General features: G+C 34.3%; 1 protein-coding gene across 1 annotated transcript; it reads right to left on the bottom strand.

Moving 5' to 3' along the window:
- Positions 1-19,552: 19,552 nt before the first annotated feature.
- On the bottom strand, positions 19,553-69,243 carry LOC149791176 (zinc transporter ZIP4-like). The gene is made up of 15 exons (XM_089969627.1): positions 68,768-69,243; positions 60,159-60,322; positions 55,599-56,007; positions 52,886-52,997; positions 51,170-51,274; positions 46,299-46,444; positions 45,857-46,034; positions 42,071-42,240; positions 38,195-38,291; positions 37,089-37,141; positions 29,498-29,566; positions 26,331-26,430; positions 24,318-24,473; positions 22,578-22,765; positions 19,553-21,825 (listed from the first exon to the last, which is right to left on the bottom strand). Exons 1-15 carry the CDS (start codon positions 69,059-69,061, stop codon positions 21,697-21,699), a joined length of 2,370 nt encoding a protein of 789 aa, XP_089825753.1. The 5' UTR covers positions 69,062-69,243; the 3' UTR covers positions 19,553-21,696.
- Positions 69,244-72,089: the final 2,846 nt, after the last annotated feature.

The raw sequence follows: 72,089 nt of genomic DNA, 5'->3' as shown, positions 1-72,089 counted from the left end.
TGCGGTGGAAATATTTTTTTTTAAATGGGAACAATTTTGCCAGTGAAATGTTTCCACCTCTGATTGGTCCAAGGTAGCTTACAGAGTACGCCAGGGCATACTAATTAGTTCAACGCTTTTCTCTTTGTACATCAATGACAAAAAGATTTAATTGATTCTGACATTCTTGTCTTTGAAAATGACCAAAAGTATCAAATCAAAGTACCTGTTGAAATCAGCATGAATATAGCTATATTATACCTTATAAATGATCTGATAATTAGTTTCTTATTTGTGTACAATCAAATATTGGATTTGTTTTACAACAGCTATTAATCACAACTGTTTTCCCGTCAGAAAATTAAAATCGTCACCTTTCAAAGTTGGTACGGTCACTTTTGTTTCTGAAATAAGTCATGTGTTTCATCAATGTCATTATGACACAACTATTAAGATCCGGAGGACTGGAGATGGGGAACCAATATGGGGCCATAGCCACGTGAACTTGTTCCTTTAGAAATTTCTCGGATTCTATTTTCAATAGATCATAAATGACTAAATTCCGCCGCAGAAGAGCACGAAATCAGTGTGATCACTCTGTTCAAATCAACTTCCTGATCCGAAAAGTTTGTTAATCTGCTCATGTCCTCTTCAAGTGACAAATTGTAGACATACACTTCCGCATATACATGCCGGCAAGTATATGATATGGGAGTGTGCGTGTGTGATTCGTTCCATACTAATCAAGCATATATGATCAGTTTTATGCGTATACTTTGCATGATATTTTGTGCGTTTTGTCCGCAAGTTATTATACAAGAACAAATGTATTCACCAATTTGAAACGTGAGAAACGTTCTGTCATAATATGGACATAAGAGTAAATATCATTTATTTGTCACATAAATGTAACTGATTGTCAATTAAGGTTGAAAATACATACATATACATATAAATACATGTTCACTGAAATAAATGTCATAAAGCCTATACGAAAGCCAAGTAAGAGACTCAAATTCTAAAACTGATACAATTGTTTGAAATATTTTCAAAAAAAGTAGTATCTATAGGCTAAAAGAAAGCCTAAAAAACAACATCTCGCCAAATTAAATGCAAATGTGCCGTTAAAGTACTGCAATAAAATATAATTAAATAAAATTTCTTGAGTGGAGGTTATATTTTCAATATATCATTAATTTACGGCTCGTTAGTTGATCCATATAACTAGTAATTAATATCATTGCTAATCAGTTAACATTTGGAAGACCTTTGACAGATAAAACGATGCATGTTTGTGCTCTGAGAACATGAATCTTTTGTTAATACTTACCATAAGAGACTGAACTTGTACCTTTAGACATTTCTCAGATTCGATTGCATTTGTGGGCAGATGTGAGGTAGACCAGTCTCCTTTAATCCATGAAACTGTTATGATGAGGACGGCAGGACGAACCGGATGTGAACTTGCTCCGTAGTAGCGGAAATTTATGCACATGACGATATAAATCCGCCTCGGGGGTTAGACTTCTATCTTCGCATCAAGGTATGTCAAAGCCACCTATCTACCACCATTTACTATGCCTATGTAAATGCACTATTGATTACCATCGGCAAGATGTATACTAAATGACTGTATGTCTAACACCTTGGGGTCATTTGAGTGGTTGTCCAGTCATGCAAGAAAATCTTCCGTATTAATAATATGTCAGGCAGAAACTCAGATGAATTTTGGTTTCGTTTAATTATCGTCTATTTAACATTAAAATATTTGTTTTTGGTTTCGGTAAATTTTCGTTTATTTTACATTAAAATATTTGTTTTTAGTTTCGTTTAATTATCGTCTATTTTTCATTAAAATATTTGTTTTTGGTTTCGTTTAATTTTCGTCTATTTTACATTAAAATATTTGTTTTTGGTTTCGTTTAATTATCGTATATTTTGCACTAAAATATTTGTTTTTAGTTTCGTTTAATTATCGTCTATTTTTCATTAAAATATTTGTTTTTGGTTTCGTTTAATTTTCGTCTATTTTACATTAAAATATTTGTTTTTGGTTTCGTTAAATTATCGTCTATTTTACATTAAAATGTTTGTTTTTGGTTTCGTTAAATTATCGTCTATTTTACATTAAAATATTTGTTTTTGGTTTCGTTAAATTATCGTCTATTTTACATTAAAATATTTGTTTTTGGTTTCGTTAAATTATCGTCTATTTTACATTAAAATGTTTCTTTCGTTTATTTCAGTCACTAAATGTAATATCGAAGTGTTACCAGGAAAGGAAACTTTTATTTACGGGGAATTTATGTCTACAGCGAAGTGACTTCTGATTAAAGAATAAACAGCATTAGTAGTACTATCAACGTCATCGATATGATTCGTAGACTAGATTTTTAATCCTAATAATAGTTACAAGTATTTCTCCTTTTCCTTACTTTGTTACCATTAGCGTTCACTCTTTTTCGTTTCTTTCCATTCGATTTCGCAGCAACTACTAATAAAAATATAACCAATATGTAAACTTTATGGTATTTGATGTTTACAAATTTTATGTTACATAGGTGCTGTCAGATGGTGGTTAGAGGTGGAAAAGGGGTGCGGAAAACGAAACGCAAACTAACGGACGTCGTATAATCAACAATGGTTGAAAAGCATCATACTTTCTGGCTTTTGGTTCAACAATTATATCCCATAATGCTCTTGGAGCATCATAGCAGATACCTTATTAAAGAACGACACGTTGTTTCTTAGTTCCTATTTTAAATGAATTAGTTACTACAGACAGGCTAAACGTCTTATCAAATCAGCTAGAGGGATTACTATTTATTAAAGGACTATTTTTAAAAATGACAATCGAACTTCTGCGTGAGAGTGGCTTGATAGTCCAAGTTTTCTCTCTTTCCAGGCACCTTAAGACAACAGTAAAACTGAAAGGTTCCTAAACGCGCAAATGCGACATAAATTGTACCTTCAACCATCTAATAACAACATATCGAAAAACTGTAATATTACACTTGTTTCGTTTTTCTCTTTTTAGTAAGCTTTTCGAGTCGAATAGTAATACTTTACGCTATGGAATACAAAACACAACCCAATCACCCTTTTACGAGATTATGTTCTTAACGTAAGTGACACAGACATAAAAGAGCGAAAAAGCCGGATTTGTTAAATTTAATATAAATTTTTTTTCTTCTCTTGAATACAAAGTGAAAATGAAAAAAAAAAAGACCTTACGGTATGGCGAATTAAATCCCAACATAATCATAGAATTACAGACACAAGTTTTAATAATAAAAGCTCTGAATACACTTAGTGTTGAAACTCAAATTATATTGAACACTGAAGTGTTGATGTGTCTGTGGTGGGTGGCCTGTATCGTGTTGTTGTACAACAGTCTTTCGTTGATACAGAGTAATATAATTAAAGGATTGAATTCACTATATATATATATATATATATATATATATATATATATATATATACGCATTGAACTCTTGACCTACTTCAGAAAGCTAACTTGTACAGCTTATTTATTCATCCCAGGTTTGGTACCAATCTTTTCTTTAAAAAATAGGAATCTTGTTTTGTTTTTTCTTTGATCATCATTTTTATTAACTAACTTAATTTGAAATATTTAGTTTAGCTTCTTATGTTACATGTTTAGACTCTTATAAACAGTAACAAAATAAAGAATGTAAACAACAAGCCTTGAAACACATAACAAACAATTTTTTCCCTGGAAAATAACACAAAAAAAATGAAAAAAAAAGAACTTACGGCTTTAAGAATCAAATCGAAAAATATTAAAAGTATAATCCACGAATTAAATTTTAGAAGTCTTATTAATGAAATGTTTTTATGAATTCAAGTTCGAGTCCCGACGAAAATAACCAAAATTGAAGGCGGTTACTTATGCTGTAGCTAGTATTGTGCTTTTGTGTCTCCAGTTCTTTGTTTTTTCACGAACAATATTCCGGTGTTTGAATTTCCGAATAAAATTTAAATAATTGTCTTTGTCCAATAATTATCTATGAGCACCTAAATATTTCCCGGAAAAACAATTAATCTTTCAGAATCCAAATAATCTGAATAAAAATTAAAATATGACTCCTAACTGTCACAGTAAAAGGAACATTATTACGTCCCGGTGTTTAGAAGGACAGCTGAGAAATACTTCTATATACATCGGTATAAAACTTGACTACAGCGCTATTTCGGAAAACAAAGAATTGCGAAAAAGAGACTGTTTTCATATGAATAACGTACTCCCAGTATGACATTGATAAAAACCAGTCATTTTAGTCCGAGAATAAAATAAAAAATAAAAAGTTGTTTACTTGTCACAGTGATTTCTGAATCACGATATGGCACTAAGTCAAAAATAGAAACAGTGTATATATTATTAGGTGTTTATGAAAAGAGTCAGGTCGAACTGAATTTGAAAATGAAAAGATTTTAAAACTTACAAACAAATAAATTGAATCAAATATATCTTAAATCAAATATACATAACATGCTTTGCTTTTGTCCTACAAATAGAGCAAGAATATTTTTGCCGGTAATTGAGTTTGCTAAAGACTTCCAGACACCCGCAAAAGCCAGAAGATTAAATAATTTGTCCCTTATACGTAAGGCGTGATTCGTGATTTGTAAGCCATCAGATTGGACCCTGATAATGCCGATTTCTTTGCGACTTCCTAAGGCCTTCAGCGCTTCCTAGTGAGGCAGACTGACACAGACTCCAGGTATTCGCTCAATGTTTGCAAAATAGTGTATTTTGGACTTTGAAACAATTCTTATATTAGTGGCGAATATTGGTGACTTTGTGCATTGGGGAAGATAACTCCAATCATTATTTATCAAAATTCCAAACCAATGGTACATATGTGATATATTCGCTCTGCTTTTTTATCGATGTTTCCTTTTTGTAGTACAATGTTCTCAATCGCGTTTGTACTGAAAACAACCTTGTGCTAAGCATAGACTATGACGTTGTTTACTCCGACTGCTTTCTATTCCGCTCTTGTAATTCTTTTCTCATCTCATTTACCGCTGCCTACATCACCTGTGATATCATTGTATCTTAGGGTCTTGATACAGTCTTGGATGCGGTAATTTATAATAGCAATGATAATAATAATTATAATAAGAGTGAGAAGAAGAAGAAGAAGAAGAAGAAGAAGAAGAAGGAGAAGACGAAGAAGAGGAGGAGGACGATGACGATGATGATGATGACGATGACGACGACGATGATGCAGCATCAACATGTATAAAATAACTTGCATTACTTACATATCCATACAATAGCATGACAAAAATCCTGAATTCTTTGCTAGAATCACAATATTAATTTTGCCACTATTAGGACTGTAAAGAACGATTATGATGCGTTGCTGAGTAGTAAAACAGGGCATACTGCAAATAAACATTTTTGCACTATGCAGGGTATTTAACTGTATTTATCTTGATCAGGATGTTTTTAGCATTAATAATTCAGAACTCAGTGGTTTATTGTTGTTGTTTTTTCTAATACAAAGTGATTTTAAACAACTTTTATATTTTTACGTAGGGTATCAAAGTTTTGTGACATCATATAATAGGGATTTGATTTGTTGTGACGAAAGGTGACAAAGGGGGACGAGGCTAATATATGAATATATGGATATCCCCTAATCCTATTTATTTGTTGGTGGAATTTTCAATTAAAATTGCGCAGTAGGTCAAGTGGGGAAGAATATAAAGTGGATTTTGGTCAACAAATTATTCGTTACTGTTTTAAGATCAGTATGTGGACTCATTTACAGTTGTGTTCAGATATAATTTGAGAGGAATTATTTGTTTAAATTATCTACTGGAAATGCAGAGTGCCCATTGAGATTTAGATATAAAACGATATTTTGTAATTAATGACAATTCATTGAAAAACATTTTGGATTGTATCATTGTGGTACATCATGACATACATGACTACATGTACATCAGGACATTAAAGACTATTGATATAGCAGGACATTCAAGACTTTTGGTACATCAGAACATTCAAGACTACTGATATTAGTTCACAGTATTCTTTCTTTATGGACTTGTGATGGGACACTTATAATTATTTGGGATTTAGTTCATAATATTGAGATTGTCTCTGAAATTTTCTCTTTGTATCATAGAAAAATAACTTATTTGTTAATTTTGCTAAACTTGTTGGGTTGTCTTCATTATGTTTTAAGACAGAGAACCATGCCGTCATTTGTCTATTTATAGCTATTTATTTGAATTCATCAATTTACATGACTAAAGATCATTTGTCAAAATAGCTATTTATTTGAATTCGTCAATTTACATGACTAAAGATCATTTGTCAAAATAACTATTTATTAGAATTCATCAATTTACATGACGAAAGATCATTTGTCAAAATAGCTATTTATTTGAATTCGTCAATTTACATGACTAAAGATCACTTGTCAAATTAGCTATTTATTTGAATTCGTCAATTTACATGACTAAAGATCACTTCATTTTAGCAGCCAGTTCCTCCAAAGAACAACAGTCTAGTGATTGTGTCTCCGACTTTCAGCAGAACACCATACAAATCTTTGCATTGTGTTTTATATTAGATAAGCACACCTGCTTACTCTTGTCCCTCCTTTATAAGTATGACACCAAACTGGTGTTAATGGTGTGCTTCGAAATATATGAAAATTGTGGGTGATGCTACCTTCTGATTAACTGCAGTATACGTAAAGAGACAGTCGGCAAATAATATAACTTGGGAGATTAAACACACCCAACAATGACAGAGAAACTTTGAATGAGCGTAATCCAGAAAAAGACAAAGTTCTATGAAGGAAAAGCATTTCATACCCAAAAGGTTAAGAAATCACCGAAATTATAAACTATTGAAAACCTTACGTTGAAAAAAAATCAACTGTTTTAGAATGTTTTAATGTAACTCGTAAAACTATAAGGTATAAATATTACACCGAAACAAAAACGAGAAAATGGCGAAATAGATTGTCTGAAAGTATTGACTTGTTGTTTATGTTGTTGTTGTTATAGGGTTTAACGCCATTTTTCAGCACAAGATAGGCTACATGGCGGCCAGTATTAATGGTGGAGGAAGAGACCGGGAAAACCCCGGAAAGAACCAACGACCCAAGAGAAGCTACCGGCAAGCTTTCTCACATGTCCACATTGGCCAAGCCCGAGACTCGAACCCACGTAGACAGAGGTGAGATGGCAGTGATCCGTAACGGAGAGCGATTTAGACCACTCGGCCCCAAGTATTGACTGATACAGTAACTTACATCATTAAATGGTATCACCTTAAAGCCAGTTTAGACTGGTATTACAGAACATTTCCTTAAACCTATCGAGCAAAGATAACTTGAAAGTCAAGTTTAAAGCATGTTTGATATATTACATAAAAATTATGGACAATAAGTCAATCGGGAGACACATTGGAATTTTAACAGATCCTCCTTATAGATCACATACATATAACACTGATAAATATAATCACTGGTTGCATACATGTCCAAAATATACAGGAATTTTTAATATACCTTTTGTCCATGATTGTGTTGTAAGCGACATTTGTAAATAAATTATTACATAGCTAACTTTTGTCCAAGATTGTATTGCATGGGACATTTGTAAATTAAATATGACATAGCTAACTTGTGTCCATGATTGTATTGCAAGGGACATTTTTTAAACGAAATATTACATAGCTAACCTTTGTCCATGATTGTATTGTAAGGGACATTTGTAAATAAAATATGACTTAGCTAACTTTTGTCCATGATTGTATTGTAAAGGACATTACATTTGTAAATAAAATATGACATAGCTAACTTTTGTCCATTATTGTATTGTAAAGGACATTACATTTGTAAATAAAATATTACATAGCTAACCTTTGTCCATGATTGTATTGTAAGGGACATTTGTAAATAAAATATGACATCGCTAACTTTTGTCCATGATTGTATTGTAAAGGACATTACATTTGTAAATACAATATGGCATAGCTAACCTTTGTCCATGATTGTATTGTAAGGGACATTTGTGAACGAAATATTACATAGTTAACCTTTGTCCATGATTGTATTGTAAGGGACATTTGTAAATAAAATATTACATAGCTAACATTTGTTCTTGATTATTACATCAGATTGTACATTAAGATCATGTAACCATGCCGACACGACCTTTTGACAATAGAAGATTTTAGAAGATGTACATGCATTTGGTCATGTTTTTATGATATAAATAATACGTTTGCTGATGATTGATTTCAGATCTATATTTAATAGAAATTTAGAATGTTCTAGAATCAAAGTTGTTTGCGAAATGGATGGAACAATGACACATATCCTGTTTATCGTACAGTGTCCTAGCTTGTATATAACATTGTTTTCATGAGAATTATTTATTCAAATGTTTAAGATAATTTGTGTTCAGATTTAATTTGAGAGGAATCTTTTATTTAATGTATTCATTGCAATTACAAAATGTTCATTAACTGATTTATGGATTAAATCACTATGTTATGATTATTGAGAATTTATTCAAGGACATTCTGGATTATATTAATGGAATATGTCAAGACTATTGGCACATTAGCTCATCTTAGAATATTGACTCATCCCCACACTATTGGCACATTAGTTCATCTTAGAATATTGACTCATCCCCACACTATTGGCACATTAGCTCATCTTAGAATATTGACTCATCCCCACACTATTGGCACATTAGCTCATCTTAGAATATTGACTCATCCCCACACTATTGGCACATTAGCTCATCTTAGAATATTGACTCATCTCCACATTCGATCTAGAATTCATTTAGACCACTGCTTACATTCAAACTTGTAAAAGAACGTGTTGTATTTATTGGAAATATATTTTTTGCTGAATTTTACTAATCTTGATGGTTTTTCTTTTTTCTGTTACTTAGCATACGCCAGTACACTCGTAACAAATTGCTTATGAAGTGCTAAGAATAAAAAAATACTGCTAAAATAAAATTCACTAGTAAATCCAAACCGCACTATCTCACAAATATATATCATACTAATGAAAACGAGCTATTCAAAGAGAAAAAAAAAATGTGATATCCTGTACACTGGTTTGTAGTCATTTATGTTACTCTGGATTAGCTGACATATGCTGGCAGACTGGCATGCAGATGGAGTCACACAGAATGACATAACGCCATTCTCAACATTGAGGTGGAATCACCAATATGACAGAATGACAGAAATATCGATGCCAAATCTATATAAGAGTACATTTATAGGAAATTAATCTGTAAGTTCTCAAAATGACATATCATATTTGGCGGTGCCCCCATTCTTGGACTGTGAGACTGAATTGCCAGTATGACAGAATGAGTTATTTGCTGAGAAAGAATTGCTTATGCTTGAGGCGGAGTTGTTACAGTTTGCTATGGAGAGTTTTATAGATAGTTACCTGTACGTTAAGTGAACCTGGTGCATCAAAAATGTAACAGTACTGCAGGCGGTGGTTGGTGTGGTGGAGGATACGCGAATAAAAAGTGTCGACTCTCAACACTGATCACTTGTAACAAAATGACTGATTACTGGGCAGCAACAGAAGCCCTCTCCAGATGGCTATTACTTCACTCAAGCATTATTTCTCTGTCTGAGTTAACTGACCATACAGAATAGACTGTAACTATTGACCATGCAGAATAGGCTGTAACTAGTGACCAAGTAAAATAGACTGTAACAACTGACCACGCAGAATAGGCTGAAACTTCTGATCTTGCAGAATAGGCTATAACAACTGACCATGCATAATAGGCTGTAATTATTGACTATGAAGAATAGGCTGTAATTATTAACCATACAGAATAGGCTGTAATTATTGACCATTGCATAATATGCTGTAATTATTGATCACACATAAAAGGCTGTAACTACAGACCACGTTGAATAGGCAGTATATTCTGACCGCGCAGAAAAGGCTGGAACTATTGCCGTTGTAGAATAGGTTGTAACTACTGACCATACAGAATAGGCTGTAATTACATAACGTGCAGAATAGTTTGTAACTACTGACCGTACAGAACAGGCTGTAATTACTGACCACACAGAATAGTCTATAATTACTTAACATGCAGAATAGGCTGTAACTATTGACCATGCAGACTACACTATAACTATTGACCATGCATAATAGCCTCTAACTACTGACCATGTAGACTAGACTGTAACTATTGACCATGCAGAATAGCTCTAACTACTGACCATGCAGAATAGGCTGTAACTACTGACCATGCAGAATAGGGTGTAACTACTGGTAATTCAGAATAAGCTGTAATTACTGACCATACATAATAAGCTGTAACTACTGACCATACATAATAGGCTGTAACTACTGACCATACAGAATAGGCTGTAATTTTTTACCATGCAGAATATACTGTTATTACTGACCATGCAGAATAATCTGTAACAATTGATCATACATATAGGCTGTAACTACTGACCATACATGAAAGGCTGTAATTGCTAATCATGCAGAATTTGCTGTAAATAATGACCATGCATACTAAGCTGTTATTACTGACCATGCGTACTATTCTGTAATTACTGACCATGCAGAATAGACTCTAACTATTGACCATACATAATAGGCTGTAATTACGGACACTGCAGTGGCTGTATGTCGGGAGATACCTATCACAATGGCTTGAATCCATGTATTGAGTAAACATCGTTTAATAAAGACTGTTATTCCTATTGATGTCATGCAATCTTTGTTTTAGCTTTCTTTCTGTGAGTCCTTCGCGTTTTCACCTTGAATATATTTACTCATCAAAAATGTAACTGCTAACACAGTTACATAGGACACTTATTTGGATATCTTAGCTGATCTGGCATTTATATATCTCGGACTTTTTTTATAATTTTGTTTTGTACATTTTGGCTCTCCATTTTTAGCAACACTTTGGCAGTTAAATGTAGGCCATTTACAATTTGCTATGCTAGTGTTTAACGTATGTTGACCAGTTATTTCCTTATGTGTTTAATTTTAAATAAACAACGAAAACAGCTGCAAGACCCAACAGTGACCAACAGGAAACCACCTGAACGTCATGACGACAGAGAAATAAGAAAATAGAGAACTAAGAAAATAGAGAACTAATAAGCATGCTTGTACAGCCAATGTAGTCATTTAAAAAATGATATCATTGAAATCAAACGCTAAAATGGCACAAATACAGTTGGTAATATAAGAGTTTGGGAAAGAGACAATTAAGAAAATATTCATAACACTGCAAGGTTTGACGGTTTTACACCTATTTGGCACGATAACTGCAACTCTTGTTCTAACAATAACAAATGTTGTTAAAGTCATACAAGAGGATGTGGTGTTGGAACAAGTGGTGGTGGTGATGGTGATGGTTGTAATTAGCTGTTGAGTGTTGAAAACATCTCTGATATTCTTAAGCAAATCTTTTTTTTTTCTTCAAGTTAGCTGCTGCGGCTGACAATGTGGCTGTCAGATTGGCTTCATTTACATTTAGGACATCATTTAAAATTCTTTGTTGAAACCCCATGTCCCAAATTGTCAGCTACAGCAATAGTTTATTTAAGACAGCTGTTGTGAATATAACTAAATCTCTTTCATTACCTAATTAAATGTTAATATATATTCACTGTTTATAAGCACACTTGACACTGCTTGTAAGTACACTCTAGACACGGCTTGTAAGCACACCTGACACTGCTTGTAAGTACACTCTAGACACTGCTTGTAAGCACACTTGACACTGCTTGTAAGTACACTCTAGACACTGCTTGTAAGCACACCTGACACTGCTTGTAAGTACACTCTAGACACTGCTTGTAAGTACACTGGACACTACTTTTAAGTACACTTGACACTGCTTGTAAGTACACTGGACGTCATCTCGCAAATACTATTCTTTCACTCTGAATTCCTTTTAATCTATTTAGCACATTCAATTGGAAGATAACTAAGAAGACGAAACGAGCCATATTAAACGAATTAATCAAACATTCAGTTAGAGTTTTGTAACTTGGACAAAGTTCACATACGTGAACGTTTGAAGCAGGAACAAGTTATCTTACCACAATGTACAAATTCCACAAGAACGAAACACAATTTGAGGAATCTTGGTAAACTCATTTCAAGTTCCAACACAATATTAAAAGATATTGAAAAAAAACAAGGATTAATAACCCAAGCACATGAGAAATATCAAACCATGCCAGTATTATAAAATGCAACAACAAAAATTATTTTATAGGAATTTAATAATGCTAAAGTTTCCCCAAAAACAAATATCAATGTGTCGAGCGAAACGAAAAAAAAAAATAAAACACACCTGATTATAAACTCTGATAGATACAGAATTTGTGAAACGGAATTAAAATTAGAACGTTATTTGTTACAAGACCTATCAAAAAAGAAAAAAAATATAGTAAAATTTCGAAAATATAATCACTGTTTACCGGTAGAGAAGGGAAGATGTGAGAATGTGCCTTGATATGAAAAATTGTGTAAGCTTGGCGTGCGTAACTGTGTGGATGATGGATTTCAATATCTCCTTGAATGTAGCTATTTCAGAGAAGAAAGAAAGCAACTGCTACACAAGATCTTCCATAGGAGACCAATGTACCAAACTTTAAAGAAAATTGGTATTTTACGAAATTTTTCTAAATTTATTGAAATTATTTGATCACAATTTCGGTAATTTGATTTTTTTTTTTTTTTTTGGTGGAGGGTGCTCTCACCTGTTTGATCTACTCAGACCAGTTAGGAAGGCCCTCCTTCCCTACTTGTAAATGTTTGCTATATTGTATAGTATGGTATATTTTGTTATATTTTCTTTTATATATAGATTTTTTATTTTATTTTGTTATTTTGCTATTTTTTATTTTTTGATTATATATATATATATATATATATATATATATATATATATATATATATATATATACACATATACATATACATATATTGTGCTTTATGGTCAGTTATTTGTTTCTTTTGTATTGTGTTTTTTTGGTGTTGCTGTTTCTGTTGTTCTTGTTCTACTTGTTGTCTTTGTTGGTTCTTCTGTCCAGAATGTTGTTGTTGCTTTTGGTTTCCTTGTGTTTGTTGTTGTGGGTGATGTCTTGTTCTCTTCGCAGCTGCGTTGTGGTTAGCATTTCTTGTTCTGGTTGTTGTTTCCCAGAATTTTGTTGGTGTAATTGATTTGATGTTTTTGTTTCTCATTGGTCTTTCTCCTTCTGTTGTTGTTGTTGTTGATTTGTCCTCGGTATTCTCGGTCTTCTCTGACTATTATTTCTGCTTTCTGTGTTGCTTGCTCTGTTGTTCTCCTGGTTATTGGGACATTTATGTGGTATGTGTCCTGTCTGTTCGCATTTGTTGCATTTCCGATGGTAAATACATCCCGTATACCAAGTTTTGGCCAGGAAACCATGTAGGAAAAACGCTCGTTTCACCTCTGGTAGTTTAATCCTTTCTATTTCCAAGCTTTTCGTTCCATTGCAGATTGATGTCATTGGGATGGTTGCTTGTCTTGAAGATATCACTTTCTTCCAAGGTTATCTCTAGTGGTATGTATGAAATGTGTAGTTCTCCAGTTTGTTTTTTGATTTTGCGTAAGATAGGTGTAGGCGCTTTGATAGTAACTGTTTTTCCTGCAATATTAAATTCTCCTAAAGGTAATATAAGTTGGCATCCTCTTGGGCAAACAACATATCCTTCGCACCCATTTCGGTTGATTGAGTGTATTCGTTGCAAACATTCCGGGTTTTGAACTTTTATTGCAACCATTACTGCCATCGTCCCTGGTATTCTTTCTCTGTTTAGTCCGGTCATATCTATTTCCTGTGTATCTTTTCTATACGCACATTCCAGAAAGGATTCTTCATTTATTTCTACCCGTCTTGTCTAAAAATATTTTTCAAGTTCTCTGACTGGCTTGTTCGCTCTGATGGTCGCCATTATTTCTCGAGGGTAGCCGTGTTACTAATGAAGTGTGTTTAGTACTCATTTCTCTGCATTTCCTCTATTTCAGTAAGTATAATTTTGTATTTCTTCTTTGCGATTCTGTCAACTCGTTTTTGTTATTGTCATCAATGGCTAACTAGTATTTTTTGGCTACATGTATCTATGGACGAAAACAGAGTCCGGTAGATTTCCTTGCGGTTTGCTTTGTACGTGCCATTGCCGACGATAAAACAACAGACTTTACTTCTCAAGAAAGAGTATCGTTAATTTCAAACCATCTTCACTCGATGTGTCTGTTGGTCTTCAGTTATTCTCTTCTTTTTTTTAAAATAATATTTAGTAGTTTATAAACTGTCTTCGAAATTTACCAATGTCTATATAATTAAGTTTCAACATGATCTTATTCCATTGAAGTGATGACTGATAATGAAATAATGCTGTCAATCTTAGGTATATTGTATTTAATGTCAGAAAAAATCGTGCATGGCTGATGTACAAGCATGCAAAATGACATACTAATATTTTCTGCATATGTTGGATATTGCAGTCTGAGTGTATTAAAGAATTTATCTTGTCTTGTCTTGTTTACCTAACATCATGCACTTAAATATGCATCTGGCGAATCTTTAGCAGAATAATGTTAGACTGTGTCGATCACTTACCGTAGACCAATTCAGCCAACCAATAATGATAGACTGTGTCAATCACTTACCGTAGACCAATTCAGCCAACCAATAACTCTTGACCAAATTGCGTTCGTTCACTTGATTTTCTGTGGCAATGGTTTTAAACTTTTAAAATTTTAAACCTAAAACCATTCATAACATTTTAGTAAGTGTTTTTATTACACTTGTTTGACTTCCCAAACTTTGTCTTCTCTGACGAACTCTTTCATTTTATGTTTAGAAGTTTCCAACATGAATTAACAGTTTAAATCTTGGGTTTATTACCCTACAAGTCAAAGTTTGAAGAACTTCATTCAATCATATTGCCGTGTTGCAGGAAAGGAGATTGACGAGGGTTAGGGTTAATTTGTTTGCTGTTAAAGAAGCTAAAGAATCAGCTATGGGATCACTATAGTGTAGTCCATTTGAATTTGATTTTAAACATTCTGTCCGTGGACCATTGAAGTTATTGAAAGGGAACCTTATTTTAAGTAAAGACTTAGAAATTAATATTCATGACCATGTCTCTGATTTTTGAAAAGCAAGTTGCTGAAGGCTTGTGAAAAAGCAAAAATTACTCTTCATTCTACTCAGTCGAAAATGCAAATACAGTCTTGCGTAAATATAAAGGGAATGAGCTTTCTGCTTTGTGATAAAGCTTTGGCTGCCTTGTCCACACTGCTAGTTAAATTTTATGATCCTTACACAATTGAAAATAATTTAAAAGAATTAAAGTGCGTTATTACAATTCCTGGGAGGCGGAATTATAAATAACATTGTAAGATAAATCAAAGAGTATTTGGGTATGATAGGAGACTTAGCTATCATGTCCGTTAGTTATTCTGTCAATTAAATTGTACCAATATCACACAACGAGGATCTAAACAATGAATGCAATCCAAATGTTGTAACTCTGGTTTAACCGATCCTCAGAATTCAAAACTATTAAACAATCTTTACCAGAAATTGCACATAAACAACAACGAGGAAGGACTAAATTAAGCAGTTAGCATGCTAATAGAACTTTTGTTTCATGATCGTCCAATACGAACATATCGATTCCACAATAACGTTGAAATTGTAGACAGTCCATAGGAATATTTGACCCAAAAAAGAAATCCAATATTTGCTGGAGAATGGTCTTTTAGTATCAAGCTAAAGTATATGTTTCACCCTGTATGATTGTGCCTATTCCAGATACTGCATTCTATGATTGTACAGACTATAGAAAAGTCAACAGTGTTATCAAAATGAATTCATTCCATTTGCCAAGAAACGGTGATTGTACGGAGGAATAGGAGATGCGAATATGTAACTATATGGAAAGGTCACTTAGAAACAACTCGGGAATTTTTTCATGGACTGTATGATTCAAATCAGACGGTTAAGTTCGTTAAAAGTGACTTTAGCAGTGTTTGTATTACGTTTTAAAGACATGCTGTCGGACTTCAGCAGTGTTTGTATTACGTTTTTAAGACATGCTGTCGGACTTTAGCAGTGTTTGTATTACGTTTTTAAGACATGCTGTCGGACTTTATCAGTGTTTGTATTACGTTTTTAAGACATGCTGTAGGACTTTAGCAGTGTTTGTATTACGTTTTTAAGACATGCTGTCGGACTTTAGCAGTGTTTGTATTACGTTTCTAAGACATGCTGTCGGACTTTAGCAGTGTTTGTATTACGTTTTTAAGACATGCTGTCGGACTTTAGCATTGTTTGTATTACATTTATAAGACATGCTGTCGGACAGGGTCCTGCTGAACATCAGTAAAACTCTGGTCAAGTCTACATCTCTATTTAAATGTGCCCCAGGGCCTTGGGCTCCAACTTTCGCTTATTTAATGAAACTGTCTGCAGATGAAAGTGATGTGAGGGTTGGCGGAATCTGAAGTTAGGAATATACAAATTATATGTTTCATCATGTTTGCTATGTTTCTAAATTATTCGAGAAGGACTTTGACTTTGATACTGACATTATAACATTTCGAAATGTTTGTTGGTTTAGCTTCCTCTGTGATAATTGTATTTTCTGTGGTTATGACCCCCTTAGTTTCTTTAACAAAAACAGCCAGAGATTTTTCAGATAAACTTTGAAGATTCAAGAATACAACACTACCATTAAATACAACAGAAGAAAAGTTATTTGATTGCAGATTTGCTTTCATGAACATAGAAATACTATATTGCTTTTTTTGGGGTGTATATTTTGTGAAATTAGGCCGAGTGTCAATCTATTACGAATCTAAGGTCTCAAACGAAGCAACAGAAAAGAAAGAAACCCAGCACGTTCTGCGAAATTCAGCAAATAATTTATTTTCCTTTTGTTGTTGTTGAGTTTAATTATAGTGGCGTGCACACAATTGTGCATGTGCCACTTTTTTCTGACTGCACCGCAGTCAGCTAGTTGTTCCTGGGGAAGGGGATGGTGCCACTTCCCCCAGGCTTTTATGGATTCAAGGAACCCTGATAGTTTGGCCTCAATCTGTGGGTCCATAAAGGTCCCTACATTTGAATGGTTGGCTGTCATTAGTGGGAACGAGAGCTCGGGAACGGTCCTGCTTGCTGTACATCGCTAGTTTCTTGTTGCATTTGCCTGGTGTTTCTTGGTTTTTTTTTTTTTTTTTTTTTTTTTTCTTTTATTTTTTTTTCTTCTTCAAAATGTTCTAACAAAAATCCTAACCGATTACTCGGTTCGTTAAGGACATCTAGGACATCCGATTTTGCGGTTTCCTTAGTTTTTTATAGGTGCTTCGTAAGTGAATTATTTATTAATACTTTTATAAAATTGAATGACATGTTATGGGTTTTTATGTGGTGGCTTCTAAATTTATTTAGCTAGTTACTGGGTCTTTTGGTTTTTTGGGGATAGTAATTATATTGTGTTCCTAAGTCCTGCTGAGTCTATGAATTGATTTAGATTTTTATATGCTGATTGTTTATTTTTATTAAAGTCCATAAGTAACTCTGGGTATGTGTGTGGTGATCCAATCTCTTTTTGGTTTTTGATAAATATTTTCCGAGCGGGTTGATATTTTGGGCATATATTGAATACGTGGTGTAGATCTTCGGTGGTGTGGCAGTTAAAGCAGTTAATGGTTGCTGGTTTGGGTCCTATAAACCTTCCAAAACTGCTTGCTAGTTTTTTCCTTGATTTTAAAGTAAAACATTAAATGAAACTTACGTTGATGGGAATTAAGTCCCAAATGTTCCTTAAACGTTCTATCAACAATCCAAAGGTATTGAGTGTATTAAATGAATTCTAGCGGTGATATAATACAAAAATGATTTCAGAAGAATTTCTAAAATAGTAACTTCGTCCAAAAGTCAATAAACAATCTGTAATTCCAACGGATAATTTAGATTACTAAATTCTCTAAACAATAACCGAACACATCGAAACATGACTCCACTATGTCTGATATTACGATTAATTTTGAAGTAAACAACATGTATAAAAATGCTAAGGCACAATAACATAACCAGGATGAGGTTCATTATTCCTTCAAGTTTGTAAACAACATGCTTCTAGAATGATCTTAGTTGCCAGCACGATCAAGTCTGCTACTAAAACTTTAAATAAAGAACATGGCAAACATCAGGTGTACCAGATGTACCAAAGGGAAATAACTGTGTCATGCACTCAAATTAAAGTAAGCATGTTTTCTCCAAGTCATAATAATCTTAATATATGGTCTGCACTCATAAACAATTGCCTATGTAATATGTTGTTTACTAATAATATATTAGTCAGGTAGGCATTCTGGACTGCATCATTGTGGTGAATCTGGATATTCAAGAGTACTGGAAATCATTCGCAACAGTCACTGACTTTGAACTTGTGACAGGACATTTATGATTATTTGGGATTTAATTACCGATACTCTGTGTGTGTGTGTGTGTGTGTGTGTGTGTGTGTGTGTGTGTGTGTGTGTGACGTAATTAATTCCTTCAAAATATTTTAAGAGTAAATATGACTTTCTGTAATCATATACAGCATTATGTCTTTAATAATAGAAGGGATTTTGTGCTTTTTGAAGTAGGTGTTCGAAAAGTTGACACGCGACTAATTATACTTTTTGAGGTTAATGCAGTCAAACTACTATTTATGCAATTTCATAGCCTCGTGTAATGGTAAGCATAAAAGTAATTTTAGGTCAATCGGATAACGGATAATGCCAACGCTTTCACGAAGTATTTCAGGTAATTTTCGATATTAGCAAAACTGTTCGGACTCTGTGCAGACTAAATCAACATAGCGTATATCTATCTCTGAATTTAATGCATGTAAGGTTGACTGTTTTGATAAATCTCTATCGTTGTCACTGGAAGATGTAATCACACGGCTAATGTATATAGCCTGAGAAGTATAGATCCAGCACTTGTTGCCTAGTAGCCCTATGCATCGTAAAGAACCTGTTTTCGTTTTGACCTCTTTTGTGGATTAATTATTAACTAATTATTGCACACTATATGAAGCTTGATTTCCAAGTCATGGGGTATAGAGGTTGTGGCTACTTGTCAAGACCCAAATGGCAAAAACAAGGCAAAAACATATTATGACACTGCTTGTTGACTTAGTTAGACACTGGTAACTTAAAGTATTGTTTTATAATTGATAGGACAAATTTGCCCTTGGACAAAATCCTCTTAGTAAACTGAAAGAGAGGGCATAATTACCTCCTCTTTTTTAAACTTTTTTAAGCCATCACAAATATACATATATACTGGTAACTTGTTTTCGGGTATGTTATTCGTATACAATCTGGTTTAAAGATCTGGTACTGGCCTATTTTGAAATAGGGTAAAATAGTGGAAAATAGGGGGAAAAGGGGAAAATACGGGTCAAACGGGGAAAATAGGGGAAAAAAGAAGACATATGACATATCACCAGGATATCTAATGTTTAATTTAATTATGGAATTTAATGTTTATCCAATAAAATCATGGCTTAGCGTTTAAGTCCTTTACATAAATAATAATAATGGTCATATACAGTATGCAGTTTCCTACAGCTTTCGTGGTTTCTTCGATGGCTTTAAGGTTTCGCTGATGATGACAATCAGATGCTTATGCAGGTTTTTGTGTCCTTCGTTGGACCTTTCTTCCCTGAGAGTTACCCTTTGCGTCTTAAAAGAGCTGTCGATTCCAAGGCAGCTTCCTTGCAGAGACTATTGACGAGAGTCCACAATGATGTGTGTTTAGGTTACCATCGATCTTTGATAAAAAAAGAGATGACAACTCTCGCACATGTTGTTTGAGAGGTTGTTGAATTAAGAGTAACTTGGTGAACATTCCGTATTATCTGGAGGCGACTAAGGTCCTATAATTGTTTGTATTCATGACTTTATTTTTCAATCGATCACGTTTGTTGGTAGAAATCCTACATATATTGCTATACCAAGGTTTTTCAGCGGGTCGAATTGTCACTAATGTTAAATGAATACACTTATTAGCTACTCAAAATTTCAGTTTATAATAAAGCCGAGTTATTGAAAAGTAGCCTTACTTTTGCCTATATAAGTGTCGTCATTATTTATTCATATGCAAAGTTACATTGATACATCCAAGTTGAATTTCCATGCCACCAATGTCAGAACCAAACATCAAAAGTTGTAGGTCCATGCCTTCAGTGTCAGAACCAAACATCCAAGTTCTGTGTCCACGCCTTCAGTGTCAGAATAAAACATCCAAGTTTTGTGCCCATGTCTTCAGTGTGAGAAACAAACATCGAAGTGAGAATTTCCAAGTCATCAATGTCACAAACAAACATCCAAGTGAGAATATCCATGCCATCGAAGTCAGAAAGAAACATCGAAGTGAGAATTTCCGCTTCAGAAACAAGCATATCAAACTCTTACCATTACGGTCAGACATATTCGCAGTTATCTTGGAATATACGTTTGGACATAAATCTCACAAGGCCCCCTATCGCCGTAATCGGGCCTTTTGCATATTCTAAAAAATACTATATTAACTGCTAAATTCTAATTTATAAGATATACACATCAGACAAATCAAACAAATATTTAATTTCATTGATATCCTTCATCCTGAATATCAAACAATGCATCAAATTAAACAAAACTAAAGTTACTTCATCGTAATTGTCCTTATTTTATGTGCCAAGTTTTAAATACTAGTTATTATTAACATTTAGATGTTTTAAGGGAATCTCGAGTAAACAAATGAGGAGGTCATTTTGAAGCATAACAATTAATTTATTCGTAGTTTCAAAATTTAGATCTCTTGAAAGAATCTTAAATTTCCAGAATAGTACTAAAACGATTCACGCATATGGGACATATGACTCAGTATTCTATACCCTGATAATAAATTAGGGCTTGATACATTTAATGAGAACTTTACCAAAGTATATATACCAAAATAGTTATCATCGGGACTGTGATTTTTTGGAGTTCTAACCTTCAAGACAGCTCACTTATATCTCTTGTCTGGAGTTTTGGCGTAGTTGGTCCAGTTAAAGTGTAGTTGTGGTTTAAATTTTACTGAAGAAACATGACCAAGAATTCGCCATCTTTGTTCCTGCCTTGCAATGTTCACTTATGAACTAGACAGTATTGTTTTAGGTTCACAAGTTAAGCGTCGGAATAAATACGTTTAGTCATAGCGCTGAAACATAGCAGAAGCCATACTGGACTCTTGAGCATGTCTGATCCCAAAATTTATATCATTATTCATGTTATTATATATATATATATATATATATATATATATATATATATATATATATATATATATATATATAAACGGGTTGTGACATTGGTCGTTCTGTAACACGCATTGCAATCATATTTAGGACATGATGTCATGTCCATCATCATTACAAGTGGACAAACACAAAGATTATTGACGATAAAAGCAAACATTTAGATTAATTACAAACACACTTTTTATGTTATGTTAAAGGGGAAGTAAGGTTGATGTTATTTAAAAATAGAAACAATACAAGGTTATCTTTTAAAGTCAAAGTTTTGCATATTTTGCCTTTGCTGTTCCAATAGTCCAAATCTTTACAATTGAAGTTTTCCTTCAAATATAGCTATGATGAGTACAATGGTTACTCCGAAGAACATTCCTACATTATGGAAGACAAACTCCAGTACAGGTGTTTCCGTTTCCTTGTGTACCATCATTGGAATCTGTAAAAAGAAAGTGGAAACTGTGAAAATATTAGCAAATAAAGTTGAAGGAACACCGATTTCCCATACTAGATTGTTAAAACATACAGTTTAACCAAGAATATAGAATATACAATAAAAGGACATTTATAAATATAGTAGTAATACAGCACCATTTAGGCAAAACGATCTGAACATTTAATTTAGCATCAAACATTTTGTATTAAATAATTTATAAATAAAATGTCTGACAATTGTATACTGAACAGTATTCAAATCATAGAGTTAATAACATCAGACTAGATTTTTATATTTGACACAATGCTAAAGTCACAAGTAAAGTTGATAGCATAAACATTGACTTGTATATTGACACATAGCTAAAGTCACAAGTAAAGTTGATAACATAAACATTGACTTGTATATTGACACGATGCTAAAGTCACAAGTAAAGATGATAACATCACAATTGACTTGTATATTGACACGATGCTTAAGTCACGAATATATTGAATATTATCCTAATAAAATCCTCAGAAATAGTCTATGTTTGAGGACTATATTGACACGCTACAAAAGTTAAGACAACATTGAATAACTTCGGAATCATATCCTTATAAATAAATTTTATTTTAGTTCTCAACATTCTTCAATCTGTGTTACGAATTATAGAAAGTGTTTAATTTTCATTTAAACTGGCGATGAAAAAAACTGATGGGTAATATTGGAGAATAAAGAAACCAGTTGTATGATACATTTGCACAGATACCTACCATGTCTGTTAAAGAAATGTACAAGAAGAGTCCAGCTGTAATGGCGAAAATCCAGTATCGGACTTCTAGATTGGTGGAAACAGCTAATCCAATGTATAGACCAATTACGGCCGTCAGGGAAGACAGGAAATTGAAAAACAGTGCCTTCTTAAAGGACATGCCGCTCGTTAAAAGAATGGCAATGTCACCTGCAGAGGGAGAGAGAGAGAGAGAACGTGATTATGTTATATTATGTTTTGTTTTATGGGGGGGGGGGGTGCGTGTTGAGGAACAGCAACACATTGAAGGTTATTACATACGGCGCATGTAAATTTTTTAGGCGAAAGGCAAATAACGGTAGCGAATCTAGGCTGTGATTCGATTTTGAAAACTGAACCTGTGTCAATTGACAGTCCTGAGAGAGAGCGAGAGAGAGAGAGAGAGAGAGAGAGAGAGAGAGAGAGAGAGAGAGAGAGAGAGAGAGAGAATAAACGTATCCTAATCATGTATTTTTTTTAGATATCGTCCCGAAAAAAAAGGAAACTTTTATCTATATTTGGACTACATCTTAGGTGTTATTAAAGATTGAATTATAGACATATACACATATTTAAAGATTGAATTATAGACATATACACATATTTAAAGATTGAATTATAGACATATGCACATATTTAAAGATTGAATTATAGACATATGCACATATTTAAAGATTGAATTATAGACATATGCACATATTTAAAGATTGAATTATAGACATATGCACATATTTAAAGATTGAATTATAGACATATACACATATTTAAAGATTGAATTATAGACATATACACATATTTAAAGATTGAATTATAGACATATACACATATTTAAAGATTGAATTATAGACATATACACATATTTAAAGATTGAATTATAGACATATACACATATTTAAAGATTGAATTATAGACATATACACATATTTAAAGATTGAATTATAGACATATGCACATATTTAAAGATTGAATTATAGACATATGCACATATTTAAAGATTGAATTATAGACATATACACATATTTAAAGATTGAATTATAAACATATACACATATTTAAAGATAGTAGTCAAACAAGACTGTGCCAATAAATCGCTTTTTTTTAATGCGACTGGACACACAAGCAATTATAGTTAATGATGGAAAAGAGATAATGGGATAATATAGGTGATGAAGAAGAGGAGGAGGTAAATGAAGTGGATGAAGAAGACTAAGATGTGGAGAAGGTTGATAACGTCATGGAGTGTTACACGAATAGACTAAGATGTGGAGAAGGTTGATAACGTCACGGAATGTTACACGAATAGACTAAGATGTGGAGAAGGTTGATAACGTCATGGAGTGGTAAACAAATAGACTAAGATGTGGAGAAGGTTGATAACATCATGGAGTGGTAAACGAATAAATTAAGATGTGGAGAAGGTTGATAACGTCATGGAGTGTTACACGAATAGACTAAGATGTGGAGAATGTTGATAACGTCACGGAGTGTTACACGAATAGACTAAGATGTGGAGAAGGTTGATAACGTCATGGAGTGGTAAACGAATAAACTAAGATGTGGAGAAGGTTGATAACGTCATGGAGAGGTAAACGAATAGACTAAGATGTGGAGAAGGATGATAATTTATTGGGGAGGTAAACGAATAGAACAAAACAAGAGAGACATGTGGAGCTTTAGAAATACTGACGGTCAGGGTGACAGACAAACAGACAAACATATTTACCTAGTTCATGTGGTATCTCGTGACATAAAATTGTGATGGTGGTTGCCACTCCCATCAGGATGCTTTGTGTGAAGGCGGCCCCAACAGCCAAACCGTCTGCAAATTTATGGACCGCATCACCAACAATCACCATGTAGACAATGGAGGGCAAAGGACCTAGAAAAGGCATTAAATTTCCAACAAGAGTAACTGCAGTTTCTTGCCAATTCTTTTTAATTTTACAAAGATGTCAGAGAAACATTTAATTTCAAATAAATATTACCTGGTTATTTTTTTTCTTTTTAATTTAATGGGATATTAGTCTAATGTACGTGGAAAGTTTAATTCCATTTTGTTCTACTTAAAAATCAAAACAATGTTTATCTCTCGCATTATCTTTTACTATTTTTTTCATTGATGAAGAAACATTATTGATTTATAAATGAAACAAAATATGCAGTATCAGTGTGACAGTTTTTAGGTAACACTGGAGATGTTTGTACGTTTGAATTTATCAGTTGATGAACGTTATTTAAATGCATTTACCAGTCGTATGGGATAGACGCATTGAAAGATTACATAATAAATAGCATGTGAAACGACTTTACGTCTCTTGTATTCTTAACGTTAATCATATGACATACAAAATCCTGAAGTTAAAGATATCACTGTAAAATTATAAGTTTTTAAGCTGAATTACAAAAAGGCCACTTAGAAGCGTTTATTTTCATTGTCTAACTTCATAATCACATCTGTATTCTGTCTTTCACGGGACTTTGAAAAAAGGTTGGGTTTGATGAGAATTTCGAATAACAAGTCACGCGAGAAAGATGGGTAGTATTATTCATTCGTTTCAGTCTCCCTATGCGAGCCTCAAATCACGTGCAAATAAGCCATAAGGTTATACATAGTGGAATTTAAGAAAATAAGACAAAACTTAAAGGATAGTAGATCGATTGACCTAAATTGTCAATGCATTAATGTAAATATTACTGCTACAACAAGATAGTATTAGTGGGGTGTAGGTTGAGATTGTTTCTGAATAAGAGCAATAGAATAGAAATTAACAATCATTGTAGCTATAAGGCTTGGAGACACGTCTTTGTCAATTTAGGCAAGTGCCCTAATGCGGAAATAAGTTTTTCAGTTATTATATGAAATTCATTTTATTGATTTTGGTAAGTACTATAAAGTGAAGATAAAGTCTTCAGCAATGACATGCACGTGGAATTTATTTCATAGATTTGTATCAACAATGAATGTTCAGTGATTACATGCACATGGAATTTATTTCATAGATTTGTATCAATCATTGATTTGTATCAACAATGAATGTTCAGTGATTACATGCACATGGAATTTATTTCATTGATTTGTATCAACAATGAATGTTCAGTGATTACATGTCAGGATGGCTAGGCTCTTTCTATAAATACAGAGTAATCTATAAAACAGTAATCTCATACGTGCTCAGCTAGACAAAAATACAGAAACCTTATTTATCGTTTTTAAGAGAAAAATATTTAATGTAATAGGTGATATGGGAATCGAACTGAAAACCTCTGATACACTTTTCGTTCAATCTCTCGCGTGAGCTAAACACAAGACAACCAAGAGATGGAGGAAGACAATAAGGACAGGAAACCGCTTTTTGCATTTTGTTTAAAAGTACCTTTTACGTGAATTGTACAAATAAAACATCTCGAATTTAGTTTTAAATAGAATTTTGAATAAGAGTCTCTCATGCAAAAATTGAGGATGTACAATTTGCATTAAAGCCATGAAACCTCTTTGAAAAATATTTTGAAAAAATATGACTATATAACGCTTTATTTGAAATAAAAGTTAAAGCTGAAATCACAATTTTGGCTTATGAAGAAAATTAAAAATTAAAGCATACAAGGTTTTTCTAAAGGTTTAATCTCCTCTACATAAAACTGTAGCTTCGAAACGTTTGTTGCGACAAAATGACTATTAAGTTCGGCTTTTCCTGTGATAGCTGCTGAAAACAGTGATACATCCCACAGTACTTACCTTGGTTTTCGCCCGCTGTATATGTGATTGCCCCATGGGAATGGCCATGCCCAGTTCCACCAGACGTCTGTAGCGGGGGAATGGAACCATGTCCGTTCTGCTTCAAGAGAGACGTAATTTAAATTATATATATATATATATATATATATATATATATATATATATATATATATATATATATATATATATATAATGTGACTTGTTTGTTTGTTAGTCTCTTTTAATTTCTTTTATTTCATTATTTGGTATCGATACGGTTACATTATATGCTCGACTGATCCAAAATCAAGTTCATTTTCTACCTGACCTGATTCAGTGATGTTGGTTTCGTAAACAAAATGTCTATCTCAATCCGAGTCTAGAAATTCCCCATGCAATACCAGGCCTATCTTTTGTTTACCATATGTTATATTCTAATTTTAGAAATGCCGGAAATAAAGTTTGCTAACTATATGTTATATTCTAATTTGAGAAATGCCGGAAATACCTTTTGTTTACCATGTGTTATATTCCGATTTGAGAAATGCCGGAAATACCTTTCGTTTACCAGATGATATATTCTAATTTTAGAAATGCCGGAAATACCTTTGTTTACTATATGTTTTATTATAATTTTAGAAATGCCGGGAATACCTTTTTTTACTATATCTTATATTATAATTTTAGAAATGCCGCAAATCCCTTTTTTTACTTTATTTGATATTATAATTTTAAAAATGCCAGAAATACATGTTGTTTACTATATTGTATATTATAATTTTAGAAATGCCGAAAATACCTGTTGTTTGCTTTATTTTTTATTATAGTTTTAGAAATGCCGGAAATACCTGTTGTTTACTACATTTTAAATTATATAAGACTTCTAATTATAACAAAGAATTTATTTGTTAGCATTATGAACCTTCCAGAAGGAAACTTTCCATTAGGTTTTTGTGTTTTGAAAATGCTAATTGCAACCGGTAGAGGACTATATCATCTTGTTTTACCAGAAACTAATTATTCGTGTTTCAAGATCTGAGAAAAATTTGCTGTATTTGTTGTGTCTAACAGGTCACCTGGGCTGGAATTTTATTTATTCAGATTGTTTAGCTCAAGTGATCCTTATCTTTACAAATAACATTCTTGGAAGTAGAAACTTGAATTTACAGTCAAATTTCAAATGAGGATATATTTTTGGATTGGATTACTGTTCTTCAGCAAAATACTGTTGGCACATCACCACTGCACTTGCCACCACAGGCACATCAACACATCCAGCATTGGATTTAATTTGGATTGCCACTAAAGTTTATTTGAACTTTAATTATTAGTACATGTGTTTGTAATTTTGGGATTATTTAGAATTAAATAAGCAATGCCGTAAGTTTCTGGGTTTTTTAAATACAGTTTTCAATTTGTATTCATGGGAAATAAATTATTTGTTGAATTTACAGAGCTTGTTGCTTCTCGGTCTTTTCTATGACTTATTTTAAGACCATATAATTGTAATATAAGTTTGCACTAGTTTTTATTGTACGCTCCACTTTAGGCTGCAGAACTGGACTAACAGCATAATGGTGTAGAATTTACTTCCGAAACAGATGAAATGATTATATTATTAGCTGGTTGTTTGGTTGGTTTTTGTACGTTAAACGCCATGTTTTAGCACACGATATGCTCTACATGACAGCCAGTAACTTTGGAAAGTAAAAAAAAAGGAAAATGCCCTAAAAGAACCTCCGAACCAATGGAGGCTACTGGAAAGTTTTCTTATATATCCACGTTTACCCAGCCTGAGATGACATTGATCTGCAAGGCAAGCACCTTAGACCTAGAGCCCCGACTACGTGGTAAGTGCCCTGGATCGCGATAAGAAATCCGCCCACGTGACATTTGGGAATTCACTTTAGCAATGTGACCAGTTATTTCTATCTTATAAACATCCGATAATAATAATAATAATGATAATAATAATAATAATAATAATAATAATAACAAATGTGAATAGTGAAATATTAATGAAACCATCCATTCAACTTATGTATCAGTGGCAAATACAGGGTTTCCTCAGAATGAATGAATAATTGACTAAGGATTCTGCCTCTGGTCAAGTTTAAGTACTTTTTTACATGTATGATAAAAGTAATAAAATAACACGCACATTCTAATTTAGCAGAAGAAAATAAAATAACGTTTGTCGCTTTCTCATGTGAAGTTTCACAGAACGAGATAAAGTTTGGCAAACCACTACAGTGTAGCTGTTGATAATTAAATTCGAGATCTCATTCTGAGATGGCTAAATAATCCAAGGCTAAACTCAAGAACATAAGCAAACAGCTTAATGAAGACGGGATGCTGGAGAGTTACGCTAATTTTTGTGTGGATAAAAGTGTAAACAGAAGAGTGAAAATAGTCGACGGCAACGGCTACATTTACATATTTGCATACCTGGGAAAGAAATTTATTTTGATTCTGTAATTTTATTATCACGTGATTACTAATGGAAACACTTTTTCATTGGTTGACTAAGTGTCATATGATTTACACTCATTCACGATATAACGCAGTCATGATGCAGTTTATACAGAGACATGCTGAATTTCAATATTTTCCATTAAAAAATGTAAATCATATGTGTAGACCACTGTCTTAAGTAAAGTAATTAAACGAGTTAACCCTTCTCTTTCAAATCATGTCATACAATAATTATCGACCTTTGTATACTGGCATGTCATACAACTGTATGAACTTCGAATCGATCAATATAAGATAAACTGGTTCCTATAACGTTTTACTCCCGTCACCAAAGGCCAATATTATACAACATATCACAAGTCTTGCAATACACAGAGCTAGGCTGCCATATAGCCCGGGCCTCGACCATTAAAAGGGCCATGAATTTCCGAAGATAATAAATATATTTGCGTTAGTTGTCTTTTAAACCTTTGTATAGTAAATAAATTATAAGGGTTTGTTTCGGGATTCAATTCATTTCCAGCTTTCCAGAATCAAACTCTCAAATTGGCACCAGGCCTCTCTCATCCATTGTGGAGGCCTGGTAATACATATGTACTGATTATTATCGCAAATGATAACTGATAACAGGCGGTGCTAATTTGTTGTTGGTTTGTTATATATGTTGTTTATATTTCTTCTTTTAAAACAAATATGGCTAATATTGTACATACTTGTGAAGCCTTCTCGATAATGGCGATATCGGTCTGCAGTTCCTCGTGGAATTTAATCTGCTTGCTTTCCTGTGATAAATATAGATTTGCATATATATATATATATATATATATATATATATATATATATATATATATATATATATATATATATATATATATATATATATATATATATTGTTAGAGGACGGTTTGAACACTGAACGCATTAACATCGACCAAAGTGCGCACACTGGGATAGATAGATAGATAGATAGATAGATAGATAGATAGATAGATAGATAGATAGATAGATAGATAGATAGATAGATAGTTAGTTAGATAGATAGATCGATATATAGATAGCTATACAGACAGATAGATAGATACATAGACTTATATACAGATATATATATATATATATATATATATATATATATATATATATATATATATATATATATATATATATATATATATATATATATATATAGATAGATAGATAGATAGACAGATAGACAGATATATTGATATAGATAGATAGATAAATAGGTAGATCTATCTATCTATCTATCTATCTATCTATCTATATATATATATATATATATATATATATATATATATATATATATATATATATATATATATATATATATATAAAGAGAGAGAGAGATTCATAGATACATGGACGGATAATTAAATGGCCGAAAATAAAATTAATATATGTGTTGCTTTCATTATATTTTACACTAGAAACTAGTCTCGTGATTTGAATCAGAAGAACAGACATGATCAGATGAATTCAGTGACTTCGTGCTCATAGCAACAAGATTTTAAACCCCTAATGCAATTAGATGATAAATATGCCTGTGTAAAATGTCCATCTGCATAATACGAACAATACGTGGAGGGCTAAGAGTACGGCAAGACACGAACGAAGCCTTGGTCATCCGCTGAATCCTGTCTCAATTCCAGCCGTATTGACTACGTCGTGCTACGTGACAAAGTGGGAACTGGTCGAGAGATTGAGGCTGATGCAGCGCAACTCTTCCTCACTTTAATCCAACTCTCGCGCAAGTCATTTATGTCATCACCCGCGCCAAAGTCCGGCGGCGATATGCGAGCTTCGAAGCTGCAGGTGTGGATGCATTGTCAGCCGTCATGGCGGACATGCAAGCTGGCGGCTCGGACCGTAGGGCCGTCTTCCACTGACATGAAGCAGAAATGGATGTCGGCAGCTGTCCGAGCGACTACGCAGATCTCTTCATGATAGCGCTGCTTACCTCCGTAACCTGAGGAAGGGACTTCAAGTTGCCTTTTAAAAGCCTGCTTCAACCACCCCAACCAGCAGGTCGAAACACAAAGATAACCCAAAAGGTTCCACTCACTCTTGGTATGTGGAATATGACAATTTATTTGATTGTGTAGAGGCTGATAAACCATAGACAAGAACTGCCCTGATTGCAAGAGAACGTGCTCGCTACAGGATAGAGATAGCAGCCCTGAGTGAAACTCGCTTGGCAGATTAGGGCCAATTGACTGACGTTGGAGCTGGCTAAATCTTTTTCAGAAATGGACGTGGCACCGATGAACGTCGGGAGTCTGGAGTTGGTTTCGCTGTCAAGTCGAGTTTGTTGAATAAGCTCTCCATCTTACCAAAGGGAATTAATGACCGGCTTATAATGCTGAAGCTACACTTACATGGACAAAAATCAAGCCACACTCATTAGTGCGTTTGCACCAACCATGACCAACTCGGAGGAAGCCAAAGACATGTTCTAACATGATCTGGAAGCTCTGATTGCATCAGTACCAAAGTCAGACAAGCTGCTCATTCTTGGTGATTTTAACGCCAGAGTTGGCGAGGACCACATCTCGTGGGAGGGAGTTATGGTTACATTTGGCATTGGGAACTGCAACAGCAATTTACATCTGCTCTTAAGGATGTACGCAACATATGATCTCCTGATCACAAACACAGCCTTCAGTCTGTCTAACCGTAATGAAACAACTTGGATGAACCCACGGTCTAAGCATTGGCATCTGATAGAATACATCTTAGTCCGTAGGAATGACAGGCAGGATGTCCATGTGACCAAGGCCAATGTGCGGTGCTGACTGCTGGATAGACCACAGGCTACTGATTTCCAATATGAATCTCAGAATTCAACCTCACAGACATCCACGGTAATTTACGTCCCAAAGAGATTCAACATCTCCAGATTTAAATTCTGCAACACTGAGCAGGCTCTGTTACAGGACTCACGAAAGACTCAGATACCAACGATGTAGATAAATGCTGGTTTACTCTGCTGCATCAAAAAACCTTGGCGTCACTGCGCGAAAGCATCAATACTGGTTTGACTATAAATGTTAAGAAATTCATCAGTCCCTGCTGGAAGAGAAGCATCGTCTCCAACGTGCGTAGAACATCGACCCCAAGTCCGCTACAAAGAAAGATGCCTTCAGCAGAGTCCGCCAAGCTGTGCAGAAAACACTGCGCAAGATGCGGGACACATGGCTGAGCCGACCTACTGATGTCATTCAGTCCTTTGCCGCCAGACACAACATGAAATATTTCTATAATACTATTTGTTATGTTTATGGCTCAGGAACAACAGGCAGCACCGATGGCAGCACTCTCATAACCGAGAAGGAGAAGATACTGGAACGCTGGGTGGGACACCTTTGCTGTGTCCTCAACATTCCGTCTTCCATAAACGATGAAGTGATCGACCGTCTACCCCAGATGGAGATCAACGATAGATTGGCTGACCTTCCAACAATGTTGGAAACTTATTGAGCTCCTTTCTAGTTGGAAAGCTCCAGTAGCAGACTCCATCCCAGCTGAGATCTACAAGTCTGGTGGGCCTAAGTTAGTGGAAAGACTAACATAAATATTCTGTGGGATGTGGAAGCAGAAGCACATATCCCAGAAATTCAAAGATGTATCTATCATTCACATTTACACACGTAAAGGCAATCGTGAGTCCTGCGACAATCATAACAGAATCTCTCTACTCTGCATCGAAGGCAACATCCTCACCAGGTTACTGATGAACAGACTCACAGAGCACCTTGATCATGGCCTACTGCAAGAAAGTCAGTGTGGTTTCAGAAAGGAGAGAGTCACCATCGACATGATCTTTGCAGCCAGTCAGATGCAAAATAAAGCGTCTTGAACAAATTGTCCATCTATACAACACATGTGTGGACCTGACTAAGGAATTCGACAATGTCAGCCGGGAAGGCCTTTGGAAGATCATGGCCAAATTTGGATGTCCAGAATTCTTAAATGAAATGGTAAGGCATTTTCGTGATGGCATACTTGCCAGAATCCAGAACAAGGGTAACTATTCCATACTCTTTGCAGTTACGAATGACGTGAAACAAGGATGCGTGTTAGCCCCCACTCTCTTCAGCCTCATATTCTCCGCAATGTTGATGGACGCTTTCAAAGACAGTGATGTGGGAGTAGGTCTCCTATACCGTCTGGATGGTGAAGTTGTTCAACCTTAGGGGGATTCAAACCAAAACCAAAGTCGAAATTGAGAACATTAGCGACCTCCTGTTTACAGATTACTGGGCCCTCGACTCCAGTACGGAGGCTGGCATGCAGCAGAGCATGGACCGTTTTCCACAGGGTGCACTAACTTCAGACTCTCAATCTCTATAAGCAAAACCCAGGTTCTGCATTGGGCAGCTTCTGGAGAAGATTACCTGTAACCGTCCATCACTGTCTATAGCCTAAAGCTCAAAACTGTAGACAGGTACACATACCTCGGCAGCACCCGTTCACAACCAGCCAACATAGACGATGAGATCAACACCAGGATTGCCAAAGCCAGCGTAGCATTTGGCAGACTCTGCTCAAATATATGGGATAGGAGAGGCATCAATATTGCCACCAAACTCAAAGTCTACACAGCGGTTTTTCTCCCCACCCTCCTCTATACCTGCGAGACCTGGACTGTGTATAGCCGCCATGTAAAAAATTTAACCACTTCCATACGAGCTCCCTGAGAGAACTACTGAAAATCAGATGGCAAAACAAGGTACCGAACACAGAGGTGCTCCCTCAGACCGGCACGACAAGCATCCACACCATACTGTGCAAGGCACAACTCCGATGAGCTGGCCATGTTGTACGCATAACGGTAGAACGCCTTCCTAAGAAGGTCTTCCATGAAGTGCTACAGCAAGGTAAGAGATCTCACTGTGGTCACAAAAGAGATACAAGGACACCCTCAAGGCCTTGCTAAAGAAATTAGGCATTGACCCTGACAGCTGGGAGAGTCTCGCTGCTGATCGATCTGGTTGGCGTAGTCAAGTCAATGCCGGTGCGACAGCCTTAGAAATGACTGGTAAATGCAGCTGAGAAACGTGATCTGCGCCTGTATCTTCAACATTCAAAACTTTATCTGCATGCTGATGATACTATTTTACTTACGGCTTGTTCCAGCCTTATAAGTGTGAACTAAAACATTGGGTGAACACTTGTATAATATTGAATAATGGTTATAACTGAATAACATGGTTATCAGTCTCCGAAAATCCAAGGCAGTTTTGTAGCAAGATTATCAGTGAACGAAAATCCATATCTTGTATTGAATATCTTCAATAATTAAATTGAAAGTATTGACACAAAACCTTATGGGATTCATGTTGATAAGAATCTAGGCTGGTATAAGCAAGAGAGACACGACTGTATAAGCAAGAGAGACACGACTGGTATAAGCAAGAGATACACGACTGGCATAAGCAAGAGAAGTAAGGCTGGTATAAGCAAGACAGACACGACTGGTATAAGCAAGAGAAACACGACTGGTATAAGCAAGAGAGACACGACTGGTATAAGCAAGAGAGACGCAACTGGTATAAGCAAGAGAAACTCGACTGGTATAAGCAAGAGAGACACGGCTGGTATAAGCAACAGAGACACGACTGGTATAAGCAACAGAGACACGACTGGTACGTAAAACCTAAAACCTTGTCTTTCACAGAGGATAAATTATATCTAGCAGTTCAACTATTGGATGTTATTTTACAATGCATTTTGTCACTTTCTAGGACTGTTGCTGCACAAGATGGGGAAATACATCTGATATTCACACGATCCTCAAAGTTCAAAAGAGTCAAAAACAATAATCGCAACGTTACCATTTGATACTCGTTCAACAATGCTACTCTAAAAATTGACATGACTGTAATTTGAATACATATTAAACTATCAAAGGTCTATATAAATGTGCATATAAAGTAAAGTATGAATCTTGTCAACAATAGTTCCCTGGCATTAATCATTTTATGTCAGGAAAACTGTGTCAAGATCCTAAACTTTGTCAACAATAGTTCCTTGGTATTTATCATTTTATGTCAGGAAAACAGTGTCAAGATCCTAAACTTTGTCAACAATAGTTCCTTGGTATTTATCATTTTATGTCAGGAAAACAGTGTCAAGATCCTAAACTTTGCCAACAATAGTTCCTTGGTATTTATCATTTTATGTCAGGAAAACAGTGCCAAGATCCTAAACTTTGTCAACAATAGTTCCTTGGTATTTATCATTTTATGTCAGGAAAACAGTGCCAAGATCATAAACTTTGTCAACAACAGTTCCTTGGTATTTATCATTTTATGTCAGGAAAACAGTGTCAAGATCCTAAACTTTGTCAACAATAGTTCCTTTGCATTAATCATTTTATGTCAGGAAAACAGTGTCAAGATCCTAAACTTTGTCAACAATAGTTCCTTGGTATTTATCATTTTATGTCAGGAAAACAGTGTCAAGATCCTAAACTTTGTCAACAATAGTTATTTGGTATTTATCATTTTATTTCTGAAAAACAACGTCAAGATCCTAAACTTTGTCAACAATAGTTCTTTGGTATTTATCATTTTATGTCAAGAAAACAGTGTCAAGATCCTAAACTTTGTCAACAATAGTTCCTTGGTATTTATAATTTTATGTCAGGAAAACAGTGTCAAGATCCTAAACTTTGCCAACAATAGTTCCTTGGTATTTATCATTTTATGTCAGGAAAACAGTGTCAAGATCCTAAACTTTGTCAACAATAGTTCCTTTGCATTAATCATTTTATGTCAGGAAAACAGTGTCAAGATCCTAAACTTTGCCAACAATAGTTCCTTGGTATTTATCATTTTATGTCAGGAAAACAGTGTCAAGATCCTAAACTTTGTCAACAATAGTTCCTTGGTATTTATCATTTTATGTCAGGAAAACACTGTCAAGATCCTAAACTTTGCCAACAATAGTTCCTTGGTATTTATCATTTTATGTCAGGAAAACAGTGTCAAGATCCTAAACTTTGTCAACAATAGTTCTTTGGTATTTATCATTTTATGTCAGGAAAAGAGTGTCAAGATCCTAAACTTTGTCAACAATAGTTCCTTGGTATTTATCATTTTATGTCAGGAAAACAGTGTCAAGATCCTAAACTGAAGTCGATCACTGATGATCATTACAAAACTCCATTTCCAAACATAAATAATTTTAAAAATTAATTTGCTTTTGTTCAAAACAAAACCATTTGTATATTATCTTGAAAGATAATTTTCATTGTCAATATTGAAAAAGCACTCCAATTTACTTTTGTGAATTTATTGTTAATGTACTACAGCGAACTTTAATGTTTGTTCTGATTTTGAACAATGTCTCGATCATGTTGGTTTTAGAGGGAAATAGTTTATGAAAGCAAATTAAGTTACCCCAACAAATGTATCTATTTATTTATCTATTTGAATAGCGCCTTTATGTGACGGTTATACTGTTCATAAACAAACTCTATATACATAATAATAATATGAGTTAACTACCGTAATTATTGTACAGGTTTTGGTAGGTAGGAATCAGAAGAGAAACAAAAACCACCGCCTCCACCAGCAACAACAACAATCATTCTTGATATCACAGAGCTTCGCAATTGAAGGTGACATGGTTTCATACCACTCTAAGCTCTAAGCTCCTTATTTGTCGACCAGAGCCAGAAGGTCCAGAATTCCCCTCCCCCCGCCCTCAAAGTATGCAGTGGTGTTTTTCAGCTGGCAGTTTTAAATGTTTCTAATTATTTCGGTAATTAAACGTGGCCTTTACATTGTACAGAACTTAATATTGCACGCTGTGCAATATATATATTACAGTGTTGAATGTCATATCTTCTCAGGCCATTCGGATACTCTTTGTTCACTCTCCGCTAAGTCAGTTTGTTTATCGCCGTAATAAGCATCAACTAGAAGGTCTGCCTTCCTCAACCCCAACCCACAAGGAATTTTCACAATCCTGTGCGCCAAGGCGAGTCAATGTGAATGGACTGTGACTATTAGTCACAGTAATAAACAAGAATTAATGGAGGGATATTGATAAACAGGAGCAAAATAATGTTGGTTTGATGTCAAAATGGCGAAGGTCTGAAAATAAGGTTACCAACCTGGAAGAGTCATTGCATGATTGGATCCAATACCAGCATGACGTTTAGTAGGTCAAGGACAATTCATATTAAACCTTTCTGGCGAGCAACTCTTGAGAGACGAATATTTTGTTACGCAGATATCTTTCTGTTTATCTTGCTTCTATTTGGTTTTAAATACTCACCCGTTGCCGAAGTATTACCATCAGAGACTCGAATATGTAAAAGAGCCAGATTCCTGAAAGACAATGACGAATAAGTTATATGTTACTATGTGACGAATCCTCATTCTCAGCGTCTCAAAGCTTCACACAACTTGCTATATTTGATACGCATCTATCAATCTTTCTATCAATCAATCTATCACTCAATTAACTAATATTTTTATCAATCAATTTATCAACTTTTATATCAATTTATTTATGACGTTTCTATCAATAAATTAATCAATTTTCTATCAATCAGTCTATCACTATCTATCACTATCCAGTTAATAGTTCTATCAATCAATTTATAAATTTTCCATCAATCGATTTATGAATTTTCTATTAATCAATTTATCAATTTTCTATCAATCTAGATATCACTCAATCAATTAATATTCATATCAATCAATTTATCAATTTTCTATCAATCTCTTAATCTTTGAATCAATCTATCTTTCGATTAATCGCTCTATCAGCCTTTCTATTAATATATCTATCCGTCTTAGTTTGTGATGTAGTGATGTATTAATATAAAATAAATGCAAAGAACAACTATCATAACACACAAAAAAATTTAAATTAAACCAAAAAAAATAGTTGAAGGAAGATTTGGTCAGAGATATACTGGAAAGATTCACAGTTTTAATAATATCGTGATATCAATTAAAGCAGTGACAAGGACAAGTTTTGACGAGATTTTACGTGATTTCACAAGATTCTTGCAACGCAATGAAAATTTGACGGGGTTTAAAACTTGAACTGTGTACAACCAAGAAGAACTCTTGGAGAAAAAAGAAACGGAGTACCAATGAACCCAGGACTATACTGATGTATGTCAAAACATCAGAGTCCAGTAAAACATACTACAATATTTGGACAACCGGGTGGAATTAATTTTCTTCCGCCCATGCCTTCGACACTGCTATTACATTTCCCAACTGGAACAAAGGGAAGATACACTTTACAGTATTCAAATACATGTGTCATTCCTTATTTCATTAAACTCACTGAGCTCAAGACAGCAAGGGATGTAAATATACGATGATTTTAGCTTAATTTGGCGAATAATACAATATTTATCTTACCCCCACATGCTGCCAAACCATACCAGATATATGGTTCAACCCCGACACTCGTATTCTCTTCGTGATGCATTTCCTCTTCTTCTACCGCTCCAAATGCCTGTGGAAACATGTTTATTTATTTATTTATTTATCCATTGATTTAATTATTTATTTATTTATTCACTTAATTTGTTATTTATTGATTTTTGTATTTATTACTTGATATATAGACATGTATAGACTACGTTAAATAATTGACCTCTAAGATAATAAAAATACTTTTCTTTCAGTAATTACAGTAACTGTGTTTATTCTTTCAGTAATTAGATAGCTGTTTGTTTCTTTCAGTAATTCTTTTAACTTAACCATATTTATGGAAGAAAATATCAGATTTGTTCGGATGTAACAAATAAAAACTATATGAATTTCGTATACACTGGTGTATAGCATCATTAAATTAAAATTAAATGATGATATGAATTTCATATATACTCGTGTATAGCATTATCAAATTAGGATTTAAAAACGGTCAAATTTAAACCTGTATGAAGATTCCACTCTTACTAACATGCATACACCTGCATATGACACGCAGACAGCTGCCTATGACACGCAAACACATATAAATGACACGCAGACACCTGCATATGACGTATCGACAACTGCATATGACACGCAGAAATCTGCATATGAGACGCAGACACTTGTAAATGACACGCAGATACCTGCATATGACGTACATACACATGCATATGACACGCAGACACCTGCATATGACACACAGATACCTGCCTATGACACGTAGACACCTGTAAATGACACGCAAGCACCTGCATATGACATGCAGACACCTGCATATGACACGCAGACAACTGTAAACGACAAGCATATAACTGCTGGAAGGTATGCCTCAGGTTCATATTAATAAATCTGAAAAGAAAGTGATGCAAGTCGACTCGACTTTTTTGGTGATGTATATAAATGTTGTGTATCTTATTTTACCTAACTTGATTTGAACTTGTATAAAATACACATACTCTGTGTTCTCACACGTAGTCAGGACAGACAACCGTGTTTTACACTGTGTTCTCACACGTAGTCAGGACAGACAACCGTGTTTTACACTGTGTTCTCACACGTAGTCAGGACAGACAACCGTGTTTTACACTGTGTTCTCACACGTAGTCAGGACAGACAACCGTGTTTTACCTGTATTGACACATGTAGTTAGGGCAGACAACCAACCGTGCTTTAACTCTGTATATCTATGTATGTAGATATCTAAGTATATATATATATATATATATATATATATATACACACACACACACACACACACACATACATATATATATATATATATATATATATATATATATATATATATATATATATATATATATACACACACACACACACACATACATATATATATATATATATATATATATATATATATATATATATATATATATATATATATATATATATATATATATATATATATATAACGACTCAACATCTCCAGGCTGAAAGTCGGCAACACTGAGCAAGCTCTGACCGAAGCTCCGACAAGCCAGCTAGAAACCAATGACTCTGATACCAATGACGTAGAGAAATGCTGGGCGGCCTTCAAACATATGGTATATTCTGCTACATCTGAAACCCTTGGCGTCACTGCGCTAGAGCACCAAGACTGGATAGACCAGAACTATGAAGAAATACAGTCCCTGCTAGAGGAGAAGCATGGTCTCCAGCATGGTCTCCATCATGCATACAACATCGACCCCAAGTCCGCTGCAAAGAAAAGTGTATTCAGCAGAGTCCGCCAAGCTGTGCAAAATAAACAGCGCGAGATGCAGGACACATGGCGGAGCCAAAATACTGATGATATCCAGTTCTTTGCCGACTGACACGACATGAAGAATTTCTATAGTGCTCTTCGTGATGTTTATGGCCCAGTAACATCAGGCACAGCCCCACTCTTGAGCTCAGATGGCAGCACTCTCCTGACCAAGAAAATGAAGATACTGGATCAGCCATCTCCGGATCCAACCCCAGTGAATCGATGACATTAAATTGTCCTCGTTGACACCGATAATCGAACATCATCATCATCTATAGATATGTATGTATCGCTAAAAAGATATCTTATGGGAGATTTTAGATTTAAGTATTTTTCTAAGATGACAAACGCATGAGAGCATTTTTCAAGTGTTCTGTTAATAGCTAATGTCTTTTGGGGAAATATATTTTTCTTTTGAGTAGTGTCTTAATTTGAAGAAAAAACTTTGTGTCGGACAATTTGATGGGCAGAAAAGGTTGGACAAGAAAAGCAAAAACTTATTAATAGTCAAAAGTACATATAGAGTACTGGTCCGATAAAAATATATATGGAACTGTTTTGTATGTAAAGGAAATTGAGGAGAATTTTGCATTTACGCTGTTAAAAGTAAATTGTGGATAGATTTATGATTACGCTATGAGAAGGAAATCGTGGACAGTTTTATATGTACGCTGTGAAAAGGAAAACAAGGACAGTTTCATTCGTGTGTTGTGAAAAGGAAATTTTGGACAGATTTATATGTGCGCTTTGAAAAGGACGTTGTGAACAGATTTGTATGTACGCTGTGAAAAGGAAATTGTGGATAGATTTGTGATTACGCTGTGAGAAGTAAATCGTGGACAGTTTTATATGTACGCTGTGAAAAGGAAAATAAGGACAGTTTTATTCGTGTGTTGTGAAAAGGAAATTTTGGACAGATTTATATGTGCGCTTTGAAAAGGACGTTGTGAACAGATTTGTATGTACGCTGTGAAAAGGAAATTGTGGACAGATTTGCATGTACGCTGTTAAAAGTAAATTGTGGATAGATTTGTGATTACGCTGTGAGAAGGAAATCGTGGACAGTTTTATATGTACGCTGTGAAAAGGAAAATAAGGACAGTTTTATTCGTGTGTTGTGAAAAGGAAATTTTGGACAGATTTATATGTGCGCTTTGAAAAGGACGTTGTGAACAGATTTGTATGTACGCTGTGAAAAGGAAATTGTGGACAGATCTGTATGTAGGCTGTGAAAAGGAAATTGTGGACAGATTTGTTCACTCTCACCAGTTCTCAAAAGCAAACGGCATATCTATCTATTTATCTACACACACACACACACACACACATATATATATATATATATATATATATATATATATATATATATATATATATATATATATATATATATATATATCATAGTTTAGTATTTGTACCAAATTTTGCATCACGGGTCTAATATGTATATACAAATAATTAAAGATTTACCACGAACTCTGTTGGAGTTATGATCCATAACCCTTGACTGTAAGGAATATTGGAATCTTTTTCTATATTGCCAGCTAAATTCCTTTGGTGTTAATAATTTCAACAATTGCACACAAGTATGCTATGTTAATAATCACAACAACTGACACAAGTATGCTATGTTAATAATTAAGTATGTTATGTGTTTTACTTTTAAAAAATACACCTTCCATACCGTTTACTGAAACACAGAGCATAATAACCGGTTGGAAATTTTACAAAAGTTTTGAATCAGACGCTTTTATTGTTCCTCTGAACAGGTTTAATGTTGCAAGATGTATAGAGTATTTAGCTGATTTTTATGAACGAACAATGACGCTTTCATATCATCCTTTGATTATTCTCTCACATATTTTAACATCATTTGGTTACTTTTTCACACAATTTAATATCATATGGTCAAGTTCTCACATACTTTTACACCAATTTGTCACGTTCTCGTGTATTGTAACATCATTTGGTCATTTTCTCACATAATTTAACGTCATTTGGTTACCCGTAGTATACAGTTTGTACCCAGTTTAATGTCACTCGCCATGTACCTCAGGTAATAGGTGAATTAACGCATCTGCCGTTAATGTCCCTACAGCAAGCCCCAGAAATGACGCCATCATCACACGATATAGGCTCTTTTTTGCACAAGGGATGATGAAAGCACCAGCAACGGAACACAGGCAACACAGAAAAATACCCAGCGATCCATACCCATAACCTGAGGGAACAAAACCATTGGTATTATTGTTAATTGCTTAGAGAGACATTCAGAGAAACCTATCGCATTTTCAAGCATATTCACGCAACATCGCTTAAAGAAAAATATTGGATCAGATGCGAACTTCTCTTATTCCGTGATTGCGATTGAGGGATGGGAATGGAGTCTTGCCTACCTGATTTTTGTCATGACTTTTAAGTACTGAACAGGATGTTTACTTAGCATGAGTTGAAGTATGATCTTATTTGCAATAAGACTAGGCCCAGCAATGTTCCATTCGGAGAAATAAAATTCCCTCCAGAACATTCTATTTCGACTTAGTCAAGTGGGAATGTTTATAAGGGAGATTTGGTAAACAATTATTCATTCATTTCTTAGTCCTTCGTAATTTATGATCAGATGTTATAGTTTCGTTCCAGTAAACTTTTGAGAGGAATTATTTAATACTATCATTCATTGGTATTACTATGTACACACTGTCTAGATAAACACACTATTTTGGAATTATTGAGAACTCATTCATGAGCATTCTTGACTATATCATCGAGGTACACCAAATAGTAAGTATATGAACTCATTTGGAACATTCTATATTTCTGGACTTGTGATGGAACATTTAGGATTATTTCGAATTTAGTACACCTTACTGTAAGTGTCTCATATCTTTACAAATTGTAACTTAGATAAATTATTTGTCGATTTTAATAAATTTGTTTGTATCGCTATTTTATGTTACATAGTTTAAGACCCAGAATCGTAACGCCTTAATGCACAGTTATGCCCATTTCCCTTCCTTAATACACATGATAAATGTCCTTTGCTCATCCTTATCCACAAAGATTATGCACAACGACTGTCTCCCTTGTTCCTTCTTATTACACAAAAAATCACTACGTTTGTCTTTAACACGTATGTTTTACAATCTATTGACCCTCTTCTAAGAATTAGGAATACACCAGTCTTTAGTATGTATGTTTTATAATCTATCGACCCTCTTCTAAGAATTAGGAATACACCAGTCTTTAACATGTATGTTTTATAATCTATTAACCCTCTTCTAAGAATTAGGAATACACCAGTCTTTAGTGTGTATGTTTTAGAGTCTATTGGCCCTCCTTTAAGAATTAGGAATATTCCAGTCTTTAACATGTATGTTTTATAATCTATCGACCCTCATCTAAGAATTAGGAATACACCAGTCTTTAACATGTATTCATAAGCAAATCAATGAAGTCGCTAAGAAGAATGTCACAAATATAGTCCATGCAGCGAAATCAGCCCACTACACTACAAAGATCATGGAAAGTTCCAGCTGCAAAGAGCTCTTCGAGATTACTAACAAGCTAATGTCAAGGAACAAATCAACACCACTTCCAACTACCTTCTCTCCAGTCGTCCTTCCGGACATGTTTTCAAATTTCTTCCGTGACAAAGTACAAACCATTAGAGATAAGCTTGACACCACAATTTCAATTGACTCGTCGGCATCATACGGTTGGGATACAGAATTTGAGCGGCAACCATTAGCAGCATTTGAACTTGTATCTATGGATTTTGTACGTGTAATCGTGACGAAAAGTGTACCAAAGTCATGTGAACTTGATCCAATTCCAACATCATTACTGCTTGAGTGCTTAGATCCAGTATTGCCTTCACTAACTAATGTCATTAATACCTCTCTGTCATCCCGGGAATTCACATCATTTTTCAAAACTGCCATTGTAAAGCCTCTGCTGAAGAAACTAACACTAGACCATAACGATTTAAAGAACTACCGCCCAGTTTCTAATCTCCCATTCATATCAAAATCTTAGAACAGGTTGTTCTATCCCAGCTTGTATCTCATCTAAATTCAAACAGTCTTTTTAGCAATGTACAATCTGCATATCGCCCTTGCCACAGTACTGAAACCACTCTTCTAAAAGTAGTTAATGACATTCTCTCTGCGTTGGATAGCGGAAAGACTACAGTCCTCACCCTCATTGATTTTGTCTGCAGCATTTGACACAATAGACCATGATATATTACTTTACCGTCTCCAGCATGCATTTGGCATTCATGATACAGCCTTACTGTGGTTCAAGTCGTACTTGGTCAACAGGACACAAATTGCATCTGCAAATGGAATACACTCCAGCCCAGTTGATCTATGTTGTATTGTTCCACAGGGGTCTGTTCATGGACATGTTCTCTTCATTCTGTACACTCAGCTGCTCTCAAGTGTCATAGATCATCATCCAGTGTCTCACCTATTGTACGCTGATGGCACCCAAATATACAAATCTAGCCACCCAACTGAAGTTGATGATACCATCCAAGGTGTAGAGAGGTGCATTTCTGATGTGAAATCATGGGTGACATGGAACAAGCTGCAGATGAATGATGATAAAACTGAGGCCATTCTGATCACAACACAAAGACTTTCTCATTCACATCATTTACCTCAAACAATAAATATCAGCAACGCCAACATTAAATTCACACAATCAGTACAAAACCTAGGTGTTACTCTGGACAGTACTCTCACATTGCCCCAACATGTCATCAACATATGCAAGGCTGCATATCTTGAGCTGAGACGCATCAGCTCAATTCGCAAATATCGTTCAGTTGATACCACTAAAACACTTGTGTTTTCATTAGTACTTTCAAGACTGGACTATTGTAACTCAATTCTGTCTGGTTCATCTGAATATCTACTCCAAAAATTTCAAAAAGTTCAAACACAGCTGCTTGGATCATACTTAGAGTACCACGATCAGAGCACACCTCCCCGCTTCTCTGCACCCTACACTGGCTTTCCGTTATATCCAGAATCAAACACAAAATTTGTTCTCTGTGCTACGTTTCACTGTCGGACTCTAGTCCAATATACCTGTCCGATCTCAGCCATGTGTACACACCAGCAAGATACTTACGCTCCTCTTATGACAATCGTATACTCATTATTCCCACTATGAAAACAAAGTCATATGGACAGCGTTCGTTTGCATATCAAGGCACAGCAACGTGGAATGAATTGCCTACTGAACTTAGACACAAAGACACAGTGATCACATTCAAGAGGGCTTTCAAAACTCACTTATTTCGACTGCAAGAGCAAACTTAAAGACCTAATAATGTTTCCTACCTGAAATATTCTCAGCATGTTTTTTTATTTTTTTAATGTTTTTCTAATTTCATGGTGTTTGTTTTTGTAATAATATTAGTATATGTTTTATATCTTATAGGTGTTGTCTAATGTTGTAAAGCGCTTAGAGCTTCTAAAGATTAGGCGCTAAACAAAGTCCTCATTATTATGTTTTATAATATATCGACCCTCTTCTTAGAATTAGGAATACACCAGTCTTTAACATGTATGTTTTATAGTATATCGACCCTCTTCTAAAAATAAGGAATACACCAGCCTTTACCATGTGTCTTTTAGCATCTATTGACGCTCTTTTAAGAATCTGAATGCATCAGGCTTTTACTTGATTTCCAGAATAAGTCACATATACGTGTGTATGTGTGTATATCTAATTTTGTGCGTATGTGCATGCGTGCGAGTGCGTGTGTGCTTGTGTGTGTGTGTGTGTGTGTGTGTGTGTGAGAGAGAGAGAGAGAGAGAACTCACGTTCAGCGTCTGTTGGTATATGCCTGGTTTTAACTTTGTCTCTTCTTTTACAGGAACCGGCAATCTTCTGCTGTATAAGCGAGGGACAAATATCCCGAAATTTGTCTTCCGTGATTACAGAATTAGATGCAACATTAAAAATGGCTAACAATTGGTTACCAGCGTAGCAGCGATTTGTCTGAAATAAATATGGTAAAATATTGCTGAAACGGAGACATGCCTTTATGTCAATAAATCAAATACCTTAATAGGAAAACAGTCACATTATTTCAAGGCGACACATGTTTCAAATTTCTACTTGTACGTAAACGTAAAACTATTAATCAACGGCAAAATGACTATATATATATATATATATATATATATATTTGTACATTTTGGTTATATTGGGCTGGCAGATACTTAAGGATATTTGTGTGCACACGTGCGATTTGTTCGTTACCCATGTTTTGTCATCCTCCACTAAACGGCTTGTAGTAGCAGTTGCCTCCCTTTTCCTTCTCTTCACGTGATCAAGAAAATCGGCCTCCTTAAAATTCTCAGCCATTTCTTGACCTATCTCCAGAAGCTTTAACATTGTCAGGAAATCTGAAATGAGAAGGGTTTAACAGACTACTTAACTTTCACTTAAATTATTGTGTATAATAATGTATAGACTTAAATTAAATAGGCAGTCGTCCTTATTTTTGTCTTCTTTGATCTGAAACGAACTGATTTTTGACTTCCTATGATCGATTGTCACACATCCTTCCCTGCTTCCGAATATTGTATTGGCGATAGTTTAGAATGAAAATAACTTGTTCCTTAGAGTTCCTACAAAGTAAACATACGCTGATGAAAATCGACTTGCCAAAATTAACTGTTCGATACCCGATTAAAATAAATAATTCAATTGACTAGTTATTATAAGTGCTTAATAGTTATTTCTTGTTTTCGTCAAACGTGCCGGTCTCTTGGAAGTACGGGACCTATAAGAGGTATGGTTTATTGGCAATGCGCAACGGTTGTGTCATTTTCTTGGATTCCTTGCAAGACTTTTTCGTCATGCCTATGGAATATTTAAACGCACAAAGCAATATATCAGTAACGTATACTAATATCATAAGAAACAATATCATATTAACAAATTTTGATATTTACATCACATTCTACTTTGTTAAAAGACAGCCTGCTGTATATTTGAATTACTCTGCCAAAATATGAATGGCTTAACCTTTGGTAAAATGTAGAAAGTAAATTCCAATCAATGGCGATATGCAATACTATTGCTATCACTTGTAGTTCGTTAGGAGGATCTTTATGGTGCTCTTTCTTTCGTTAAAGCTATTTACGGAAGTCTCCCAGTACATAATTTAATATTCTGAGACAGCTATATATGGAAGTCTCCCAGTACTTAATTTAATATTCTGATACAGCAAAATACGGAAGTATCCCGGTATATAATTTAATTATCTGAAACAGCCATATACGGAAGTATCCCAGTATATAATTTAATATTCTGAGATAGCAACATACGGAAGTCTAGACAGCTATAAACGGAAGTCTCCCAGTACAAAATTTGATATTGTGAGACATCAATATAGGGAAGTCTCCCAGTACAAAAATTAATATTCTGTCACAGCTATATACAGAAGTCTCCCAGTACAGAATTTAATCTCCAGACACAGCTATATACGGAAATCTCCCAGTACAGAATTTAATATCCAGAGACAGCAATATACGGAAATCTCTCAGTACAGGCTTTTAATATCTTGAGATAGCCATACAGGGAAGACTCCCATTACAGACTTTTAATATTCTGAGACAGATATATACGGAAGTCTCCAAGTACAGGCTTTTGATATCTAGAGACAGCTATGTTCGGAAGTCCCCCAATACAGACTTTTAATATCCAGAGACAGCTATATACGGATGTCTTCTAGCACAGAATTTTAATATTCTGAGACAGCAATATACGGATGTCTCCCAGTACCGACTTTTAATATCCAGAGACAGCTACATTCGGAAGTCTCCCAATACAGACTTTAATATCTAAAGACATCTATGTTCGGAAGTCCCCCAGTACAAAATTTAATATTCTGAGACAGCTTTATACGGAAGTCTTTCAGTACAGAATTTAATCTCCAGAGACAGCTATATACGGAAATCTCCCAGTACAGACTTTTAATATCTTGAAAAAGCTATATAGGGACGACGCCTAGTACATAATTTTAATATTCTAAGACAGCTATATATGGAAGTCTCCAAGTACAGGCTTTTAATATCTAGAGACAGCTATGCTCGGAAGTCCCCCAGTACAAAATTTTAATATCCAGAGACAGCTATATACGGAAGTCTTCCAATACAGACTTTAATATCTAGAGACAGCTATATGCGGAAGTCTCCCAGTACAGAATTTCAATATACTGAGACAGCCCTTAACGGAAGTCTCCAGGGACAGACTTTTAATATCTAGCGACAGCTATGTTCGGAAGTCTTCTAGCACAGAATTTTAATATTCTGAGACAGCTATATACAGAAGTCTCCCAGTACATAATTTTAATATACTGAGACAGCTCTTAACGGAATACTCCAGGGACAAACTTTTAATATCTAGAGACAGCTATATACGGAAGTATCCCAGTACAGACTCTTAATATCCAGAAACAGCTATATACGGAAGTCTCCCAGTACAGAATTTTAATATACTGAGACAGCTCTTAACGGAATACTCCAGGGACAAACTTTTAATATCTAGAGACAGCTATATACGGAAGTCTCCCAGTACAGACTCTTAATATCCAGAAACAGCTATATACAGAAGTCTTCTAGCATATAATTTTAATATTCTGCGACAGCTATATAGGGAAATCTCCCAGTACAAACTCTTAATATCTAGAGACAGCTATCTACGGAAGTCTCCCAGTACAGACTTTTAATATCTAGAGAGAGCTATATACGGATGTCTCCCAGTACATAATTTTAATATTTTGCGACATCTATATATGGAAGTCTCCCAGTACAGACGTTTGATATCCAGACACAGCTATATACTGATGTATCCCAGTATAGACTTTTATTATATAGAGACAGCTATATACGGAAGTCTCCTTGTACAGACTCTTAATATCTAGCGACAGCTATATTCGGAAGTCTCCCAGTACAGACCTTCAATATCCACAGACATATCTATACGGATGTCTCTCAGTACAGACCTTAAATATCCACAGACAGCTCTAGACGGATGTCTCCCAGTACAGACTTTAAATATCCAGAGACAGCTCTATACGAATTTCTCTCAGTACAGAATTTAGTATTCTGCGACAGCTTTATATGTAAGTCTCCTAGAAAAGACTTTTAATATCCAGAGACAGCTATATAAGCAAGTCTCCTTGTACAGACTTTTAACATCTAGAGAGAGCTATATTCGGAAGTCTCCCAGTACAGCCTTTTAATGTCATGATTTAAATGGAATGAAATTGCTGTATTTTGGAATGCATATGACATGTAGTATCAGTGTTACTAATTACTACCTTTGATTTGGTGAAATGTGTACACATGTGTATTGTAAAGTTTACATGCGAACATGTTGATTATTGTAGTTTCATATATTTGCTACATATATTAGCAGTATGTGTTTGATTATGACAGTGTGCTTGAGCGATTTTATTGCGAAAGTAGTGAATACAATGAAGACCACGAATTGGTGATTTCATGACCAAATATTTGATTGCGGATATTATTATTATTATTATTATTATTATTATTATTATTATTATTATTATTATTAGTTGTTGTTGTTGTATTATTATTATTATCATTATTATTATTAGTAGTAGTAGTATTAGTATAGGTTGTTTGTGAAAATATAAACGATTTGCTTTTAAAATTAATAGTGTATGCCCTTTGTGAGTACATTATTAATCCGAGAAAACAAGTTCATATTTTCATATACAAATGCAGTAACTTTTTTATTATATACTCATTTTCTAATTCTACCTAATGCTTAATTATGAAAATACACCTTTAGAAACAAAACAACTGTATTTATCCCTGTTCCAAAATAAATGCACTAATGTAGATTCACCAATACACAGTAACAATATTGGTTGCGAGCATAGCACCGCCCAGCGACCATTGAACATTATCTGTTCTACCACTGAATAATTGGAATCATAATGTGAGAAAAATAGGTACAATTTCAATTGAAATTATCAAAATGATGCTGTGGAATATCACTTTTATTTAATTGGGAAGGCAGTAAGGAGAATGTTATTCCAGTTGGTAATTTGTCGAAATTAAAGTACAATTTTGCGGTGTGTAATCAATTTTTGAACCTATGACACAGCTCATGTAAATCGGATTTGCAGAACAAAGAAAGAAAGCACATCCTGAGGAAATTCAAGGTGAAAAAATGTAAACATATTTTAGTCATTCTTGTTGCCAGCTAAACGAGACATGTTTGTGTCATGTCACTTGCATGCTGTTTGCAGGAACTCAGACATGTAATGACCTGTATGGCGTCTATCGCTAGCCTAAATCCGAAACATTGTATCAAAAAAGTTAAAAGTAGTGGTGTGTGACAGTGTCTTCAATCAGTGGAAATTATTTGTCTTGATAGCTCTGAGGCCATTCCTTGTCAACCAAAACCTTCATTATGAATTTTTCCCTCGAATTTAATACTTCGGCTTATAAAATGGAACATCTCAGATATAATTGCGATAACCTTAGGCCTTAATATATTTTTCTATCCTATTTTTATATATCCCATAAATAGTCTGAACTATTCCATTAACGAAATGTCACGAACATTTCTCCTTAAGAACTGTTCACATGATCACAATGGTATTTTCAATACTGCATCCCTCAGGTTTGTTGTGGATATTGCTTATATCACGTTCATTCGTTTGCTACTTTCAAAATTTCATTTGTAAACTAGACTACATTTTTCACTTTATCATCTCTATTCTCAAATAGACGAAAATGCTTCTTTACTTTATCCTCAAACAAATGTAATGAACTAAAACCTAAGCATCTACTACGTGAGTGGATATGTTTTGTTTGCAAAGAATTTCCTTATACACAATACTATTTTTTAGGCGCACGTGTCGTGCAGTATTACGTATTAATGTGTACAGAATACTAAACGATACCTACAATGTAAAGTTAATGGAGAGTTAATACGAGTATATAATAATAATAATAATAATAATAATAATAATAATAATAATAATAATAATAATAATAATAAATATTATTATTATTATTATTATTATTATTATTATTATTATTAGTATTATTATTAGTATCATTATTATTATTATTATTATTTACCTGATGTCTGTATCCTGTTATTCTGAGAATGAAAATATTGAAATAAATTTCTTGAGAAGAATTGTCTCCGCGGGAGAGTTCGACAGACGGAAGACAGCCTTGACCCTGTAAAGATATAAAACGACCAATTCGAAATAGCATTAAATGTATACGAGCTGAGCAATATAATAGCACTAGACGACCTGAACAATTCAATAGCACTAGACGACCTGAACAATTCAATAGCACTAGACGATATGAACAATGCGATAACAGTAGACGACAAGAACAATGCGATAGCACTAAGCGACCTGAACACTATAATAGCATAAAACGACATGAGCAATTCAATGACACTAAACGACATCAACAATATAATGGCACAAAACGAGCTGAACAATACAATGGCACCAAAGGACATGAGCAATACATTAGCACCAAAGGACATGAACAATACAATGGCACAAAAGCACACGAACAATACAATGGCACAAAAGCACATGAACAATACAATGGCACAAAAGCACATGAACAATACAATGGCACAAAACCACATGAACAATACAATGGCACAAAACCACATGAACAATATAATGGCACAAAAGGATATGAATGATACAATATTGTGCGTATATATATATATATATATATATATATATATATATATATATATATATATATATATATATATATATATATATATAAAGCTGAGTTTAACGTATTAGGTATTACTGAGAAATATGCCTTGCTACAGAGCATTATGTAACTTTGCTGCAATAGACCGTGACACATCTTGTAATGCCTATATATTTAAGTTTACAGCCACAGACAGTGACACATATTTTAATTCATGCATATGTAAGTTTACAAGACTGGACTGGTTGACAAATTCTAAAGCCTGCATAGGGGTCGCTCACCAGTTATTATGTACTTTTAAGAGAGTGACGTATATAAGGTGAAGTTGTTTTAATTTGAAACATGCACAGTGGAGAGAATGTTGGCATAACTCTAGACTACTTTTCAATGTGACGTGGCTGACATTTCCTTGGATATTGTACTTTGGGAAATTGTACATGATCTAAGCTCACTGCAAGCTAAAATGACTGCTTCCTTATGCAAATAAAGAACAGCATGAATTAGTCTAAAGTACACTATCTTTAGCAGCTATTAAAATAGGGAAAATGACGATTCGCCCAGACTAGACAATACTAGGTTCTGAAATTGCAATGAATGAATTAACATGAATATAAAATGTAAATAAAGCTACTTCTTTCACAATTTACCTCTGAAATTCATTAAGTGGAGCTAGCGGAGTTTATAAACGTGCACATCTGTAGCAAGGCCAAACTGTATACTCTATAGCCCATGTTACATCCATCATTCATACACCAAAATAAAGGAAATTAAAGGTTCTTTGAACGATATCTAAGATATACAAGGTCTTTTTATATACAACATAACCAGTGAGGAAACTCGGGGAAATTATGTTTCTTTAAATTTGCAAAACAAGAATAATTAATGCGCTACCATATTCAAGTTTAACTCAGTAGACTGTGACCCATATATTAATGCCTGCAAATCCATGTTTACGACGGTCAAGATAAACTGTATTGGAACCAAATACGTTTAAAATGTAGCGTAAAGTTTGTACTAAATGAAAATATCTTTAGATTGATACTGAATATATAATGTTGTAGGAAAGTGGGAACATAAATCTTTATTGTAGAACGCTCTCACCTAGCAAAACGTGATAAACTATGAGAGAAGAAAGCTTGTCTACGTCATCACCATGGAGAACGTCATCGATATCTATTCCCATCTGGTCGTACAAAGTACCGGCACTGATACACTGAAATGATAATAATAATAATAATAATAATAATATTAATAATAATAATAATAATAATAATAATAATAATAATAGCAATAATAATAATAATAATAATAATAATAATAATAATAATAATAATAATAACAATAATTAATCAATACATAAATAAATAAATGAAAAAATAATGAACAATAACGAAACTGGAAATGGGAGACTGGAAGAGCTTTCTTTTAAATCACATCAATATGTAATGATGACTAAAGGGACAAGTTATGGTTCTATTTAATAATATCTTGGAATACATTTTCAAGCCTGTCTTACGAAAAGTAAGATTGAAATATGTCAAATCCAGGACGGACACAACATATGCCATACATTATGTTGTTGCTGTTTTGTGTTTAACACCCCTTTTCAGCACACGAGAAGCTATAAATGCTGGCCAAGATTACTGGTGGAGGAAGAACCCGGGTAATCCCCATGTATGAGCACCCGACCCACGTGAAACTGCTGGTAGCTTTCTCACATAACCACATTGACTGAGCCGAGACTCTAACCCACGCGAGAAGAAATGAGATAACAATGATCGTTAAAGGCGAGAGCCGTAGACAACTTGTACGAGTGTTCAAGTCAACGGAAAATTCAATACTTTATTAACAAACTGACGAAAGACCTAACTTTTCTGCGTTTTTTGTGTGATAAAACTAAAATTATTTCCGCTTCTCCTTGTCTCCCTAAAAAAGCGCTGATACAAACAGTTGCATAGGATGTTTTGTGGTAGTTACGTACAAGACTAATAGGTAAATCCGTACATTTATTGTAGCTGTTGGAGGAATCAATTGTATTGTTTTTATTTTGTTTTTTCTTCTTCAAATTTATGGATTTATGGTCCTATTGGACAAGTCCTATTGGACAAGTCCTATTAGACAAGTCCTATTGGACAAGTCCTATTGGACTACTCTATAGCCAAATTATATTTTCAAAACTATAAAATTATGTTCCCATACAGCTTAAAACACACACACACACACACACAGATATATATATATATATATATATATATATATATATATATATATATATATATATATATATATATATATATATAAAATTTACACACATTCAACTTATCTCACTTAAATGCTGATATAATTGTACGTCAATACTTCCTTTCTCAGAAAGACAATGGACCATTTATTTAGGAAAGTCACTTTGCCTTATTTCCTTTACATATTAAAACAGCCTTCAAATAAACAAAACCTAAAACCAGACCAACTTTGCTGAAGTCATTCAGTAGCACTCATTTGATTGCTTTGCGTGTATTGGGTGAATCAATCTTATGAGCAAAGTAAACATGACAAATGAATCCACAGGTGAAGAAAAAGTTGTGATTTTGACCAGCCTCGCCAGTGAACGTACGTACACGTTCTGTATGCCGGTGTAGCAGGCCAAATTAACCCCTGCCCAGATTAAACCCGGATGTAGTTTGGAATAGGCCAGAGTATACTCCGGGGGATAAAGTGTCCTAGGCTAAAATATGCCCTGGGGTGTAAAATAGCCTGGGCCAGACTATATCCCTTCAGGCCAGAATATGCCCCACTTGTATATTAAATTAATATTTACTTATTGTTCTGGTCTTTACTTGTAGCAGGAAAACATGAACAACAATCATCACCGCCTTTTCTGAGTTTATTGAGGTATGTTTTAGCTTCAGCTTAAAAAATAAGAATACCATTGTGATTTAAAAACTAGAACATATTGATGGGAGTGTTGGAAATATAATAGTTAATCAATGCAATTGGACTGGAAGAATGTGAGGTATATATTGTATCATGCTTCTTGATTCCTTTTTCAAGTTTTCCACAAAAAGCTCAAATTGTTGTGCATTGACACTATCACGATAGTATACCGCATGATTAACACTGTGTCTGGGCATGAAGAGTATGTATATATATATATATATATATATATATATATATATATATATATATATATATATATATAGATATATATAGATAGATATTGATATGATGGGGGTATAATTTGGCCTGAGGGGTATGAATTGGCCTAGGCCATAATATACCCCAGGGGTATCAATTGGCCCAGGCCATAATATACCCGGGTATAATCTAGCCTAGGCCGCTTTAACCCCAGGTATACTCCGGACTGGGGGTATACTATTGCCTGTTACACCGGTATCGAAACATAAACGTTAATGGATACCAATAATCGAGATTCGCTAATGTTGCGAAATGGATGGATATATTCTAGGACCTGTCTGGGACTCAACTGTGAAACCATTGATTGAGAAAAACATGGACAGTGTAAAAAAAAAGTCCGTGTTCTATAGATATCATGAACGCTGTGGCATAGCAACTGCCACGAAACTGCTTGGGATGTGGTTTAGGCGTGTGGTGTCTCAAAATTCCCATTTACTATCGACTGGCGGGAAAGCGGGAGGTGCAGAATATCTTGCTTCGAAACTTTGGTAGATTTACGTTCCTCCAGACCGTAAGTGAAACGAAAACTACTAAAGGTATATTTGATCGAGAGTCATAAATTGCGGAATGAACGGAAAAGCACTTGTAGAGAGAGACAGAGAGAGAGAGAGAGAGAGAGAACCTTTCTTTTTATAAGTTTGAACTTTTCATCATGGTCATCATCGTCATCATCGTGATCATCATCTTTTTCTTTTCCAATCATCACAGGTTTTTTATGATCATCATTGTCGTCATCATCATGCTTATCTACGATATCATCTAGTTTTTCTTTGACATGTTCATGTAGGTTTTCCCTTTGGTCATCATCGTGTATCTTTTCCACCTTGTCCTCCAAAACATCTTTTGCCTTGTCGATCGCGTCCTTTACAATTTCAGCTACTTTGGAATTGCCTTTATGATCATCGTGTAAGACATCATTATCATCATCATCGTCAAAAAGGTCATCGAAAGCTTCCAATCGTTTCTGTAAAATTTCTAGTCGCAATTCCATGACGTTTGTCTCACTTCCAAGCAGTTCAAGCACGTGTTTCCTGAAGAGAATATCATTATGAAGAAAGTGTCTGTAAATGTAAGTCTGACTTAAAAATTTATGTCTTCATTGGTTTCTTTATAGTTCAAAAGGACGTAACTGTTGTATCATCCCTAGTGCTGTATCTTCCCGAAAGTGTTATGTATGGTTAATTTGCAGTGTTTGTTTATTAGGGTATTTTTTCTTCTTATTTTCATTATAAGCTATCCATAATTGTAATTTGAACTTGACCTTGTCCAAAATCAAGTTCATTTTCTACCTGACCTGAATCATTGATTTCGGTTTTGTAGTAAATATGTTTGTCTCAATACGGGTCTAGAACTTTGGAAATTCCCCATGAATTGCTAGGCCTACCTGTTGTTTATTACATTTTAGAGTAAAATTGTAGATCTCTAATTTTAACTGAGATTGATTTTGTAAACACTATGAACATTACCAAAGCAAAATTACCTTTAGTTAATAGCTTTGGTTAGAAAATGCCAATTGTGACATGAGGACTATATAATCTTATTGTTTTCTAGAAATTATTTATTCGAGCTATAAGATCTTATTAGAATCAGTTGTCTAGTAATTCATTTTGAGCTTGAATTTATTTATTTAAATTATTTCATTCAAGTGATCTTCCCAGGATATACAAACTGCTTATAAATAACATTCATGGAAATGGAGACTTCAATTTATATTCAAAATTTCAAAAAAGGATATATTTTTTAATTTATAATTGTGATCCAAGAAAAGACTGTCGGTACACCAACATCAACACTACACAGGCCACCAAGGCACATCAACACCTTCATCGTTCGATTTAATTTGAATTTCCACTATAAGTTTATTCAGAACGTTAATCATTAGGAATTGTGTCTATAATGCTAGAATTATTTGGGACTTATTTCGCCATGCCGCAAGTTCATCTTTTGTACTTTCACTTTGGATTCTAGGGAAATCAATTATTTGTTGAATTTTACAAAGCTCTTTGCTTGAGACTCTTTTATATTACTTGTTTTAAGACCACATAGTTGTAATGACAATTAAATCTAAAGGTGACGTAACTGTTATATCGTCCCGACAATTAAATCTAAAGGTGACGTAACTGTTATATCGTCTTGACAGTTCAGTCTAATGTTGTCGTAACTGTTATATCGTGTTCACAGTTCAATATAAAGGTGACGTAACTGTTGCTTCGTGTTCTTCACAGTTCAATCTAAAGGTGACGTAACAGTTGTATCGTCTTGACAGTTCATTCTAATGGTTTCGTAACTGTTGCATCGTCTTGACAGTTCAGTATAAAGGTGACGTAACGTTTATATCGTATCCACAGTTAAATCTAAAGGTAATGTAACGTTTATATCGTATCCAAAGTTAAATCTAAAGGTAACGTAACGTTTATATCGTATCCACAGTTAAATATAAAGGTAACGTAACCTTTATATCGTATCCACAGTTCAATATAAAGGTGACGTAACAGTTTTATTGTCTTGACAGTTCAGTATAAAGGTGACGTAACGTTTATATCGTATCCAAAGTTAAATATAAAGGTAACGTAACGTTTATATCGTATCCACAGTTAAATATAAAGGTGACGTAACGTTTATATCGTATCCAAAGTTAAATATAAAGGTAACGTAACCTTTATATCGTATCCTCAGTTAAATATAAAGGTGACGTAACGTTTATATCGTATCCAAAGTTAAATATAAAGGTAACGTAACGTTTATATGGTATCCAAAGTTAAATATAAAGATGACGTAACGTTTATATCGTATCCAAAGTTAAATATAAAGGTAACGTAACGTTTATATCGTATCCACAGTTAAATATAAAGGTGACGTAACGTTTATATCGTATCCAAAGTTAAATATAAATGATCTTCAGCTGGCCTAGACTAATACTGTTGTATCTCTACATGACTGCAATTAGTTGACCTCCCTCATACTTTATATGAAACATATCTCTGTATATATATACACACACACACACACACACACACACACACACACACACACACTTATTTAATTATAAATATGGTTGAATGGTAGTATATAGATAAGGGCGTGTGGAGTTTGTTATATTCTTTACCATGGAAAATGGCAAGTTGTACCACAAATGGAGTGCAGTGGGGGGGGGGGTCTTTCTGTGTTTTTTACCAGGATTTTTCAAAAAGGGGAAGAAGAGTTCCTTTTCCGTAAATTGGACAACGGTCTCGGCTTTTCAGTGACTAAAATAATACTAATTCATAATTAATGCTGAAATAAGACTGGATGGTTTACTAATATGGTTTATGTACAACTAATTAATCAAGGTAATCAAGATATTGAAATACAAAACATTTATAATGATTAGGTATGAAATTCTCCATATATTGAAAAGTGTACAACAGATACCTGACAATGTATTTCGGTGGGGGGGGGGGGCGGGGTGAGTTATTTTTTAACTGAAATTTCGATATAAAAGGTAAAATTATTATATTTACACCAGGTAAGACAACTCTTCTGCAAGTCTCAACTTTTGTTAAAAAGTGCAGATAAATCTGAACGTGAATCTGTATTTGTTATTATTAGCTTCTTAATGTGAAGAAGTTTGCATTTTAATGAAAAATATATTCTGAAAGATTATCGAGTTGTTATGGATATTACGCATTGCTCCTATAAGAACAGTAAACTATACCATATTTTGTGTTTTTATGTAGGTTTATAACACTCTATAAGCTTATTTTGAGTTAAGGAATTTATTCGTTCAGTGGTTACTTTAGCATAGCTGTATGTCAGGTAAATGCTAAAACGTACTGATATAGCCATCGTTAGCACAGCTATGAGTCATCACGTGATGTACCGTCACACTGGATGAATATCTGGTTTTGCTAAATCTCACTGTATGTTACATACAAATTCATATCCTTGAAGGTAATTTCAACCATTTGTCATGAGACGTTCATTATACACTAATTTGAAGAATTCTGCATTTTAATGAAAACTATATTCTGAAAGATCACCGATTTGTTATGGATATTACGCAGTGCTCCTATAAGAACAATACAATATACAATATTTTGTTTTTAATACTGTTGAAACATTTTATCAGTTTTAAGTTCTCAAGACACACTAATCAATACATACTAATCAACATGAGATAACGTCAAAATAAAAATTAAAAATACCCCCCCCCCCCCAAAAAAAAAATTAATATGATGAACCGAGATAATGAGTATGCGTGGTTATTCTTGCTCTGCGGTAAGTCATATACTTGTTCGAGTACAGTAAGTCATGTACTTGTTCGAGTACAGTAAGTCATATACTTGTTCGAGTACAGTAAGTCATATACTTGTTCGAGTACAGTAAGTCATATACTTGTTCGAGTACAGTAAGTCATATACTTGTTCGAGTACAGTAAGTCATATAATTGATTGTCTACGATGAGTCATTTATCAATTGTTATAATCATACTAATTGATTATCTGACACTTCTTATTTTATGTTCATTCATAAGAAAGGGGGCCCACAACTTTCAGAAAGTTTGGACAACAGTTGTCAAATAACAGTGAGTGTTTATTATAATATGGCATTTTAAGCAGGGAAGATAGTTCCAGGTGAGTGCAAGACGCACGTTTTTTAATACATTTGTTTCTCCACCTGCATGCAATATTGGTACATAAGGAACATTTTTGTCGATAAATCACCCACCCACCCCTCCGAAAAAGTATTAAAAAATCAACAAAGATATGACACTAGAAGTATTAACTTCAGAATTTAATTATCTGTTAAATACTTTTTTAAGAGATTTATATCGATTAACTGACACGTTTCCTTCAACTCAGTAATATAAAGCTGTGTATCTTTTGCTTGCTTGACGGAATATTTAATACACATGTTTACTTTCACATTATGTTAGTTGCAGTATATCTATGAATTAATTCATCTACAGCTCCGTTAGGAAAAATGAGTTGACAATCATTTGCTCTCTCTCAGTAACCATTTTTCCCTAGGTCTTTCTGTCTGTCCGTCTGCATTTTCTTGAAAGTAAGAAAACTATACGAATCCTTTGATAAAAAGCACTTTCTAGATGATGTGCGCAATTCGAGTCGAGATAAAAGAAGTTAGGTTTATTGAAAGTCCCACTTTCAGCTCGTTCCTTCATTTAAAAATCTAATAATTATACCTGAAATCATCAAGACTGTCATCCACATCCACTTTCATATGACAAAACTTGTTCTTTTCTAGAGCGTAGTTCAGCATAACAGTGGACACTCTCTGGAAGACATTCTGACCTATAGCACCGTGTGTATATCCTGAGGCTCGTAATAAGGAACTTGTGTTCAAACACTAGAAATGAAAAATATTCATAGTGTAAATAAAATACTAGTTGCCTAGTCTTCTAGATTTATGGAGTAAATTTATGGTAAAGTTTCAATTGTTTGTAAAATGATTTTAATCAAGTTCATATCAAGTACGAATTTGTATTTCCATAAAGCTGGTATCACCTTAGTATTCGCATTTTCATAATGTTCATATCAACTCTTAATTCGTTTGTAATTGCAGTCTATTGTAAATGCAGTCTATTGTAAATGCAGTCTATTGCAAAACCTTGAAATCTAAAAAAGATAATTTATATCAGCTGATACATTATGATATATATTAGGAGGAACCATATCAAACCATGTCAAAGATGGAAACATTACCACAGTATCCTTACACCTGACTAATTCTGTTGAGTCATGAAGAATCAAAACATAGTTCACTGACATTCTATTTTAGGTCTCAACGAAACTAAACCGTCATAAACTGACAGGATTCGTGTTGTTTAATTTGCCCTATTGCCGCCAGCTACAAACTTTAAAGAGACAATGAACATGTGGCGAAACATTTGAAAAGAGAATAGTCTCAAAAAACATTGGCATAGAGATAAAAACGCCTTGGGTGTTTTCTAAGTTCAAAACCTTGTACTATGTTATGTTTCTTTGTTCTTTAGGAAAATAAATGGTTTTTTTGTGTGCAAACGTTCTCATTTGTCAATAGGCCAGTGTATCCGTCTTGTTGCTGCCCTCGCTTCCACTGATTATATTCGAGGTTAAATCCCAAATAGTAATCTTCAGGAATATCGTCATTTTACGTGAAGAAAGCAGGCTTTCGTGACGTCACGTAGGCTTACAACTCCTAAACTAGTATTTGATTGAATCAAAATCTATTCTTCTCTTTTCAAATATATCCAAGTCAAATACAAACGATCAACATCCGTCATGTTTGTGTACCGGTGTCCTAGCCAGGAATACAGTGTATTAAAACGAAGCTGCTAAGGCTACATCTACCCGATTCTTTGCATTGAAACAACAAACGAATGGATGCACGAGGAAATAAAATACAAAAGAAAAAAGGAACGAAAGTAGTACAGTTGTGATGTGTCACTAGCGCAACTTTGCTACCAAGTTTAACTTCTTATTATGTGCTTTCGTTTAAAATCCTGATTGAATACAATATTCCGCTAATACAATTCATGATCAGACTTGAAAACACTAAAACAAAAAAAGAGCACTGGTACAACTGCGGAATGTAATGTTTCATCGCCACACAAAGTTTCTTTGGAAAACCTTTCTATCGGGAACGACAATACTATATTAAACTTAAAATTATAAAATGTTCCCACTTAAATTCTTTTTACGGCAAATTATCAAGGAGAAAAGGAAAACGTTTGCGACGAAGGTCTCTTCCCTTTTCTTGCATGACACCATATTTTGCTAAAGAATTGCTGTGCTTTTATTTTAATAAAAACAAATATTACCTTTAAAAGCAACGTGTAGGATTCCGTCATTTCCGTTGCGCATTTGTAATTAATCTTATCATATTTAGTGAGGGGAAATAGAAAATAAATGAAGAAATAAAGATAGAGGCAAAGCAGAGAATAATAAAATAGTTAAATGTACAAAATCATTAAAAGAACGGATGGTACTTTAAATTGGTGTTATAGTGTTAGTACTTGAAACAATAAAACATTTTTTTTTAAAAGTCTGAGCCTGCCATCTCAGATGAAAACACTAACCTTTCCAATTTCACACGAAGTTACCTTCTGCAAACCCTCACAAAATGACCTTCTTTCTATTATTTTCAACTTTTATACTTGTATCACTTTGCATATTTTATATCTTAATCTGCATACGTCATCATGATTACGACCATATTCATGATAAATTCTAAAAATCATTCTTACAGTGTCAAATACGGAAAGCAATTATCAGGACTTATGTTTTGGAATAACTTTGTGGAAAATTGATGTCAGTTTAAAACAAAATCGCTGTTCTGGTACAATTATTCCGACAAATTGCCGATATTGAGCACAGAAGTTAATTTAGAGTGACGCAGTTCAAAAATGAATTACCTCCCTTGACTCAGGTGTTTACTGTTTTCTATGACGTATTTACAGACTAAATAGATCGTCCATTCTGTGTAAGTGTAAGTTTTGTGTAGTTAATTTTTAATATAAATAACGGATCATGTGCGCGTACAAAATATGTTAAAATGTTGACACTGCACAGGGGTCTGCTGGAAATTGTTATCAAGAAGTCTGACAGTACAGCACTTTGTACAGTGGTCTGCTGGAAATTGTTATCAAGAAGTCTGACAGTACAACATACTGTAATCTTAATTCCAAGCTTAGTAATGGTAATCAGATTGACTACAAATCATTTTCAAGAATACGTCAAGGTCATTGATACAGATGCAGACAAAAACAGACACTAGGTTGAATTGATTCAATAGGACGATGGGGGTGGGTGGGTATGCATAAAGCACCAAACGAAAACAATAATAAGCTTTGCTTTCCATGCGAATTTTTAAAAACAATAAAAATCTATTTAAATTTCGTGATAGTTTTTGTCTTGTTTTGGTGATTAAATAAGAATTAACATGCAATTTATGATAAAGAATATTCAAAAATATTATTCAAAATAATGCATGTTTGAATGATATGCTAATTATTTGCTTCATTTACGGTATTTATTTAGGTTAGTTGATCCCTAAAGAGTTATTGTTGAAAGGTCTTGACAAAATACTTTGCTTGATTATTTATTTTATCTTTGTGAACAATAAAAGGGTTTTTAAAATGTGCATTACATAAACGCATAGAAATGTATTCATCCAGTGTGCATTAAAATTCTTCACTTTAATGCACACCAACGAAGTTGTCAAATTTGGTCTCATTTATTTGCCTTTCGTTGGTTAAACATCATCTAGGTTGGTTATATCTGGCAGCGTTGATTATTTCCAGTTCTGTAGCTATATCCGGCTAGATATATGAGGTTAAACTGCATGGTGGGCGGCCTTATATGGTTACGTTGGTTATTTCCATTTCTTTAGCTATATTTGGCAAAAGATGTTTCGTTAAACTGCATGGTGGACGGCCGTATATGGTTACGTTGGTTATTTCCATTACTTTAGCTATATTTGGCTAAAGATTTGTGGCTAAACTGCATGGTGAACGGCCATATACGGTTACGTTGGTTATTTTCATTAATTTAGCCCTATTTGGTCAAACAGCAAGTATCTTAATTACATACCGTAGTATAGTTTTTTTCTTTCTTAATTTATGTAGCTATCTATGGCTAAATAGTGTGCGTACGTTGACTATATACAGTACCATTGGTTATTTTCATTTCTTTAAATTTTTTAAACTTACTCTTTATATTGTCATCTATTGCAGTTCTCCTACGCTATTATTTCGATTTTTAGCGAGTTCAGGAGTTCAGCAGCTGCGTCACTTCCGCATACGTATCAGTAGTAGGCAGTATATCTGTTCCAACTATAGATAGGTTGCACTATATTCCGTATAGAAAGATGTGCGACCGCGAGCACGCGGAATAATTGCATGCTATTTTTGAGGATTCCATATGTAACCCTATTTTTGTTTACACTTTTGCAGATTATGCAATATAATTTTTATTAGAACCGAGGAATTAAATAACTTTAAACAAAATTATTCATAGTTGACGTTTACAGATACCGAGGTAAATAATATTTAAAAACTTAGGTACGTACAACATGCCATGGGTCCCTGGCTATTGATATTATTATCTTGACATTTAAAACGTATCATGTGTATATTTCTGTTCTCGTCATTGTCTTGCAGGAAACGAATGTATTACTGTATACAACATAACCTGAAGACGATGCAAAGTGGGTTTGTGTCAACGAATGCATTTCTCATTAGCCTTGAAAAAGGTTGATGTTTTGCCTCTAAAGAGACACCAAGAAATTTTAAAAGTTCACCCAAGAAGAGAGTAAATAAAGAGAATTTACTATTTATACGACTTGTGCATTCACTATAAATAAAGCGAATGCACTATTTATACGACTTGTACATACACTATCGAATGTCAGGAAACTATTTTAGTCATCTTCAAAGTATTTCCTTGTGAACTTAAAATTTCGTATAGAAAGATGTAAACCTCGATCACATGGAATAACAACATGAGATATTTGAAGATTCCATACGGAACCCTATTTTTTTTTACACTTTTGTTGGCAGTAACTACCAGTAACCGCTATATTTACGAAATATCTTTGCATTCGAAATTTTTAACATTTAGAGACAAGCGGATTTACGATCAATACGATGAAGTTATATTGCTTTTCAAAGCTGTGCTTATCTTGTATTGCAATACTGCTGCCAGACAAGCTGAAATGAAACTCACATAGTGCAAAGATTGAAAATTAAACACTGAATTATAATAAATCTAGATAACTGCTTCTGGAACAGAAAATGTCAAACAGTTGATTACAGATTTTTGTTTGTTATACATATTTGATCATTTATACCTATTTGAGCATTTATACTTATTTGAGCATTTATACCTATTTGAGCATTTATACCTATTTGAGCCCCTATTTGATCAATTATACCTTTTTGAGCATTTATACATATTTGAGTATTTATACCATGTGAACATTCATACCCATTTGAGCATTTATACTCATATATATGTTTTCTTCTCCAAATTACCAAGATTCTTCAAGGAAGAAAATGACGTTATTGGGTATTCAAAGCGTTATTACAAACAGGTAGAATTTGCAATAAATGGGGAATAGCCGACTCCGTTCACATGTCGGATAAGCGTCAACAGATAGCAACAAACATTGGCCTGTGGGACACTAAAATATGTGGCTAGACGTCAGTGGCAATTAATGAACACAAAGGTTGAATTTTGTTAATTCTCTTGCAATGAAACATTTCGAATGCGATCACTAGATGACCGTTATGGCCAAATGGGTGTGGTATTGCGATGTGGAGATCGTAACATCGCTCGGCCATTTACGTCAAATCCAGAATTTTAATGTCGATTGTAGTTTTAGGAATAAGATCAATTTGCTGGATTTGCTGATTTGCCTCTAATGGGGATTTATTTCACTCACTTGTGCAAACGGATGGTCCAGTTGTTGGTAGCCTCGTACCACGAATTCCAATCGACTGTTAGGCTTGTATGTAAGTATAGACGGATGATATGGCGACAGCGACAGTTCGCTCATAGGGTATAGTTTGTTGCCATAAATAAACTTTGTTGTCACATGAAGACTTTAAAGGCATGTATCACTTTTAATCCTTCACATTCATTGCAAATCAAAGGTTGAACGGCAAAGATCGCCGGGACAAATTTCACGCTTCATAAAGGCAGAAGTTGTATGATGAAAGGAAGTGCGCTTGACTGATTTTCCCTTGTCTAATAGTCTTATAACCATTCCACACACACACACACACACACACACACACAGACACAGACACAGACACACATCTATAAATATATATATATATATATATATATATATATATATATATATATATATATATATATATATATATATATATATATATATATATATATATAATAATAATAAGCCAGCTAAGTAAAATTCTTCTCTTGCTAAATGCACTATTCAGCACTTCTACAAACTTGATAAAGCATGACAGTTGTATATCCTATTCAAACAAACTTAACATCAATTACATTTCATGGTGTGCAGATACAACTTAACTTGTGATTCATATCTCCGCAGTAGACACGCATGTCAGTACCATTATGTCCGGCATTTTAGCTACCTTACATTGTCAGTGCCACTGTGTTTGGCATTTTAGCTGTCACCCATTGTCAGTGCCACTGTGTTTGGCATTTTAGCTGTCATACATTGTCAGTGCCACTGTGTTTGGCATTTTAGCTGCCAAATATTGTCAGTGCCACTGTGTCTGGCATATAAGCTGCCAAATATTGTGCACGGTATCAGTAGGAAGTTTAAATGTACATTTTATTTTGAATTTAGACTTTTTCTAGATCTAAATCTCTGTCTAATTCAAACATCTCACAAGTTATGAAAACAGAGAAAAACGAAGCTCTTGATTGTTTTATTCTTCTGCAACACAAAACAATATCTGTTGAATAAGATAGTTACGTGCATTATGCTTCACAATAATATCTATAAACAGAATATGTAAATGACCAAGTTTTTAAAAAAGTATTTGGGTTCTTATATTTCTTTATTTACGCATTCAAACGTGAATTGCTTAATTTTGACATGCATCAGAATAGTCTGGTAGCACACGTTTTACATAATTTCAGCATGCAATCAGCACTCATTATTCCCATGTTCTTCAAAGTTTTCAGTCATTATTATGACCATGATGACAACACAAATTGCTGCATTAACAGTCTTATTACAATAGTTAATAAAGAGTTTTACCAACAAATGTTTCTGGCAGGTCGTAAAAGGTATACGGTACTATACGGCCATCGAAGCATTTCGAACACCTACAGGTCGTCATAGGTACACAGTACTATACGGCCATCAAAGCAATTCGAATACCTACAGGTCAAGTTAGTTCAGTCACAGACAATTTACACTTTTTATGACGAAAACAATTTATGCAAAAACATAATTACACCGGCGATATTTGTATCGTTTTAGTTCTTTTTCTTTTCTTTGTTAATGGCGTTTTCTCACTGATTACATAATGATACACATGAAGATAAACAATCCTGACATTTTTTAAGACATCTTCACCTTGATGGAGAGAGAGAGAGAGAGAGAGAGAGAGAGAGAGAGAGAGAGAGAGAGAAGAATGAACTAAAAAGGCCTAAACAATACAATTTAGATTTAAATAAGACAGATTTTGACATCTAGATTCAAATATTATAGAGCAGAGCAGACAGACTTCCTAAATTGGTATGAAATAAAATAGTTCTAAAAGCCTAAACTCATCTGTGGTAACACAAGTGTTAGGCTAATGTTTCTTGCAACGTTTAAATGGACGAGTCTAGTGCTTCCCGCGAATATGTTGATATTAACGAGGTCAATTGTTTCTTACAAACATGTAGATGTTCTTTAGAAGCAATATTACAAAATAGCAAAACCGTTGAATACACGAGCGCTGCCATGGCCCTATATGTGCTCAGGGACAAATTACGCGCAATGGCTTTTCGTTACTCCACTCCGACAATAACATTATTGCAAGACCTGTACGAGATATTTTTAAAGCCAGCCGTGTGCATTTTATTAGCATTTGCAAAGAAAATAGGTTTTCTCTGCCTGGAATATACATTTTTCAAGATAATATGGAAATATTAAATCATGAATTCGTACTAGAAAAAGTTGAAACTTTTGAAGTTTGATATTGTCCGCTAAAATAAATAAGGTATGCTCTTCCAGAGACAGTCGATGTGAAACGAAGATTGTTTGACCGAGCCACTATGCAGAAGATCTGTATTACAAGCTTGCCATGAGAACTGCATTCGTTAAAATGAAAGAGGGTAAACCTAGGAAGTGAACACAGCTATAGTAATTTGGACTCACTGTCAGTTTATGCTATAGGTAGGGGTAAGGAGGGTCATGACATTGGTATGACGACGTCATTAGTATGGCATGTCCAAACAAGTGCCTCCTCATAGTGTGTCATTCGCTGTTTGGCAAGAATGCGCAAAAAAATAGAAAAAAGCTGTGTTCATTAGGTTGAAGCAACAACAGCGAACGATTCGCAATGTAAATGAAATTTCACATAAGGAATATTTATTCTTAATACACTTTCAAAGCATTGTGCGTTGAAGAATATTTGATGAAACCAAATGAACCGTACAAAAGTATGGCATTTATTTATATAGAAGCACGTGACTGTAATTTATTTATGGCATCATGGTGATGACACTTGAATTTCAAAGTAAGGTAATTACATCTAGTCGATGTATTTCTGCCTAAATAGAATCTTGATGTAATTAAAGTAATGAGAGAAATATTATGTTTATATAATAGTGAAAAAATTAAAATAATCCAAGTGCTTTTTCATTTTGATTGTTTACCTAGATTTATATTATAAAATATATGTGTATTCTATGCAGGCAAAAGTGATGCATCTAAATATACAAGAACGGAACCCGTTCTTGAAATTAAAGACTCCTTTTTTTCTTTTATCTTCATATAATTGCTGGTCATTGTATTGCCTGGTATCAATATTTTTGTTTATTTATTATGAAGGTAGATTTTTGTATTTGCCTTAAGTTTATAATATTTATTTGTTCCGTGCAATCATAGCTATTATGTGAGACCATATTTATTATTTGAGATCATATCTATTATGTAAGACAATATGTATTATTTGTGACCATAGATAGTATGTGAGACCATAGGTATTATCTGAGATAGGTATTTTTTGAGATCTTAAGTATTATGTGAGATTAGCTATTATGTGATATCATATCCATTAAGTGAGAGACAATGCTTCCGGTCTACCGGTTTACTTACTACTGTGTGTAGACATCCTGTTGATGCTGTGATCGCGAAATCCATGTTTCTCCGACAAGTAAATTTATCGAAAAATTTGTCTACAACATCATCGAAAATATCGACGGTAAAATCATCTTGTCTTTCTATTTTGAACATAGATAATACTTCCTTGTATGCATCAAGAATCGAATTGTCCTCGTAAATGTCCAAACTGTCACGTGCATCTTTGATCTTTCCAACCAAAGAATCACAAGACCCGTCAAAAACCTGGATGATTGCTAAAAACAGTATTGTCTTCATTTTTCTCGACATAGCTTGGTCCTCTATGATATGTTTCACGGTGTGTACTCCAGAAAAGAACGAATAGAGCAAATGTGGCTATCTCCCTACCAGGTATGTTTGCTGTGTGTTCGTCTGCATGATACAGTCACTATATATCCATTTGACAGTCACTTTTCTCTGTTAAGCGGTAAGGTTAATTGCTGTCATTGAACGTGAGGCTTCTCATGTTGACGGCTCTGCATCAATCATATATGTTAGAGTACATAGGTGTGACGTTTACAAACGTATTACCAATCAAGGAAGACAAAAAAGTCAACATTCTAATCGAAGATGATTTCGAAGGAATCGACAGAGCGACACATGGAATGTCACGCACTCGGTAATATTTTATGTCTAGGCCACATCATGGAAGTGTGACACATCTAAGAGGTTGCAGATGTCATGCTGTAGGCATATTTAATGTCATTGTTCTAAAGAAAGGTGAGATCAACACGTCTAACCAGGATACTCGGCCACTTTCCTCCTTTGGGTAAAAACATTCATATCATGTACAATTACTATTCCATTAAGCCTTTTCTTTGAGTAGCACAATCACACTTGGATGTAGAATTCCTATTCAGGCAAGCCTGATGTTGTCTTTTTTTTCTTCTTTTTTTTTTACCAAAACAATGAAATTTGAGTGTGCCATACATTTAAATTTTGCACCGTATGATTCCTGCTTGCGCCAATAAAAACTAAATAGCATTGAAAGAAACAAAATAAGCTCTAAGTGATGTATATATGTTTGCATGAATTATATATTGTTTTTAAATTTTTTAAAATAGACAGTGGATTTTGGACTCTTATATGTTATATTCTGCAACTTATTGCATTAGGAAACGACTCCAATTAAGTTTTACTTTATGGATAAACTGTTTTAAAACTTGCAATCCATCATGTTCCACTTAAGATGTGTACGTGTCTAACTCTCTATCTGTCTGTGTGTGTGTGTGTGTGTGTGTGTGTGTGTGTAACTATGCTAGGAAAGACCGATGATTCTTTTCTTCATTGTTGCTCTACATATATAAGTTAGTCTATATTTTCTTTCTTTATGTAAATATTTCTCTTTTCTGCTTCTTTAAAATTTGTATCTTAATTTATTTTAGACTCTTAAATATTTTTGCCAAAATAAATCTAGTGAAGTAATGTACACAAAGATGTCTAAACATGATTTACTCAGTGAAAATGCCAGAATTAAAACGCACACCCTTTCAAAATCCTTTTTGTTAAACTTTAGAACGAAACGAAAACGAAGCAAGCAAAGCAATGCAGATGACGTCATTGAGTATGTAACATATTGAACATATGGAGTGTACTGTATCTTTATTCCGAGTCTCTACTTTTATTAAGCTATTGTAACAGTAAAGTGAGGTTGACAGTAATAAGGATAGGGCTACTCTTACAGTAAAGGGAGGTTAACACTAACAAGGATAGGGCTATTCTTTCAGTAAAGTAAGGTTAATACTAACAAGGATAGGGCTACTCTTACAGTAAAGGGAGGTTAACTTTAACAAGGATAGGGCTACCCTTACAGTAAAGAAAGGTTAATCCTAATAAGGATAGGGCTACTCTTACAGTAAAGTAAGGTTAACACTAATAAGGATAGGGCTACTCTTACAGTAAAGTGAGGTTAACACTAATAAGGATAGGGATACTCTAATAGTAAAGTGAGGTTAACAGTAATAAGGATAGCGCTACTCTTACAGTAGAGAGAGGTTAACACTAATACGGATAGGGCTACTCTAATAGTAAAGTGCGGTTAACACTAATAAGGATAGGGCTACCCTTACAGCAAAGGGAGGTTAACTTTAATAAGGATAGGGCTACCCTTACAGTAAAGAAAGGTTAATCCTAATAAGGATAGGGCTATTCTTACAGTAAAGTAAGGTTAACACTAATAAGGATAGGGCTACTCTTACAGTAAAGTGATGTTAACACTAATAACGATAGGGATACTCTAATAGTAAAGTGAGGTTAACAGTAATAAGGACAGCGCTACTCTTACAGTAGAGAGAGGTTAACACTAATACGGATAGGGCTACTCTAATAGTAAAGTGAGGTTAACAGTAATAAGGATAGCGCTACTCTTACAGTCAAGTGAGGTTAACACTAACAAGGATAGGGCTACTCTTACAGTAAAGTGAGGTTAACACTAACAAGGATAGGGCTACTCTTACAGTAAAGTGAGGTTAACACTAATAACGATAGGGCTACTCTTACAGTAAAGGAGGTTAACACTAATACGGATAGGGCTACTCTAATAGTAAAGTGAGGTTAACAGTAATAAGGATAGCGCTACTCTTACAGTAAAGTGAGGTTAACACTAACAAGGACAGGGCTACTCTTACAGTAAAGCAAGGTTAACACTAATAATACGGATAAGGCTACTCTAATAGTAAAGTGAGGTTAACAGTAATAAGGATAGCGCTACTCTTACAGTAGAGAGAGGTTAACACTAATACGGATAGGCTACTCTAATAGTAAAGTGAGGTTAACACTAATAAGGATAAGGCTACTCTTACAGTAAAGTGAGGTTAACACTAATAACGATAGGGATACTCTAATAGTAAAGTGAGGTTAACAGTAATAAGGATAGCGCTACTCTTACAGTAGAGAGAGGTTAACACTAATACGGATAGGGCTACTCTAATAGTAAAGTGAGGTTAACAGTAATAAGGATAGCGCTTCTCTTACAGTAAAGTGAGGTTAACACTAACACGGATAGGGCTACTCTTACAGCAAAGTGAGGTTAACACTAATAACGATAGGGATACTCTTACAGTAAAGTAAGGTTAACATTAATAAGGATAGGGCTACTCTTACAGTAAAGGAGGTTAACACTAATACGGATAAGGCTACTCTAATAGTAAAGCGAGGTTAACAGTAATAAGGATAGCGCTACTCTTACAGTCAAGTGAGGTTAACACTAATAAGGATAGGACTACTCTTACAGTAAAGTGAGGTTAACACAAACAAGGACAGGACTACTCTTACAGTAAAGTGAGGTCAACACTAATAA

This window comes from Sinohyriopsis cumingii, chromosome 9 (genome assembly GCF_028554795.1).
Source record: "Sinohyriopsis cumingii isolate HCF-2022 chromosome 9, ASM2855479v2, whole genome shotgun sequence".
NCBI classification, from domain to species: domain Eukaryota; kingdom Metazoa; phylum Mollusca; class Bivalvia; order Unionida; family Unionidae; genus Sinohyriopsis; species Sinohyriopsis cumingii.
Note: the sequence above shows the minus strand (reverse complement) of the source record. Positions and strands in the feature narration are given on the sequence as shown.

Coding starts and splice junctions, on each gene's coding strand:
- LOC149791176 (XM_089969627.1), bottom strand. CDS start 69,061: ATGTCGAGAAAAATGAAGACAATACTGTTTTTAGCAATCATCCAGGTT. Junction 56,008..60,158: donor GACAGTCTTGATGATTTCAG/GTATAATTATTA, acceptor TATTCTCTTCAG/GAAACACGTGCTTGAACTGC. Junction 21,826..22,577: donor ACATTTCTTTAACAGACATG/GTAGGTATCTGT, acceptor TTCTTTTTACAG/ATTCCAATGATGGTACACAA.